The sequence below is a fragment of the Bos indicus genome, chromosome 21, assembly GCF_029378745.1.
Source record: "Bos indicus isolate NIAB-ARS_2022 breed Sahiwal x Tharparkar chromosome 21, NIAB-ARS_B.indTharparkar_mat_pri_1.0, whole genome shotgun sequence".
In the NCBI taxonomy this organism is placed as follows: domain Eukaryota; kingdom Metazoa; phylum Chordata; class Mammalia; order Artiodactyla; family Bovidae; genus Bos; species Bos indicus.
The window spans coordinates 50,113,464-50,185,552 of NC_091780.1; the positions used below are offsets into that span (position 1 = coordinate 50,113,464).

General features: G+C 37.1%; 1 long non-coding RNA gene and 1 pseudogene across 1 annotated transcript; one reads left to right on the plus strand and one right to left on the minus strand.

Annotated features, from left to right (window-relative positions):
- Nucleotides 1-16,289: 16,289 nt before the first annotated feature.
- Nucleotides 16,290-18,244, plus strand: LOC109575296 (elongation factor 1-alpha 1-like; annotated as a pseudogene).
- A 5,963-nt stretch (nucleotides 18,245-24,207) lies between these two features.
- LOC139178359 (uncharacterized) lies at nucleotides 24,208-56,949 on the minus strand. Its single transcript, XR_011562778.1, has 3 exons — nucleotides 56,888-56,949; nucleotides 50,224-50,328; nucleotides 24,208-24,486 (listed from the first exon to the last, which is right to left on the minus strand). It is a non-coding gene; the product is annotated as an uncharacterized lncRNA (long non-coding RNA).
- Nucleotides 56,950-72,089: the final 15,140 nt, after the last annotated feature.

Below are 72,089 nucleotides of genomic sequence, written 5' to 3' on the forward strand. Positions count from 1 at the left end.
AACTTTATAGAGTTGTGTAACCATTATTACATTCTAATTTTAGAACACTTCCATCATCCCCCAAATTCTCTGGCACCAGTCTGCAGTTAACTCTTATCTCCAGTTTCAGGTAAACATTAACCTGGCTTCTATCTCTAGATTTGCCTTTTCTAGACATTTCATAAAGATGGAAACGTAAAATATGTAATCATCTACATTTGAACTCTTTCATTAAGTATTGCAGTTTTGAGGTTCATCCATATGGTAGTGTAATTGAAAGTCTTTTCCTTTTAATTGCTCTAGGCTGCATTTTAATCAATGTTAAAGTTAATAGTTGCATTAGCAGGATATTGTTGTCAATTTATTTTCAAAACACTAATGTGTATTTGTTGTATTTTTGTGACCCCTTGGATTGCAGCACATCAGGCACCCCTGTTATTCTCTATCTCCCAAGGTTTGCTCAAATTCATATTGAGTCTATGAAATATTTTAGGAAATACCTTTAAAAATATTTAAGGGGATTTTGAATTACAAGAGTCATGCTTAATAATTAAAGGGAATTACAGGTAACAAATGCTCATATAATACCCTCTGCTTTAAACAATGGGATTATATAGATATTTAAAACATACCTATTTCCCTGAAGTTGACTCTATAGAAAAACTCATGTTCTTTCTCATGCCATTAAAAATTTCATTTTATTTCTTGCTGTGTAATAAAACACTTTATAGTAATAAATTAAAGCAGGGTTCACAAATTATAGACTATGGCCTAAATCTAGTGCACAACCTGTTTTTGTATGACCTGTGAACTAAGAACCATCTTTATACTTAAATAATTGCTTATTTTAAAAAAACTATATTACTTCTATATAAAAAGCTATATTACTTTTCATAGTTCAGAGAGGTGATTCTTGCTTTGAGTCTTTCATGTGGTAACTCTCAGCTCTTGACTCAGGCTACATGCTCGACCTTCATTCAAATGACACTTGCTGTCTTGTACTTCATATTCTCATAACATAGTATCTGGATTCTTAAATAAAGCATCCCTTGCTAAACAGTCTAAGAGATCTACGCAGAAACTGCAAAGTTTTTTTGGAAGTCATGGAGTGTAATTTCTGCTGCCCTCTATTGAATATATAACAACAGTTAAAATCCAGTGTAGGAGGAATATATGACTTTGGGCAGGGGATGAACTGGAAAGTATGGTTTACTGGGGGACCACTTCCTCGAAGACGAACTTTCACAGTACCTCCCTCTGAATCCCAATGATTCTTTTCCTTCTGAAGTGCAAAATACACTCAGTCCTTCCCAAGACTCTCAAAGTTTTATGTTATTAGATGATCAGGACCAGATTTAAGGTCCAGAATCTAAATCAGGTCCTAGTATGAATGAGACTGATCAAGAAAGATGCTTCTTAATCTGAAGGTCTGTAAATCAAAGAGAAATTATATGCTTCCCACATAACCAACACAGAATAAGGGGACATGATTAATGCGATAGGCATATCTGACTAAAACAGGAAATAGAAGGCACATAGAAGTTATTGTTCTACAGCAATTCTGAAATCCAGCTGGGCTCAGGTGATAATTCACCTTGCTTTGACTGTAGGAAACATATGGTGATTAAGGCCCAGTTTTGCACCCAGGGGTTTCTCTACTTCTGGTTTTGGCTTTATGCTCTGGGCTCTTGGCTTCAGCTGATCATTCTTTCCTTTTCATAAGATGTGCCGCAGTCTCTCAGCTGAGAGTTCACAGAAATTTGAAGGGCCTGAGACATCTTTTCATTTTGACTGTCTGTCCCTTTCAGTAAAAACTGATACAAATATTTTAATAGTTTGGATTTTAAGTATCATTGAATTATGTACGCTTTTAAGTTGGCTTCATTAGATAGACTCACATCTATATTTCTTGTGAAGATAGTTTCTTCTATATTCTGGACTGCCCTTGTGATTTTTAAGAGTCCTTTTCTACTAAAGAGGGTATAAAAGGCAAGTCTCTCAAATTCATAGCCAATCTTTTTTCCCAGGCAAGAAGAATCTAAGAAGCATACCTTAAGATCTTTAGAAAACGTTTTAGCTAGCCGAGAGGGTCTAGAAGGCATGCCCTTATTATTCTTAGTAATCCTATTTTTTTTTCTAGTTGTGAAGGTCTACAAGAACTGCCTTAAATCTTTCTGAAGTTTCAGCAAAGAGTCTTACAGATGCTCTCTTAGTTTCAAATTCATCTCGAGGCCACATTTTACAAAAAGAACTCTGAATTTGATCTTTGCCCAAATGCCATTTCTTACTTTGAGAAACTTCTGCTGTCTAGAAAGACTAGGTTTGAGAAACAGTTTTGTATTTTAAGCAAGCAATACCTGCTATAAATTCTGATAAAAAATTAAAAAGTGCCTTCTGAAGTTCCATTTTCTCTATTTTTTCACATTGTAGGAGAGCAAAATTTGCCATCGCAAAACATGTCTCTGTGGTGTATGGATTATTTTAAGCTGAAAACAATCAAAGCCCAAAAGACTCAGGAAGAATCTTTGACTTTCCCCCAACCGTCTAAACAAATTTAGATAGAAGACCTATTCCAGGAAGGGAGCTATCACCATAGATAAGTATTAATAAAATATGAACGAGGTGTGACAGACAGGAAGGAGTCCAGAAAAATCTGCTTAATATTTCTTTCTGTGTTTCACTGTCTCTGTATGGCCTAGCAAACATTTCTTTACCAAACATTTGTATGTCCATTTTTGTTAATTACTTTACCCCTCTCTGAAGTCCCAAATCACTACCTTCAACATCCTCTTTTGTTTTTAGCTCAAGATGATATTTAAGGTGAGGGCTTCGGTAATTTTGGTGAGTTACTCAGTTTTCTTAAGTCTCTCTCATGTACAGCTGACCCTTGAACAACACAGATTTGAATTGTGCAGGTCCACTTACATACAAATTCTTTTCAGTAGAGAATACTACAGTGGATGTTTGAATCCATGGATGTAGGACCACGGATATGAAGGAATTGCATATAAAGGAACTGTACACAGAGGGCCAACTATTAATTTTATGTGCATTTTCGATTTTGTGGAAGTTTGGCATTCCTAACCCCTGCATTGTTCAAGGGTCAATTGTATACATGTTATTAAACTTTTGTTTGATTTTCTCCTGTTATTCTCTCTCTCTCTCATGTCAATTTAATTTTAGATCAGTCAGAAGAACTTAAAAGGGTAGAGGAAAATTTATTCCTCCCCAACTATTGTATTAAAATAAACAAGTTGGCACTGTGATATTATGCCAGAAAAAAAAAAAAAAAAACCTCCTGAGCTATATCAAATATCTCATTAGGTAAATTTTTGATACTCAAAACAGTAATGTTGTTCAGTTGCCAAGTCATGTCCGACCCTTTGTGACCCCATGGACTGCAGCATGCCAGACCTCCCTGTCCTTTATGATCTCTCGGAGTTTGCCCAATTTCATGTCCATTTAATTGGTGATGCTATCCAACCATCTCATCCTCTGTCACCTTATTCTCTTTCTGCCTTCAGTCTTTCCCAGTGGTAGGGTCTTTTCCAATGAGTAGGCTGTTTGCATCAGGTGGTCAAAGTATTGGAGCTTCAGCATCAGTCCTTCCAAAGAGTATTCAGAGTTGACTTCCTTTAGCATTGACTGGTTTGATCTCCTTGCTGTCTAAGAGACTCTTAGGAGTCTTCTCCAGCACCACAGTCTGAAAGCATCAATTCCTCAGCACTCTGCCTTCTTTATTGTCCAGCTCTCACATCCGTACATGACTACTGGAAAGACCATAACCTTGAATATATGGACCTTTATTGGCAAAGTGATATCTTTGCTTTTTAATACACTGCCTAGGTTTGTCACAGCTTTCCTGCCAAGAAGCAGTCACTTAATTTCACGGCTGCAGTCAACATCTGCAGTGACTTTAGAGCCCAAGAGAAAATCTGTCACTGCTTCCACCTTTCCTTCTTCTATTTGTCATGAAGTGATGGGACTGGCTGCCATTATCTTAGTTTTTTTTAATATTGAGTTGTAAGCCAGCTTTTTCACTCTCCTCTTTCACCCTCATCAAGAGACTCTTTAGTTCCTCTTTTCTTTCTGCCATTAGAGTGGTATTATCTGCAGAAATAGAACAGTCTACCCAGAGTGTAGGTAATGAAGGAGTACACTGTCTGTAGAGAACTTAAAAATGATACTGAAACTAACTAAAAGTTATTCTTTATTTAATCACCACTGAGCAGCAATTATAAACAATGTCACTGAGGAAGTGCTCCTCTGATAAGACTTTCTACTCTGGTACTCTAATGAGTATATTATATGGCAAAAGGGAGTTATAGATATAATAGGTTGAATTATTCAAAGAAGTAATATCCTTTGTGGGGCTGACCTAATCAGATGAGCTCCTAAAAGAGGAAAAGTGTATCTGTAAATTGGACAGAAGTCAGAAAGATGCAATTCTGCTCACCTTGAAAAAACACACTTCTGCTGTGAACTTCCTATGAGGGCTATATGATTTAAGCTTGGTCATTCTCTGAACAGAGAGCCTGACATACAGATATTGTGAAACAACAAGTTTTGAACTGTGGTGTTGGAGAAGACTCTTGTGAGTCCCTTGGACTGCAAGGAGATCCAGCCAGTCCATCCTAAAGGAGATCAGTCCTGGGTGTTCATTGGAAGGACTGATGCTGAAGCTGAAACTCCAATACTTTGGCCACCTCATGCGAAGAGTTGACTCATTGGAAAAGACCTTTATGCTGGCAGGGATTGGGGGCAGGAGGAAAAGGGGACGACAGAGGATGAGATGGCTTGATGGCATTACCAACTCAATGGACATGAGTTTGAGTAAACTCTGAGAGTTGGTGATGGACAGGGATGCCTGGTGTGCTGCGATTCATGGGGTCACAAAGAGTCGGACATGATTGAGTGCCTGAACTGAACTGAACAGCTAACATTATTGTCAGTGCTGGAAAACTGAAAGCATTCTCCCTAAGATCAGGAACAAGACAAGGGTGTTCACTTTCGCCACTATTACTCAACATAGTTCTGGAAGTTCTAGCTACAGCAATCAGAAGAAAAAGAAATAAAAGGAATCCAGATCAGAAAAGAAGAAGTAAAGCTCTCACTGTTTGCAGATGACATGATACTGTACATAGAAAACCCTAAAGATAGTATAAGAACATTACTAGAGTTAATCATTAAATTTAGTAAAGTTGCAGTATACAAAATCAATACACAGAAATCACTTGGATTTCTATATACTTACAATGAAATATCAGAAGAGAAATTAAGGAATCAATTCCATTCACCATTGCAACAAAAAGAATTAACTATCTAGGAATAAACTTATCTAAGGAGACAAAAGAACTGTACACAGAAAATTATAAGACACTAATGAAATAAATAAAAAATGACATATTCAGATGGAGAGATATTCCATGTTCCTGGGTAGGAAGAATCAATATTGTGAAAATGACTATACTACCAAATGCAATCTACAAATTCAGTGCAACCCCTATCAAATCACCAATGGCGTTTTTCACAAAACTAGAACAAAAAATTTCATAATTCATATGGAAATACAAAAGACCCTGAATAGCCAAAGCAGTCCTGAGAAAGAAGAATGGAGCTGGAGGAATCAACTTTCCTGACTTCAGATTATACTACAAAGCTACGGTCATCAAGACAGTATGGTACTGGCACAAAAACAGAAATAAACCAATCAACAAGATAGAAAGTTCAGAAAGAAATCCATGCACCTATGGGTACCTTGTTTTTGACAAAGGAAGCAAGAACATACAATGGGGCAAAGACAGCCTCTTCAATAAATGGCATTGGGAAAACTGGACAGCTAGAAGAAAGTGAAAGAATGAAATTAGAACACTTCTGAACACCATACACAAAGATAAAGTGAAAATGGATTAAAGACCTAAATGTAAGACCAGAAACTATAAACCTCTTAGAGGAAAACATAGGCAGAACACTCGATGACATAAATCAAAGCAAGATCCTCTATGACCTACCTCCTAGAGTAATGGAAATAAAAACAAAAGTAATCAAGTGGGACCTGATTAAACTTAAAAGCTTTTGCACAGCAAAGGAAACTATAAGCAAGGTGAAAAGACAACCCTCAAAATGGGAGAAAGAAATAGCAAATGAAACAACTGACAAAGGATTAATTTACAAAATATACAAGCAGCTCATACAACTCAGTGCCAGAAAAACAAACAACCCAATCAAAAAATGGGGGAAAGACCTAAACAGACATTTCCCCAAAGGAGACATACAGATGGCTAACAAACACATGAAAAGATGCTCAATTTCGCTCATTATTAGAGAAATGCAAGTCAAAACTACAGTGAGATATCACCTTAACACCAGTCAGAATGGCCATCATCAAAAAGTCTACAAACAAATGCTGGAGAGGGTGTGGAGAAAATGGAACACTCTTGCACTGTTAGTGTGAATGTAAATTGATACAGTCACTATGGAAGATGGTATGGAGATTCTTTAAAAAAAAAAAAACAAAACTATGAATAAAACCACCATATGACCCAGCAATCCCGCTCCTAGGCACATACCCCGAGGAAACCAAAATTGAAAAAGACATGTGTATCCCATTGTTCACAGCAGCACTACTTATAATAGCTAGAACATGGAAGCAATCTAGATGTCCATCAACAGACGAATGGATAAAGAAGTTGTGGTACATACATATACAATGGAATATTCAGTTCAGTTCAGTTCACTCAGTCGTGTCCGACTCTCTGCGACACCATGAATCGCAGCACGCCAGGCCTGCCTGTCCATCACCAACTCTCGGAGTTCACCCAGACTCACGTTCATCGAGTCAGTGATGCCATCCAGCCATCTCATCCTCTGTCGTCCCCTTCTCCTCCTGCCCCCAATCCCTCCCAGCATCAGAGTCTTTTCCAATAGTCAACTCTTCGCATGAGGTGGCCAAAGTACTGGAGTTTCAGCTGTAGCATCATTCCTTCCAAAGAAATCCCAGGGCTGATCTCCTTCAGAATGGACTGGTTGGATCTCCTTACAGTCCAAGGGGCTCTCAAGAGTCTTCTCCAATACCACAGTTCAAAAGCATCAATTCTACGGCACTCAGCCTTCTTCATAGTCCAACTCTCATATCCATATATGACCACAGGAAAAACCATAGCCTTGACTAGATGAAACTTTGTTGGCAAAGTAATACTCAGACATAAAAGGAATGCATTTGAGTTAGTTCTGATGAGGTGGATGAACCTAGAACCTATTATACAGAGTGAAGTGAGTCAGAAAGAGAAAGGGAAATATTGTATTCTAATGCATATATACATAATCTAGAAAAATAGTACTGAAGAATTCATTTTCAGGGCAGCCATGGAGAAACAGACATAGAGAATAGACTTATGGACATGGGGAGAGGGGAGGAGAGAGTGAGATGCATGGAAAGAGGAGCATGGAAACTTACATTACCAAATGTAAAATAGCCAATAGGAATTGCTGTATGTCTCAGGAAACACAATAAGGGGCTCTGTATCAACCTAGAGGGGTGGGATGGGGTGGCATATGGGAGGGAGGTTCAAAAGGGAGGGGATATATGTATACCTATGGCTGATTCATGTTGAGGTTTGACAGAAAACAACAAAATTCTGTAAAATAATTATCCTTCAATAAAAAAATAAAAAGAAAAGCGAGCAGAGAATCTGAGTAAACATTTTCCCACAGAAGGTATACAGGTAGCCAACAAGATCAATAATCATCAAAGAAATGCAAATCAAAACCACAGTGAGGTACCACCTCAGATCTGTCATGATGGCTATTAAAAAAAGACAAGGAATAAGTGTTAGCAAGAATGTAGAGAAAAGGGAATCCTTGTACACTTTTGGGGGATTCCCCAAAATCAGTGCAGCCATGTGGAAAAAAATATGGAAGCTCTTCGAAAAATTAAAACTAGAGCTATTGGATGATCCAGAAATTCCACTTGTGGACATTTATTTAAAGAAAATGAAAACACTAATTCAAAAATATATATGTGCCCACATATCCATTGCAACATTATTTACAATTGCCAAGATATGGAAACAATGTGAGTGTCCGTCAATGGAAAAATGACTACATAAGATGTGCTGTATATATATACCATGGAATATTGATCAGCCATAAAAAGAATGAAAACTTACTACCTGAGGCAGCATGGATGGACCTTGAAGGTATTCATTAAATGAAATAAGGCAGAGAAAGACAAATCTTGTATAACTTCACTTATATGTGGAATCTAAAAGCAAACAAAACAACAACAAGAAAACTAAGCCCATAGATACAGAGAACAGACTGGTGGTTGCCAGAGGTGAGGGCTGTAGTGTGGGCCAAACAGGTACAGGAAGTCAAATGGCACAAACTCCTAGTTATAAATAAGTCATGGAGATATAAAGCACAGCATGGTGACTATGGTTAATACCGTATTGTATATTTTAAAGTTGTTAAGAGAGTAGATCTTAAAATTTTTTACTGCAAAAAAATAAAATAATTTATTTTCTCAGAATTTCTTTATTCATTGTACCTGACTCCTGCCTCAAGTCACTGCAATCTAGCTTCCTGCCCATTTGCAGCCCTGGTATGGTATGTAGCTCAGTCAGTAAAGAATCTACCTGCAATGCAGGAGACCCAAGTTTGATTCCTGGGTTGGGCCGATCCCCTGGAGAAGAAAATGGCCACCCACTCCAGTATTCTTGCCTGGAGAATTCCATGGACAGAGGAGGCTGGTAGGCTACAGTCCATGGGGTTGCAAGAGTTGGACAGGACTGAGCGAGTAAACCACCAGACAGTACTCAGTAAGTTCCCCAAAGCCCTCCCTGCTGCCTATCCTGATGGTTCTTTACAGTGATGTCTCATTTAATATTTCAGAATCATGTGAAACTAAAGACTACCTTTCTCCTCCTTGAAAACTACTTTTCTCAAGCTTCCATGTTAAAACACTTTCTTTCCTGTTTTTTCTTCTGAATCCATATCCATTCCTTCTCGTTCTTGTCTGCATGTTTCTTATTTTATCATTCTTCACTCACTGTTCTCACTTTGTTTTGATCCATTTCCAATGCTCTGATTACCCCCTATATGGAGATGAAGACTAGACTCATCTTTTTCCACCCTTCCTATTGTTAACTGAAGATTGTCACCATCCTGTCACAAAAGCACAGGAACAAGACTGACAACCTTTTCTTTTCCCTTCATTATCATTATTTAGTGTCTTAAAAAACCTTGCCAAAATTCCCTCTTAAATATTGCTTGTCCCTTTATTCTCCATCTCCACTATAATCACTGCCACCCTCAAGATACGAAGATCTATTGACTGGATGATACTAGTGTCTTGACTGTCTTTCTGTATTTTTTCAGTCCATCTTTAATTAGTTCTTTAAATTGCAAGTGTTAATTTGATCATGTTGCTATGTCTCCCATCCTTAAAATCCTTTGGTAATGTCTCATTGTCTTTGGTTAAAGACAGTTCATTTGATGTGAACTGTAAAGACCCTACATGGTCTGTAAACAGCTAAGGAACTCTTGGTTTCTTTGCTTCCATCACACTGCACCCTTCAATCCTTTGTATTCAATATATTTTCTTCAAATACTCTTTATTTAACTCTTTAATTTCAAATTACAATTCAACCATGTAATTAATTTCAAATTACAATTCAAAGCAAATTAAAATTCAACTTGCTTTCTGAAGGCAGTCTTTTCTATCTCCGTGCAAGAATCAGTCATCCCATGATCCAGTTCAGTTCAGTCACTCAGTCGTGTCCAACTCTTGCAACCCCATGAACCAGAGCATTCCAGGCCTCCCTGTCCATCACCAACTCCTGGAGTCCACCCAAACCCATGTCCATTGAGTCAGAGATGCCATCCAACCATCTCATCCTCTGTCATCCCCTTCTCCTCCTGCCATCAATCTTTTGCAGCATCAGGGTCTTTTCCAATGAGTCAGCTCTTTGCATCTGGTGGCCAGAGTATTGGAGTTTCAGCTTTAGCATCAGTCCTTCCAATGAACACCCAGGACTGATCTCCTCTGGGATAGACTGGTTGGATCTCCTTGCAGTCCAAAGGACTCTCAAGAGTCTTCTCCAACACCATAGTTCAAAAGCATCAATTCTTCGGCGATCAGCTTTCTTTATAGTTCAACTCTCACATCCATACATGACTACGGGAAAAACCATAGCTTTGACTAGATGGACTCTTGTTGACAAAGTAATGTCTCTGCTTTTTAACATGCTGTCTAGGTTGGTCATAACTTCTCTTCCAAGGAGCAAATGTCTTTTAGTTTCATGGCTGCAGTCACAATCTACAGTGATTTTGGAGCCCCCCACCCAATAAAAGTCTTGTCATTGTTTCCATTGTTTCCCCATCTATTTGCCATGAAGTGATGGGACCGGATGCCATGATCTTAGTTTTCTGAATGTTGAGCTTTAAGCCAAATTTTTCACTCTCTGCTTTCACTTTCATCAAGAGGCTCTTTAGCTCTTCTTCACTGTTGCCATAAGAGTGGTGTCATCTGCATATCTGAGGTTATTGATATTTCTCCTGGCAATCTTAATTCCAGTTTGTGCTTCATCAAGTCCAGCATTTCTCATGATGTACTGTGCATATAAGTTAAATAAGCAGGGTGACAATATGCAGCCTTGAGGTACTCCTTTTCCTACTTGGAACCAGTCTGTTGTTCCATGTGCAGTTCTAACTGTTGCTTCCTGACCTGCATACAGATTTCTCAGGAGCCAGGTCAGGTGGTCTGGTATTCCCTTCTCTTTAAGAATTTCCCACAGTTTGTTGTGACCCACACGTCAAAGACTTTGGCATAGATAATAAAACAGAAGTAGGTGTTTTTCTGGAACTCTCTTGCTTTTATGATGATCCAGTGAATGTTGGCAATTTGATCTCTGGTTCCTCTGCCTTCTAAATCCAGCTTGAACATCTGGAGTTCACAGTTCATGTAGTGTTGAAGCCTGACTTTGAGAATTTGGAGCATTACTTTGCTAGTGTGTGAGATGAATGCAATTAATTGTGTGGTAGTTTGACATTCTTTGGCATTGCCTTTCTTTGTGATTGGAATGAGAACTGAATTTTTCCAGTCCTGAGGCCACTGCTGAGTTTTCCAAATTTGCTGACATATTGAGTGCAGCACTTTCATACCATCATCTTTTAGAATTTGAAATAGTTCAACTGGAATTTCATCACCTCCACTAGCTTTGTTTGTAGTGATGCTTCCTAAGGTCCACTTGACTTCACATTCCAGGATGTCTGGCTCTAGGTGAGTGATCACACCATCGTGATTATCTGTGTCATGAAGATCTTTTTTGTATAATTCTTCTGTATATTCTTGCCATCTCTTCTTAATATCTTCTGTTTCTGTTAGGTCCATACCATTTCCGTCCTTTATTGTGCCCATCTTTGCGTGAAATTTTCCCTTGGTATCTCTAATTTTCTTGAAAAGATCTCTAGTTTTTCCCATTCGATTGTTTTCTTCTATTTCTTTGCATTGGTCACTGAGGAAGGCTTTCTTATGTCTCCTAGCTAGTCTTTGGAACTCTACATTCAAATGGGTATATCTTTCCTTTTTTCCTTTGCCTTTTGCTTCTCTCTTCTTTTCACAGCTATTTGTAAGGTCTCCTCAGACAACCATTTTGCCTTTTTTGCATTTCTTTTTCTTGGGGACAGTCTTGGTCCCTCCCTCCTGTACAGTGTCACGAACCTCTGTTCATAGTTCTTCAGGCACTGTGTCTATCAGATCTAATCCCTTGAATCTATTTGTAACTTCCACTGTATAATCATAATGGATTTACTTACTGTACTTCCCATTTATTTATTCATACCTTATCTGTCTGAAACTTTTAGCTTCTGAAACTGTATGTGTTCTTATGGGCACTATAAATTATCTCAATGATGTTTTAGCTTTTCAAATCTAGGGCATTTGCTCAATGAGATTTTGAATATTTTGGTTGCCATCTTATTTATCACTTACTATTTAATTATAACTGTTCCTTAAAAGTCAGTCTCTTTGGTCCTTTGAATTTTTTTTTTTTATTTCGTATGTCTCTGATAACTCATCTATAGTTATGGTTTTGTATTTAGAAGCTTTGTTAAGATATAATTCACATGACATACAATTCCTTCATTTAAAGTGTACAATTCGATGGCTCTTAGTATAGTCACAGGGTATATATATCTATTACAATAGTTATTAATACGATTTTCATTCCCCCATAGCCCTTAGCCATCACCTTTCAATCTCCCTACCTCTTTCCAGCCTGTCCTAGGTAACCCCTAATCTACTTTGTTTCTTTATTTGCCTATTCTGGTATTTCCTTTAATTAATCACACAACATGTCCCTTGTGATTAGCTTTATAGTTATGATTTTAAACTATATTACCATGCCAATTTCTCAATTATTTAATACTAGACATAACTCCTCTTCTCAATTCCAATGTTGAGTTAACAAATGCAAATTCTATATAAATCATTCTTAGTGCAAACTAAACTAAAAACCATAACTAAAAAACTGTTGACTTTAGTTTTCAACTATCCTGCTTATCTTTACGTCTGTCAATGTATGTGCTATCACTTCCCTGGTGTTTCAGAGGGTAAAGAATCTGCCTGCAATGCAAGAGACCTAGATTTGATTCTGGGGTTGGGAAGATCCCCTGGAGAAGGAAATGGCAACCACTCCAATATTCCTGCCTGGAGAATTCCATGGATAGAGGGCTACAGTCATGGGATCACAGAGTTGGACATGACTGAGCAAGTACCACACACGTACATGTGACATGACAGACACTATTATTCTTCTCCAAACCTCATACTTTCTGTAACCCTGTCTATTCAGTGACTAGCATGTAGGTGTTAGATTTTTTTTTTTTTTTTGAAAGAATGAATGATTCAGTGACCTGATGTATGAGTTTACCTTCTCTCTACTCTCATATCAATTAAATGCCCAAACATTCAATTCCTTAGGTTTGCTGCCCAGTGTCTTTCCACCCCAAAGCTATGAAGCTTCTAATTTCATATTCTTAAAATACCATTTTCCTATTTAGCATATTGTTATTGAACTTTTGCTGGGAAAACAGTCTTGTGCAATTCAAACAACAAAAGATTTAAGGTCATAAGATCTGGGCCCAAGTCCTAATCACATTACTTCCCTGTTGTGAGATTATGGATTGGTTATTTCAGCTTTTAAAATTCTTTTGACTCATCAAATTTTTTTGACTCAGTTTTTTTGACTTCTATAAACTGAAAGAGATGGCATTAGTCATGCTTATTTCATGAAAACCTGAAAAATCTGCAGTACCTAAAATAGTACCTAGTATACCACAATTACTCAAAAAAATTGGTGGAAAAATATTTTCAAATGTGATCATATATTTTAAAATACTCTTTTTTTTTTTTTTTTTAAACAAGGGTGGTGGTTGTTGTTTAGTCACTCAGTCATATCCGACTCTTTGTGACCCCATGAACTGCAGCCTGCCAGGTTTCCCTGTCCTTCACTATCTCCTGGAGTTTGCTCAAACTCAAGTCCATTGAATCAGTTACGCCATCCAGCCTCTGCCATCTCCTTCTCCTCCTGCCTTCAGTCTTTCTCAGCATCAGGATATCAGGTGGCCAAAGTATTAGAGCTCAGCTCCAGCATCAGTCCTTACAATGAACAGTCAGGGTTGATTTCCTTTATGTTGATTGGCTTGATCTCCTTGCTGTCCAAAGGTCTCTCAAGAGTCTTATCCAGCACCACAGTTTGAAAAAATCAAGTCTTTGGTGCTCAGTCGACTTTATGGTCCAACTCTCACATCCATACATGACTACTGGAAAAACCATAGCTTTGACTATATGGACCTTTGCCAGCAAAAGTGATGTCTCTGTTTTTTAATACACCCTCTAGGTTTGTCATAGCTTTTCTTCCAAGGAGCAAGCATCTTTTAATTTCATGGCTGCAGTCACAATCCAGAGTGATTTTGGAGCCCAAGAAAATAGTCTGTCAATGTTTCTGTTTCCATTTATCCCCAGCTATTAGCCATGAAGTGACGGGACCAGTTGCCACTGTCTTTGTTTTTTGAATGTTGAGTTTATAGCCAGCTTTTTTATTCTCCTCTTTCACCTTCATCAAGAGGCTCTTTAGTTCTTCTTTGTTTTCTACCATTAGGGTGGTGTTCTCTGCATATCTGAGGTTATTGATATTTCTCCTGGCAATCTTGATTACAGCTTGAGCTTCAGGCTTTCCAGCATTTCACATGATGTACTCTACATAGAAGTTAAATAAGCTGGGTGACAATATACAGCCTTGATGTACTCCTTTCCCAATTTTCAAACAGTTCTGTTGTTCCATGTCCGGTTCTGTCGCATCTTGACCTGCATACAGGTTTCTCAGAAGGCATGTAAGTTGGTCTGGTATTTCCATCTCCTGCAGAATTTTCCACAGTTTGTTGTGATCAACACAGTCAAAGGCTTTTTTGTAGTCAATGAAGGAGAAGCAGATTTTTTTCTGGAATGCCCTTGCTTTTTCTGTGATCCAACAGATGCAGGCAATTTGATCTCTGGTTCCTTTGCCTTTTCTAAATCCATCTTGTACATCTGGAAGTTCTCGGTTCGTGGACTACTGAAGCATAGCTTGAAGAATTTTCAGCATTACCTTGCTAGCATGTGAAGTGAGTACAACTATGCAATAGTTTGAACATTCTTTGGCATTGCCCTTCTTTGGGATTGGAATGAAAACTGACCTTTTCCAGTTCTGTGGCCAGTGCTGAGTTTTCCAAATTTGCGGGCATATTGAGTGCAGCGGTTTAGGATTTGAAACAGCTCATCTGCAATTCTATCACTTCCAATGCTTCCTAAGGTGACTTGACTTCATACTCCAGAATGTCTTGCTCTAGGTGAGTGATCACACCATTGTGGTTATCTCAGTCATGAAGACATTTTTGTATAGTTCCTCTGTGTATTTTTGCCACCTTCTCTTAATATCTTCTGCTTCTGTTAGGTCCATACCATTTCTGTCCTTTATTATGCCCATCTTTGCATGAAATTTTCCCTTGGTATCTCTAATTTTCTTTAAGAGATCTCCAGTCTCTCCCATTCTGTTATTTTCCTCTTATTTCTTTGCATTGTTCACTTAAGAAGGCTTTCTTATCTCTTCTTGCTATTCTTTGGAATTCTGCATTCAGATGGGTATCTTGCCTTTTCTCATTTTTCTTTCGGTTTTCTTCTTTTCTCAGCTATTTGTAAGGCCTCCTCAGACAACCATTTGCCTCGCATTTCTTTTCCTTGGGGATGGTTTTGATCACCACCTCATGTACGCTGCTATGAACCTCCATGTATACTTCTTCAGGCACTCTATCTGATCTCATCCCTTGAATCTGTCACTTCCACTGTATTATCATGAAAATAGTGGTTTCCCCTACTTTATTCAACTTACATCTGAATTTTGCAATAAGGAGTTCATGATCTGAGCCACAGTCAGCTCCTGGTCTTATTTTTGCTAACTGTAGAGAGCTTTTCCACCTTTGGCTGCAAATACTATGATCAGTCTGATTTTGGAATTGACCATCTGTTGATGTCCATGTGTAGAGTCATCTCTTGTGTTCTTGGAAGAGGGTGTTTGCTCTGACCAGTGCATTCTCTTGGCAAAACCTTGCTAGCCTTTGCCCTGATTCATTTTGTACTCCAGGGTCAAAGTTGCCTGTTACTCCAGGTATCTCTTGACTTCCTACTTTGGGATTTCAGTCCCCTATGATGAAAAGGACATCTTTTTTTTGGTGTTACATCTAGCAGGTCCAGTAGGTCTTCGTAGATATGTTCAGCTTCATCTTCTTTGGCATTAGTGGTTTGTGCATAGTTTGAATTCCTATGATACTGAATGGTTGTCTTGGAAATGAACAGAGATCATTCTGTCATTTTTGAGATTGCACCCAAGTACTGCATTCTGGACTCTTTTGTTGACTATGAGGGCTGCTCCATTTCTTCTAAGGGATTCTTGCCCACAGTATTAGATATAATGGTCACTGGAATTAAATTACTCATTCCCATCCATTTTTGTTCACTGATTCCTAAAATATCGATGTTCACTGTTGGCATCTCCTGTTTGAAAATTTCCAATTTACCTTGATTCATGGAGCTAACATTCCAGGTTCCTACGCAATATTGTTCTTAATAGCCTCGGACTTTACTTTCACTACCGGACACATCCACACCTGGGCATTATTTCCGCTTTGGTTCAGCCTCTTCATTCCTTCTGGTTTAAAAAGGGTAATTTATTGCTTTTTCACAACGGGTTTGCCGCCAGGACACAGGTGTGAAAACCACCATTAAACCTAAGCAAAAATGGGAAAGGAAAAGACCCACATCAACATCGTTGTCATCGGGCACGTAGATTCAGGGAAGTCTACCACAACTGGCCATCTGATCTACAAATGTGGTGGGATCGACAACAGAACAATTCAAAAGTCCAAGAAGGAGGCTGCTGAGATGGGAAAGGGCTCCTTCAAATATGCCTGAGTCTTGGACAAACTGAAGCTGAACATGAGCATGATGTCACCACTGATATCTCCCTGTGGAAATCTGAGACCAGCATGTATAATGTTCCCATCATTGATGCCTCAGGACATAGAGACTTCATCAAAAACATGATTATAGGCACATCCCAGGCTGACTGTGCTGTCCTGATTGTTGCTGCTGGTGTTGGTGAGTTTGAAGCCTGTATCTCCAAGAATGGGCAGACCCATGAACATGCCCTTCTGGCTTACACTCTGGGTGTGAAACAATTAATTGTTGGAGTTAACAAGATGTATACCTGTGGCGGATTCATGTTGATATATGGCAAAACCAATACAATACTGTAAAGTTTAAAAAAAAAAAAAAATGGATTCCACTGAGCCATCCTACAGCCAGAAGACATATGAGGGAATTGTTAAGGAAGTCAGCATCTACGTTAAGAAAATTGGCTACAACCCTGACACAGTAGCATTTGTGTCAATTTCTGGCTGGAATGGCGACAGCATGCTGGAGCCAAGTGCTAACATGCCATGATTCAAGGGATGGATATTCACCCATAAGGACGGCGATGCCAGTGGAATCACCCTGCTTGAAGCTCTGGATTGCATTCTGCCACCAACACGTTCAACTGACAGATCTTGCGTTTGCCCCTCCAGGATGTCTATAAAATTGGTGATATTGGTACTGTCCCTGTGGGTTGTGTGGAGACTGGTGTTCTCAAACCTGGCATGGTGGTCACCTTTGCTCCTGTCAATGTAACAGCTGAAGTCTGTAGAAATGCACCTTGAAGCACTGAGTGAAGCCCTTTCTGGGGACAATGTGGGCTTCAATGTCAAGAACGTGTCTGTCAAAGACATTCATCATGGCAATGTGGCTGGTGACAGCAAAAATGACCCACCAATGGAAGCAGCTGGCTTCATAGCTCAGGTGATTATTTTGGACTATCCAGGCCAAATCCATGTTGGATATGCACCTGTGTTGGACTGTCACACTGCTCACATTGCTTGCAAGTTTGCTGAGCTGAAGAAGAAAATTGATCATCGTTATGGCAAAAAGCTGGAAGATGGCCCTAAACTCTTGAAATCTGGTGATGCTGCTATCGTTGATATGGTTCCTGGCAAGCCCAGATGTGTCAAGAGCTTCTCTGACTCTCCTCCCCTGGGCCGTTTTGCTGTGTGTGACATGAGACAGTCGCTGTGGCTGTCACCAAAGCAGTGGGCAAGAAGGCAGCTGGAGCTGGCAAGGTCACCACATCTGCCCTGAAAGCTCAGAAGGCTGAATGAATAATATCCCCAATACCTGGCACCCCAGTCTTAAGCAGTGGTGGAAGAACGGTCTCAGAAATGTTTGTCTCATTTGGCCATTGAAGTTTAATAGTAAAAGACTGGTTAATGATAACAATGCATCATAAAACCGTCAGAAGGAAAGGAGAATATTTTTGTGGACCATATGTTTTGTGTGTGGCAGTTTAAGTTATCGGTTTTTAAAATCAGTACTTTTTAATGAAAACAACTTGACCAAAAAATCTGTCACAGAATTTGAGACCCATTAAAAAAAGTTTAATGAGAAACCTGTGTCTTCTTTGAGTCAACACTGTAACTCCCTATGGTACTACTTTGGTAAGGGTTGCTCATAATCTATTTCTGGTAAAACAGTTTTCAATTTATGGGTTTGTATTTCTAGAGTGGAGCTTCAAGTTTGTTAACCTTGTGTTGAGAACTCATCTGTTTCAATAACATCTTAAGCATTGGTGCAACACTTTCTAAGTTATGACAGATGAGCAAAGAGTAACTATGTTTTATACGTAAGCTAGTTCATAAGGTCAGATTCTATAGTATAAAAGTGCCTGTTGCATATAAAATTTTGTATGGTTACATAAATAATGAGTAAATCTATGTCATTTAGTTTCCCAGTTATGAGGATGTGCATTCACATTTATAATATTAAGTAGTTAATCCAAAATGTGAGGCTTGAACAGTATTGAGTACTGCCTTGCTAGAATTAATTGTACATAGGTTCTAGGAAAAATAAAACATGCTGGAGGCTAAAAAAAAGGAGGGGGGGTAATTTATTAATTAACCCTGCTTCAAGCAGTTAGAGAGAAACAAACAAAAGTTTTAAACCGTGTTTTAGGAAGATGAAGTTCCGTAACCTATAGGCATAATACAAAGCTGCGTGGTAAACTTTCATTACAATGCATTGTAATGTAACGTTTCCTCAATTGAGGAAACAATTCCATGTTTCCAATGTTAGAGTATATTTTTCAGTGTGTTTTGAAAAGACTGGGACTTTACTCATGTTTGTACATCTGGCCTCAGAAGTTAGACTCCTTTTAATATGAGTGGTACTGTGAATTAAGAGTGAGTTCTGTCAGGGCCATGTGAGACAACAGGTCCTGCCTTGGTCTGTACTGATGTCCAGCAGCTTTCAAATATGCAGTCTAGTATTATTAAATAGAATAACCGTGTTGTACATTACATCCACATGATTATTTATAACTAGAAATTTGTACCTTTTCAAAGGTTCAAATTTGTACCCCCTCCCTCCATTTCACCTCCCTCATTCTACCCTCACTTGTGGCAATTACTATGCTTTTTTAATCCCTTTCTACATGCTCAGAATATTTTCCTGGATTGCTATAAACACTTCCAGGACCCTGGAGGTCCACAACTGTCTCTCTTTTTCTGAAACTCTATATAATTTGTATTCAAAATCACACCCTTTTGGCACTGACTTGCTTTCCTAATGAAATTATAAAATTCTCTATAGTTTTTCTCCTTTTTTATTCCCACCAGTGGCTAGCATGTTATAAACACAAAATACAGTCAATATTTATATATTGAATGGATAGAAAGAAATTTTCTGTAAGCTAAGAAAAACAGATACCATTAGGGAACATTTTCTTAGAAGTTTGATTTGAGCAATTTTAGTAAAAATTATTTTTAAAAAGGACTTAACTTTAAACCCAGAGACAGAAAATACCTAAAAGAACAATGGAACAGTTTATCAGTTAATTGAATTCAGAAATTAGTCATTTTTATATGCATGCAGTGTTCGGGTTCCTACTCTAAGTTCAGGTATGAATGCCAACACTGAATTCAAATAGAGCTTTGGTGAATGAGCAACTAGCTCAAGGTCAGCAAGAGACTAAACATGCTGCTTGTCTGTTTTCTAGTCCGTATTATGGAAGTTACAGGTGTAGCTAAAAGGTCATTGTAGCACCCCCACAATTTGCATTTTCAAGGCTTCTGGGAATATCATTCTACATCGTGATGTCATCTCCTGGGCTGCTTAAGTTTTTAAAGCAGTGAGATTTTATGACCTTGGGAAATGATAGCTCCGTTGCAACCACCTCCTGAAACTTAGAGGAATGTCATAATAATGCCAATGACATTGTGCATCATTATGTAATACTGATTGTTTGCAAACTCTATCCAGGTGAGAGAAACCTACGGATAGATCGATAAGCCTTTCATTAACTGGGCACTTTAAGTCATTAAATTAATATTTATTAATTGATCTTACATTTAATTAAGTGGTTTTTTTCTCCACCAAGGTAAAACATTGAACTACTGCATCTCTGTGTATATGTGTAATGGTGGTAATAATGTTGAAACCTGTGTTCTCTGCTCACCACCTGCCCAAAGTTGTAGATATTTTAGAAATGGAAATACAGTTCATTCCCTCTAGGGACACCCAGCTGCAAACCTCGCTTGAGACCTTCTCCAAACCTGGTGATTGAATCCAGTCATTTAAAGTAGAATGTTTTGAAATCCTAATGTAAACACTATAGAATTTTTAAACTCATTTTTATTCATTTTATATTGAATACACACAAGGCATTCAGAACCAGTCACATGATTGTGTATTTAAAAAGCAAATAATTATGATGTTGTTTTCTATAGTCTCATACTTTTGCCAGGGGCAACTCCGTGTAGACAGGTCTAATGTCTATGTATACAAACTTCAAAATCTATCACAGAGATTGGGTGAACAGATAACATTGGGTTTTCTCCATTTATGTATGGGAAAGAAACACTGATCCTTTCTTTATCTTGCGATGGAATGGAAAGAATCTTGTTTCCGCTCTAACCTTTGAAGCGTAAATGAATCTTTCCAAGAGTCATGTAAACCATTGGTCTCCTACTTTTAAAACCTGAAGATATTACCAAGTTGTAGCTTTCATACCTCTTGAAATGTAACTACCTAGAGAAATAGAGCTCCTGTCTCTGGTACCTTGGGGCTTAACCTAAGGACCTCATCTAGAGCATCTGGCACTTTTGGATAAGAGCAATTAACCAGACTCATGGCTGCAGAACCAACTCTCAGGATGTGTGAAGAATAAAATGTTTCTATGGAACCTGAAAGCAAACATTCCCAATTGTATGTACATTTCCATGTCTTAGAAGGTCAAGGCTTGTTATAAGAGCACTGAGAAATCTAAGGGCATTTTATCTCCCCACAGACTAGATTCAGAGACAGGTGTTTTCAAATATATTACTTGATTGTCATAAGAAGTCTGTACAATAGCTATCTGGTAGTTTTTAAAGTTCAGAAGAATAAGATTCAGCAAACAGAAGCATATTGCAATAAGCCAGGTGAAAATGATGTTGACTATGATCAGGACTGAAACAGTGGAGATAGTAAAAAGGATCTGGATTCTAGATGTATCATTTTTTCCTTAACTTTATTGAAATGTAATCTACATATGATGAAGCATACTTATTAAGAAAAAAAAAAAGAATGAGGTGCTACAGATTTAAACAACTGGCCTAAGAACAACTGGCCTAAGATTATGTAGCTAGAGTACTTATTGGTTTAGTAAAAATAAAATTCTGCCTGGTTCCAAGCCTATACTCTTTCTACTATGGCAAACTAAACTGAAGAAGAGCAATTTTAAGGTATCTCTTGTCACAAGATTTCTTTGACAAATCAAACAGATTTCATTTTATTTATTATGGCCATATCATAGAAAGTTAAAAACTAAAGAAATAGGAATCTGCTCTGGCAGCTGGTGTCTGGGTCAAACCTAAGAGGAAAAAACAAACAAAAAAAAACCCCACAAAACTTTAATTGTAATTTTCAAAGGAAAATTTTGTAAGTGTCTGATAGACGGGACCTTTCTAAAAAGGAAAGTGACTTCAAAATGTGTTATTTGCTGGCTCTAGTTACTTCCTCAGATAGACACATCTTCTCTGTCTTTTCAATGACTTCCTATTCTTCCAAGTTAACATGAAGAGACCCATTCTGAAAGCCAAGATAAGTACTGCTAAGAAATTGTACAATAGCACATCATACATCTAAGAAAAGTTTCTCACATATCTGAAGCCTAAAGATAGAATTTAAATAAAGGAAACATGCTAACACAGGAAAGCTGGGTGTTATTACTATGTGAAGGGCATGTTTCATCCTGAAGTTGAATGCAAGGCAAGAAAAAATTCTTTCTTTTCTTGAAATAATTCCTATAACCTAAGCAGAGCAGACCAACCAGCAAACTCTTAAATTCCTTAGTACACATCCCTCATTCTGCAGCAAAACAAGTCAATCAAATCAAAACCAAACCAAAGTTGTGCCTTTAAAGATATTAAGATCTCCTTTGCCTTTTTGAAAAGTGAAAAAAGAAATCAAATTCATAAACTAAAACCTCTTCCAAATCAATTTAGAAAGTTCCAGGAATATTTTAAAACAAATAACACATAATAGTTTACAGTCTGTCCTCAAAATATACAGTTTTAAATTTTGGTAATTGAGAATAATAGGCAAACATTATCTTTTGTGGAAAGTCAAATGACTGACAGCTGATTCAAGGATTCATTTGAAGAGGAAACAATAATATGAATGATCATTCAAACTGGAATTGAGATCTTGTACTTTTTTAACACACGATTTTTTGAAGGAAGGAGAAGTGATAATGTAGAGATCTGTGTATAACTGATATCCTCCTAATAAATTACATACGGTAAAAAATTAAAAACATTTGAAGTTCTAAAATATTTGTAAAGCACTTGCCAAGATTATTTCATTTTTAGGAAAGGCTACAAATTATAAGTTGGGACTGAGACAATTTTGTCAACTTGGACATTGGGAATATATGTATTTATTCTCCAAATATACTAATATTGAACCTAGTCACTTTCCAGATCCACTTTACTGTAAAGCTTTCCACCACACAAAGCATTTTCAGCCTAACCTTCTATGCCTCCCAACCTTTCAGTACCTCAAGAATCTGCCTGATTTTTATTCCCCAGGCTCAGATTCTTAAATACACACCTGACTTTATCAAAGAGTATATTTCATTCATTCATAATTTTCTAGTTTGGTCTTTTCTTTTAGGTTAACAGTCCCTTGACATCATGTGCGTTCTCTTACACGCTATGTAGTGCTAGAGAAAACCCAGTGGAACGAAGATGTTACTTGCATAAAGAACTGTTAAAAGAAGTTTTTGGAACTACAAGATTTAAGTCATCAGCCCCAAATGAAACGTGATTAAACAATTCACATAAATAGAGATTGGTCCCAAAGACAGACTCTAAAGAACTGAACACTAAATGGGAGGGTGTCATTTGTTAAATGTGAGACATATGATTGCCCGTTTGTCTCTGACCTTGGGAAAATCAATTAGTTACACTGACAGTCCTTTGAGTAGCTAGGCTTAACACTAGGAGATTTAAAAATAGCCTTAGCATGCATCAATGAATATCAGTAGAGTCATATTTAAAATAACATATATAATGGAGATCAGCTAATGCAGAAGATAGAAAATGCTAAAAATCCTATACTAACAGAACCTCCAAATGATTTATTCACTAGTTCTACTAAATAATGAAGTTGAAAGTGGTTTTGACTTTTCCCAAGTGAACATGTTACTGTAAGGTACTAAATTACCCAAATTATGACTTAATTTGATATTTAGAGGCAAATGGAATGAGGGGATAAGAGAAAAGAGTCCCCAAAGTATGACTTAAAACAGGTACAGTAGACGTCAGGGAACCTCATGTGGGTGCTTTTATAGTAGGTATATAAATTGCTTCTTTTGTACATCACAAGATGTAATTCCCTTCTTCCAAAGAGCTAAAACCAATTTACTTCCTCTTTTGAAATGTGTGATAAAATATAAAACCTCTTTAAGACTCAATAAGGTTAAAAACAGATCAGTATTAAATAGGGTACCAGGATTTCTACTACCCACATAAAGTGTAATTCATTATATTGTAGTTGATAGGAAAGAGGTTTTATGGATAGATTTTTCTTTCCTAATCTGCACAAGTCACTTAAATTAAGTGAAGACTTTGTATGACATATAAGCAGCTGAATTGATCTCTTCACATTCTAAGGTTCTCACCCCATGGATAATGATTATCTTATACGCTACCACCCATTTTAAGAAACAGGTCTTGTAGCCTTTGAAGCTCATATTCTTTCTCTGATGTGTAATGTTCTTTGGTTTATTTTCATCTTTTCTTCCTCTCAAAAGGCTAGTAATTTTTTAAAGCTAGCTCAAGCTAATTCTTACCTTTGTGGATTATGTCATTTGACATATGTCATTGACAATTTTGTCAATTCCAACATATAGTGCCCCATCTATTTGGTAAGAAAGTTATTTTGAGAGAGAGATGAGTAGGGTGGCAACAAAGTCAGCTGTAGGTAATCTCCAGTTTGTGGCATATTTGCTGGCAATGAAAATCACTCTGGAATTCAGTCATTACTGCACTGTGTGCTTCCTCTCACATTGACAGAGTGGAATGTAAAGCTGAGCTAGGTCAGACACAAAGGACTGGTCTGACTGTGAAGTTTTACAAGAAAGATGATTTGCTTCCTACGGTTTATTTTCCCTTGGATTATAATAGGAAACAAATGCTCAGAATAAAAGATACATATGGCATAACAATAAATGTGCAGACACAAAACGAATGATTGACCTCCCCTCCATCCTTCGGTTCCTCTTTATCTTCCTTAGTTCTTCTTGCTGCTGTTCTTAATCAGAAAACTACTATAGCCTGTTTCTAGAAAGGAAAAAAAGCAGATTTAAATTGAAGATAGAAAGAAACCAGAAACTCCCTGCCCTTTATATGGATTGTAAGGGCACCTGCCAATTACTCTAGGTTCCATCCAGCACCAAATAAGGCAATTTGTTGCTGAGCCACACTTATGTAACTGGTACTCGAATATTTCTGATAACACCTTGATCCTACAGGTGCTCCGGCCACAGCCTTCTCCAAAAACATTTTAGCAACAGTGATATTTTGGCATCAGCCAAGAGTGGATTCCTGAAGGAAATGTCTAAGAATGAATTCATTTACAAATAACTCATATACCTGGAACGGAACAACAGATACCAATGCCCAGAGATATAAGCATGTTTACACTTCAGTGCAGTTCAGTCGCTCAGCCATTTCCAACTGTTTGTGACCCCATGGACTGCAGCACACTAGGCTTCCCTGGCCATCACCAACTCTTAGAGCTTGCTCAAATTCACATCCATCAAGTCAGTGATGCCATCCAACCATCTCATCCTCTATCATTCTCTTCTCCTCCTGACTTCAATTTTCCCAGCATCAGGGTCTTTTCCAATGAGTCAGTTCTTTGCATCAGGTGGCCAAAGTTTGGAGATTCAGCTTCAGCATCAGTCCTTTCAATGAATATTCAGGACTGATTTCCTTTAGGATGGACTGGTTGGATCTCTTTGCAGTCCAAGGGACTCTCAAGAGTCTTCTCTACCACCACAGTTCAAAACCAGTAATTCTTCAGCACTCAGCTTTCTTTATGGCCCAACTCTCACATCCATACATGACTACTGGAAAAACCATAGCCTTGACGAGACAGACCTGTGTTAAGTGTTTACACTTACTGAAAAAAAAAGTGGGGGGGGGCGCTGCATTTTGTTTAATTGTTAAACACAGTTCTCTCCTTTAGTGCCTTATGCTGTGAATTAGATTTTTTTTTTTTTTTTTTGCATTTTGTGCCCTTCCAGAGCATTTTTTGCTCCTTTTGGTTCTTGTCAATTGACCAAATTCCCATCTATTGTTCTGTTCTTTTTTATTTCTTGCTCTCCTTTTATTCCTTCAGGATTTTCTACTTTTAGATGGTTATGGAAAGTGGCATAGTAAATTGAATTAATTATGCCTTTTTTTCTTGGTTAAGTTGTACATGGCTCACTGCCCTTGTTGTTGAAAATATCTTACCATCTGGGGAATCCTCATTCTGTTCTAAGGTAATGGACAAAAGTAGATATAACAGGGATATTAGTCCCTCTTTATATGACTTGTAAACTTTTTCCAAAATTGTGTCTTTTAAACTGCTCCTTTTCAAATATAATCCTCTGATCAAGAACCTTGAATGATTTTTTTAAAATTATGCATTAGATATAATCCATACATCTTCATTGTTCATTCATAATCCCTTACAACTGTGTCCTAATTTGAAATTAACTTCTCCTATAAGCAATTAATCTTATATATCCATTATTTATGACTTGATTTATATTCTGTTACTTGGAAAAATATTTATTCCTTTTCCTCTCATCTGATATAAACCATAAGCATTTTTTAATCCAACTGAAATATCACCTTTTGATATTGTATTTTAATTCTGTCCCTCTTCTGAAATCATATATGATTTATATTCTCTGCGGTTCATTTTCTGCTTTTCATAAAGTCTTACTTATAAACTATCTCCACACATCAAATACTTTTTCAACTACATTGAAAATTCATAATAAAGTGGTCGTTTTGTTTTGTTTTGTTTTTATTACTGTTCTAGTAAGACTTTATGATAGGAAATATTCATTGTATTTTTGCTAGACTACCACAGCAGATTATACCATATTGGGTGTAACAGTCTAGTGCAGAAGTTTCCTAGTGATTCCTAACAGAAGAACAGCTCAGGTAAATGTGTTAATGCTGGTGCTATCTATCAGGTTGCAGATGCACAGGATATATTTGTGTGAGGAGACTATGACTTATAGTTCAGATTTTTATATCCAATGAGACACCCATTTGTCTTGGATCTTTTTTTTTCAGTAGATGCATTGATTGGGATTATGAAGTTACCTTAAAAAATACAAATATAAGTTTGGCAGATAGTTATTGTGAGTTTTTATTAGCTAATAATCTGAATTTCAATTCTTTACAAAACATTTCTATTTTTGACCAGGACTTATATAATTTGTGATAGTATTTCTCTCCTAATACCATATTGTACAATGTTCCCTCCCCAATGTAGCATTGTACAACATATATTGAGTCTACCAGTACTGTGTGACAACAGATGTAGGGGGATGATTAACTGGAGAGAAAGGATAACTGTTTGGCATTTATCCTTGGATTTCATTCCTATTTTCTTTTGGCAAGTCTTGTCATCTTATGACCTTAAGCATCCATCATTAAACTCTAAAAAGTGAAAAAAAAACTTTGCTAGATCTGTTGGTGTTAGAGTCTTTCTAACACATCTAACAATATTAGATGAGCAGGTTACATGATGGCTGGAGAGAGATGTAAGTCATTCAGAGACATTGGAGAGTATAATTTTCACTGACTTGTTGGCAGTAGATAAGGAAAACAAGATTACTGAGGAAATATAAATTTGCTATACCTTGCTATAGGTATAGGCAGAGAACACTGAGAATGTTGAAAGAGGCCAGTGTAACACCCAGTTCTGCCTAATGCCATTCTAAAATGAATAGTTTGAGTTTCAGGTGTTACAGAATATCTAAGTAGGGATAAACTTTAGATGAGACTTTCCTGATGGCTCAGAGGGTAAAGCATCTGTCTGCAATGCAGGAGACCTGGGTTCGATCCCTGGGTGGGGAAGATCCCCTAGAGAAAGAAATAGCAACCCGCTCCAATACTATTGCCTGGAAAATCCCATGGACGGAGGAGCCTGGTAGGCTACAGTCCTTGGGGTCGCAAAGAGTCAGACATGACTGAGCGACTTCACTCACTTAAACTTTAGATAATTGAAAGTATATGTGTTTCAGTTCTCCCATGGGTGGAGGAACCTGGTAGGTTGCAGTCCATGGGGTCACCAAGAGTTGGACATGACTGAGCGACTTCACTTTCACTTTTCACTTTCATGCACTGGAGAAGGAAATGGCACCCCACTCCAGTGTTCTTGCCTGGAGAATCCCAGGGACGGGGGAGCCTGGTGGACTGCTGTCTATGGGGTCGCACAGAGTCAGACACGGCTGAAGTGACTTAGCAGCAGCAGTGTTTCAGTTCAGTTCAAGTCAGTTACTCAGTTGTGTCTGACTCTTTGAGACCTCATGGATGGCAGCATGCCAGGCTTCCCTGTCCATCAACTCCTGGAGCTTGCTCAAACTCATGTCCATTGAGTTGGTGATGTTATCAAACCATCTCATCCTGTCATCCCTTTCCTCCCTGTCTTCAGTCTTTCCCAGTATCAGGGTCTTTTCCAATGAGTCAGTTGTTCACATCAGGTAGCCAAAGTACTGGAGCTTCATCATCAGTCCTTCCAAAGAATACTCAGGACTGATTTCCTTTAGGATTGACTGGTTTTATCTCCTTGTTGTCCAATGGACTGTCAAGAATCTTCTCCAGCACCATTTCAAAAGCATCAATCCTTTGGCGTTCAGCTTTCTTTATGGTCTAACTCTCACATCCATACATGACTATTGAAAAAAACCATAGCTTTGACTAGACGGATCTTTGTTGGTAAAGTAATGTCTCTGCTTTTTAATATGCTGTCTATGTATATGTGTTTGGATCTTGATAAAAGTGTTACAAATAACTATACCTACAATCAGAGAAGGCAATGGCACCCCACTCCAGTACTTTTGCCTAGAAAATCCCATGGACGGAGGAGCCTGGTAGGCTGCAGTTCATGGGGTCGCTAGAGTCGGACACGACTGAGTGACTTCACTTTCAGTTTTCACTTTCATGCATTGGAGAAGGAAATGGCAACCCACTCCAGTGTTCTTGCCTGGAGAATCCCAGGGAAGGGAAGCCTGGTGGGCTGCCGTTTATGGGGTCGCACAGAGTCGGACACGACTGAAGCAATGCAGCAGCAGCAGCAGCAGCATACCTACAATATTTTATTAATGGATTCACAGTGTAAAAATATATAAATTGTGACATTAGCAACATAAAATATATGTGTGGGGGGGTAAGTTAAAAGTTGCACAGAAATGTTCTATGCAACTATAGTTGTCAATAGCTTAAAATAGACTGTTATAAGACATGTTATGAAAGTCTCATTGTAATCACAGTACAAACTCCTAAAATAGATACAGATGATAAAGAGAAAAAAGCAAAGCATACTACTACAAAAATCATGAGTTTAGAAATAAAGATTGCAAGAGAGGAAGAAAGCAACAAAGGAACTAGAAAACCATCAGAAAACAATTATTAAAATAATGACAGTAAGCTTTTACACATTTATAAATACTCTAAATGTAAACTGAAATTATCCAATTAAAAGGCATATAGTGTAAATGGATTAAAAAAAAAAGACTCAACTACATGCTACATACAAGAGACTCACTTAAGATTTAAAGATACTCATAGGCTGAAATTGAAGGGATGGGAAAAGATATTCCATGCAAATGGAAGCCAGTAAAGGCAGGGCTAGTTATACTTAGACGAAATAGACTTTAAGTCAAAAGAAGGGTAATAAAAAAGATCATTATATAATGATAAAGAGTCAATTCATCAAGAAGATATAAAGTTATAAATATATATCCAAACTATACTAATAATAAACAATTATTAAAAGATATGAAGGTAGAAATAACAATGCAAAACAGTAGGGGACTTTCAATATTCCACATTAACAATGGAAAGATAATTCAGATAGAATCAATCAGCAAATAATGGAATTAAGCTATACCAGAACATTCCATCCAACCAGCTGCAACAGAACACACATTTTTCTCAAGTGCACAAAAATGTTTCCCAGGGTAAATCATGTGTTAGTTCACAAAATAAATTTTAACAAATTTAAAATGATTAAAATTTTATTAAGTATCTTTTTCAAATACATGGTATGAAACTAGAAATCAAAACAGGAGGAAAGCTGGAAAATTGACAACTATGTACAAATTAAACAGTATACTTATGAACAAACAGAGTTGAACTAAAAAGTATTTTTAGACAAACAGAAATTGAAACAAAAATTTATGACATGGAACACAAACAGGTCTAAGGGCTTGATGATTACAAAAAAGAAAGAACTCAAACAATCTAACATTATACCTCAAGGAAAAAAAAAAAGAACAGAGGCTAGAATGACAATATATAGAAATAATCAGTGAAATTAGGAGTTGTATTTTAAAGATAAAGTAGACAAAACCCCTTGACACTGATCTTAACAATAGAAAAACTAATCCTTTATTTCCATTACTAATCAATAGGGAAAAAAAATTCAGTTAAAAATGGGCAAAGGACTTGAATAGACATTTTCCCATTTTTCTATGTGGTGATGAATACGTTAATTATCTTGATCTTGGCAATCATTCCACGATGTATATTATAACATATCATCATGTTGTATACTCTAAATAAATAGAGTTGCTATTTGTCTATTATTTCCCAATAAAACTGAAGGAAAAGTTTATTTCTTTTTTTTTTTTTTTTTTAAAGTTTATTTCTAATTTGTGGAAAGTCCATGCAGTAATTTAAGGATCCAGGGTCTGCCCTCCTATGGATCTGTTAATCAACATGTAGCTTCTGAAATTACTCTGTTCATCTTCATCAAGCTAGCCAGGAGGTCAAGGTCATACAGCATAGATGAAGGAGATTTTAATGGATTTTATTTTAGGCAGTAATATACATTATTTGTTCTCACATTTTGTTAGCTATTGCTTTGTTGTATAGTTGGCCTGAACGCAGCTGACTATAAAGGAGTTTGAGAAATTTAGTCTAGATGTGGGCCTGGAAATAAGAGGTTAGACAGACAATTTTCAGGGTTCTGCCACATTCACTAAAGTCAAGTCTTATTTTATGGGTTTTGCTGCTGCTGCTAAGTCACTTCAGTCGTGTCCGACTCTGTGTGACCCCATAGATGGCAGCCCACCAGGTTCCCCCGTCCCTGGGATTCTCCAGGCAAGAACACTGGAGTGGGTTGCCATTTTCTTCTCCAATGCGTGAAAGTGAAAAGTGAAAGTGAAGTCACTCAGTCGTGTCCGACTCTAGCGACCCCATGGACTGCAGCCTTCCAGGCTCCTCCGTCCATGGGATTTTCCAGGCAAGAGTACTGGAGTGGGGTGCCATTGCCTTCTCCTTTATGGGCTTTAAAAGTACTTAATTCTAATTCACATTGGGACTAAATACAGTATGAAAATAATTTTTTCTACATAGGAGTACAGTGAAGTAAACTTTGTGGAAGCACTTTAATCCTAGTCCTTAATTTTTTTTGGTTTTGAAAGGTTGAGAAATTAGCATTTACTAAGTGCCAAAGTTCTGCAAATGATGAAACCAGACTGATTCAAAAAAGATTTCTAGATTCCTCTGAACCCATTTTAAAAGAAGAGAATTTTGTCTATGGCAGAATTGAGGGAAAACATGCCTTGCATAAAGACAAATATGAATAACAAATTTACATTGATATTTAATATTCCTGATACAGAGAAAATTTTAATTTAATAGAGGTCTGCCTTCAAAAATAACTTCTAAGATACTAATTAGCAAATAAAGGGACAGGAGTCTATGTAACTAATCAAAAACTTGCATTTTCTTCATTCATTAAAGTAAGATAAAAAGATCAAAACATTTTTCCTGTTTTATCTCTGACTCTGCTCTCTTGTCTTGCTCCCTATTCTCCCATCCCTCCTACACAAACATGTAAGACAAGTTGATAACCTGAGCAGAAGATGAAAATCATACACATAAACAATTTTTTTGTTTCCATTTACATGGAAACAAAATAAAATTTTCACCTTAAACAAAACAGCGAAAGAACCATAAGTGTCCCCTCATTCTGTGATACAATTACTTTCTCTTGAACATCTGTTTGAATTCTTTTAGTGACAACAGGTATACAAAATTACTAGTCGTTATAGTTGTGACTCACCTTGAACTCCTAAAATTGCAAAAAACAAGATGTGGTCTTTTTCCTTTACTAAGTTAACATCTAAAAAGGGTGGGTTTTAGTTAGAAACTGGAGCATTGTGCTTGAACTGTGAACATTCTAACTTCATAGACATTATACAAATGAAAAGCTACAGGGACTAAAGTATAGTAGATGGAGGAAAATGACTGAAAAAAATTCAGGTTTGTGTATATTACTGTGAAGATTTTAGCAATAATAACTATTAACTATTTATCATTAGTAACTATTTCTTTAAAGGAAGATTTAAATGTTGTTTAGATATTTAAAAATTTACCTATATTTAGGTATCCCTAAGAACTCTCTCTCTCTCTCTCTCTCTATATATATATATATATAACTAATATATATATATGAGGCTTCCTAGGTGGCTCAGTGGTAAAGAATCTGCCTGCTAATGCAAAAGACACTGGATATGCAGGTTCGATCCCTGGGTTGGGAAGATCCCCTAGAAAAGAAAATGGCAAACCACTCCAGTATTTTTTGCCTGAACAATCCCATGAACAGAGAAGCCATAGGTTGCAGTCAGACACCACTGATCATGCGCTCAAAAACTATAAGCAGAGTGTCCAACAAGTTCTAATTACTGAATACTTTCCTATATTTCATCATTTCTATAGTTTCCATTCCAAATTTTTCTTGGAACACTTGTCTTTTGCATTCGTCACTCTGAGTAACCACAATGGAAGGTGTGAATTATATCATGCATGTATTTATGTTTTTTGAATTTCAGGATGAATAGTATGTTCTTGGAGGGGAAGAGTTTGTGGAGAAAAATAATGAAAGCCTTCAATTAAAATAAATAAATTTAAATTTAAAAAAAACTAAAAAAAAAAATTGAATCTGCTTTTTACTTATGGCCCGAGGTGAATCTAAAAAAGAAAGTGGTATTTCTGTTGTTGGGGATGAGGGCTGGGATGCTGCTGCTGCTGCTGCTGCTGCTGCTGCTGCTAAGTCACTTCCATCGTGTCCGACTCTTTGCTACCCCATAGACGGCAGCCCACCAGGCTCCCCCGTCCCTGGGATTCTCCAGGCAAGAACACTGGAGTGGGTTGCCATTTCCGAGTGATTGCTTAATATCAGTTTCAGACTGTCTCTCATTGTTTAAGTATCTTGTAGCCTGAATGTACTTTTAGTATCTGAGGACTCATAATCGAGACACTAATGACTCTAAGTGCCAGTCAAAACTTCCATCTGTTGCCAGCTGACAAAACATCTGTCTGATCCATTGTTGGAGGAAAAGCTACCTTTGGTAGATTATTGAGTTATATCTACAAAACTTTTATGGAATGGTCAAAGGAATTAGTCTCTTTGTATATAATTTAATCACATGCAATTCCTTTTTTTTTGGAATTAAGAACTGATTTTAGAACATTTACCCTGTGTAAGATGGGATTCTACTGGGTGGGATATATATAATGCTGTATCATTTTTCCTTGTTCCATTTGTATGTTTATATTCGTCCCCATATTAAGTAGGTTTATTTGCATTCTTCTCTTTATTTTTCCAAAGGAAGAGTATTGCCATTCTTTCAGCATCATTTATATGTCCTATTTTTCATGTCTTTGCTTGATTCAATGATAGTTTCCAGAACTCAATCTTTAAAAATATTCTCAAAGTAATGAGGTGTAAGATTTATAATTAAAAAAAAAAACAGCACTTAAATCAGAGAATCATATGCCCTAAATATTACTGGAGAAGGATCCATAAATGCATGTTAAAATGTATGAAATATTTTATATTTCCAAATATGTAGAGATTATCATGAACCATCTAGTGTAGAAAATGTTAAAGTATGGGAATAATTTGTAAAGGTTTGAGCTTCAAGAAGATATCTCTTATAGTTAGATTAGGACACGATATCAAGAAAGAAAAACATGGGAAGTTCAGTAGGAAGTTTATAGTACAGACAACAGTGGTCATCACAGTTGTATGGCTCTCGTCTGTGCTGATAGATATTGTGCTGGAGGGGTATTGGAACTGTCAGTATTTGTAATATATCATTCAGATATCTTTGAGTGTTTTAAAATAAACTGGATATATTAATACAGAAGTGAGGTGCTTCCCTGGAGGTTCAGACAGTAAAGAATCTGCCTGCAGTACAGGGGACCTGGGTTTGATCCCTGGGTTGGGAAGATCCCCTAGAGGAGGGCAAGGCAACCCACTCCAGTATGCTTCCTGGGAGAATCCTCATGGACAAAGAAGCCTGGCAGGCTACAGTCCATGGGGTCGCAAAGCGTTGGACATGAGTGAGTGACTAAGCAGAGCACATGAAAATGATTTATAAATTGACACACACATCTTGGTTTATTCTTGGTATTTTCATTTTGGAGTCTGCCAAGTCAGAAATCAATAAGAATAAAAGGGGCATCTAAAAGACGCTTTATGGAAATCAAACCTTTATTTTCTTACAAGCATTTCTTACTGCTTTTAATATGACTACATTTTTCTCCTGTAGACTAAAACTATAGTACAATTTCAAAATTGATTTTGTAGCTACTTACTATAATGTTAACAGCTTTATCTCAGTGGATTTGTTATATAAAGACTTGCAGAGGCTTAGAGGCTGCAAATAATGTATGTCTGACAAATAATGTATGTCTTGTATCTATAGCTATTTATGTATGTGGTTGAGTAGGAAAACCTCACTTCTCCTGTGTCTCTTCTTTATTCTCTTACTGGTGCCACCCTCATAACACTTCTGACACCAAATGCCTAGGTTTATTTTTCCCACATAAACAGTTCTTTCTGACACCAGCTGAGTGTCCCACCATTTAACTAAATTCTGTCTACCTGGAGATAGCATTAGAACCCACATGATAAGGGCTCAGGCTCCCAAGACTGCTCCCCCATTACATATGCCAATTACAAGTAGTGGATCTTCAGGTTACCCACAACTTTTGTTGAACTTGGCAACAAATCAGAAGTTTCTATCAATTCCTCACCCTTCAGTTCAGTCACTCAGTCATGTCCAACTCCCTGCGACCCCATGGACCGCAGCATGCCAGGCCTCCCTGTCCATCACCAACTCCCGGAGTTTACCCAAACCCATGTCCATTGAGTCGATGATGCCATCCAAACATCTCACCCTCTGTTGTCCCCTTCCCCTCCTGCCTTCAATTATTCCTAACATCAGGGTCTTTTCACATGAGTCAGCTCTTCGTATCAGGTGGCCAAAGTATTGGAGTTTCAGCTTTAGATTTGATTATTTGCTTCAATGGCTCATGGACTCACAGAAACACTTGTGCTTATCAATTTATTATAGAATAAAGGAGATAATACAGAAGGACAGTCAGATGAATAGATACATAGGGTAGGGTCTAGGAGGGTCCCAAGCGCAGGACCTTCTGTTGCCATGGAGTGGAGGTGTGCATGGAAGTGGGAAAACCACCCTTCTAAAGAGTAAAAAGTTTTCTGGAAAATGTGATGTGAAAAAAAAAAATCTACGTGTTACTTCCATTCATATTTTTTCTGAAAAGCATAACATGAAAAAGTATATATTTATGTCTGAGATATTCTATCATTTACTTCAGAATATTAAAGATATTGTTTTGTTTTAATATATTATTCCTCAAAGCTGTAAACTATGCTAGGGATATTTACTGAATACATCATTAGCCACCAAACAGTAATATATAAAAAATTTTAAGGAAAAATCTTCTCAGGAATAGAGCATGGATATATATGTGTTAAGTTAGTAAGAAAGGCATTAGTTGACAATAACTACCAGTAATATATATCATACTTTATACCCATTAAGTGTGCTTGGTAATAATTTTTTTCAGTTGTAGTGTAACCTATGAAACTGTGATATAACCTTATAGTGTTATAACAGCATTTTATCACACCACTGAGACATATTATTGTGGAATCAAAGTTTCTGTACAAGTGAAGGACTTGTAATGAAAACCAACTAAACTAGGCATGCAGAACATGGATGTTTCCTTTGTATCAGATAAATGTGTGTCTAAAATATAGAAGGGGTGAACAGACCATTATTAACATTGCATGAATTTTGTTCTTGGCACTTTAATGATCTTCAAGTGTAGGAAAATGTTTCTTTCTTTATTTCTCTGTCTGTAAATCCAATTATTTGACATTCATCTGAAGGCATTATTATTTCTATCAAGAATATGCTTGTTTTTTCCAGTCGTTTTTAATAACACATTTTAAAATGTATCCCTTTGATAGTCAATGTTGCCCTTTAATATTATAATTAGGCATGCCAAAATCTGACTGCTTCTTAGGGAATGAAGCAATTTTCTCTAGTAAAAGAAGGAAATAACATAAAGAACACATTTTCAAAAGATAAATACTTCTTAAATTTTTTAAAATTCTGTAATGTCTGGATGAATATATCCACAAAGTTTTTGATCTTTTAAAACATTTTGTGTTTCATAATTTTTAATTATAACATATAGAGTATATACAATTCCATAACTTATCACCACATGGCACACTTGTAATTTTTACTCTGGTCAAAAAAAAAAAACACAATATTCCTATCACTCATATACTTCCCATGTATCTCTTCCCAATTATAAATTCTTATCTTCTTCCTGGAAGAAACCTGTTCTGAGCTGTGCCTCTGATTTGACTGTTGCTTTATGTCAGTAAATAATTCAAACACATATACACACACACACACACACACATATATATATATACACACACACACACACACATGTATATACACACACATACATATATGTGATTATTTACACACGATTTGTATACAAGAAAAAAACAATTATGAACTGGTTTCTCCTAATAAATGCAAAAACAAAGTATATATAAGAAAGAAGAGAAAGGAAGAAGGAAAAACTACAATTAAAACAGCGTACTTTATTTTCCTCTCTTTCAGTAAGATGCTGAAGATCTGGCAGTAGGTAAAGAGATTAGTTATGGTTTTCTGTCTTTAGACACTGAAATGATAACCAAAGAAACAAATTTCAGTTGTTTAAGGATTCTCCAGAATATCTTTGTTATTTAACCATGGTTCAGTTCAGTCACTCAGTCGTGTGTGTGACCCCATGAACCGCAGCATGCCAGGCCTCCCTGTCCATCACCAACTCCTGGAGTCTACCCAAACCCATGTCCATTGATGGTGATGCCATCCAAACATCTCATCCTCTGTCGTCCCCTTCTCCTCCTGCCCTCAATCTTTCCCAGCCTCAGAGTCTTTTCCAATGAGTCAGCTCTTCGCATCAGGTGGCCAAAGTATTGGAGTTTCAGCTTCAGCATCAGTCCTACCAATGAACACCCAGGACTGATCTCCTTTAGGATGGACTGGTTGGATCTCCTTGCAGTCCAAGGGACTCTCAAGAGTCTTCTCCAACACCACAGTTCAAAAGCTTCAATTCTTTAGCGCTCAGCTTTCTTCACAGTCCAACTCTCACATCCATACATGACCACTGGAAAAACCATAGCCTTGACTAGACGGGCCTTTGTTGGCAAAGTAATGTCTGCTTTTCAATATGCTGTCTAGGTTGGTCATAACTTTCCTTCCAAGGAGAAAGCATCTTTTATTTTATTTTTAAATTTTACATAATTGTATTAGTTTTGAATTTCATGGCTGCAATCACCATGGATATGTAAGTAAAAGGATGCCTCTGTAGTCTGACTGCCAGTATCTGTTTTTAGCCCCTCTGTCCCAGTTATGCCAGACCTGTACCATTTCTCATACATAATCATCCACTAAGATATATGTTTTGTTTGGATAAAATATTTCAGAAGTGGAAAAAAGTTCTCATAGTGTGTGTGCTGAACTTCAGTGAACACTGTCAAATAGTATGCCAAAATGCTTGTACAAATTGAAAATCCCACTGGTTGTTTATGAGTGCTCCAGTTGTTCCATATCTTCTCCAATAGGTCTTAAAAGTTTTATTGAAGTATAGGTGATTTATCATGTTTTTTAATTTCTGCTCTACAGAAAAGTGATTCATACACATATATATTTTTTCAATTATAGGTTATCACAGGATAGTGAATATAGTTCCCTGTGCTGTACAGTGGGGATGTTTCCTTATAGCTCAGACAGTAAAGAGTCTGCCTGCAATGCAGGAGACATGGGTTAGATCCCTGGGTTGGGAAGATACCCTGGAGAAGGAAATGGCAACTGATTCCAGTATTCTTGTCTGGAGAATCCCATGGACAGAGGAGCCTGGTGGGCTACAGTTCCTGAGGTCAATACAGTACGACCCTGTTATTTATCCTCCAACATTTTGTAACTACCTCTTCTGTAGGGTATCTAACAGTATCCCATTGTAAGTTAAATTGCATTTTTTGATGGCTTATAGAACATGATGTTAACAGCCTTTCCTCTCATTTCAAGGATAACCTGAGATTCTGCCTATTCATTGAATCCTCCCTGAAACATGAACTCAGTGAGTTCACAGGAGTGTATAGTATACAAATGTTATATACCCACCCAATCACCTGTAGCTCAGTGTTGTGACTGCTCACTGAACAATAGATTACTGATGAGTGACATGTAATTGACGAGATACAGACAAACAGGAAAATGGTGGCTAGTCATATACTCCTAAAGGAGCTAAAGGGAATGTCAATGTGTCTAGACATGTTAACCTTACAGGTGTTCCAGGCCCAGTTGTTTTTCCCACTGACTCCATATACCCCAAGTGGGGAGCTGGACCTTAAAAATCATACCTGGGAGTTATAAGACTCCTGTATGTTTTTACTGCACATGTTGTCCTGTATTCTTTTTTTGAGGTTTGGGTTCTGAGTAAAACCTACTGTATCTCACAAATTTGTCCATTCATAACTGTATCACTACTGTTTACCCGAGTGGACTATGTTAACTATGTAACTTAGTTTGTGGTTTCATGAGCCATAGTTCCATGAACAATTTGAAAGCTTCTTTTCACTTTTTTGGTCCATTTTTTTCTATTGGGTTGTCACCTTTTTCATACTGATTTGAAAAGTTTGCTGTACACTTCTGGTAAGTCCTTTGGCAGTTATATTTATTCTAAAAAACTTCTCCTTGACTTTTCATTCTCTTCATAAAGACTTTAATCACAAGCAGTTCATAATTTTAATATAGCTTATTAATATTTTTTCATTTTCTTTAGTGCTTCTTGTGTTCTGTTTAAGAAATTTTATTACTACTCTCAGGTTATGGAGATATTCTCTAGTGTTAACTTCTAAAGCCTATACATTTTGCCGTTTACATTTGGATTTGCAATCCACCTGGCATTTATTTTGGTGTGAAATGAAGTAGCGGTAAGGTTTCATTTTTCCTGTGTGGAACTCAAATTGATCCATTGCCACTTAGTGAAAAAGCTGCACTTTCCCCACTGTCTCTATACTGCTCCTTTGATCACAGTTAAAGAGAACGTATGGATTTGGGTCTGTTTCTAAATGCTCTTTTCTGTTCTGGTTCATTCATTTCTATCCGTGGCTTTACTGCAGTCTGAATCATTGTTCTTTTGTAGTAAATTTTTATGTGTGAGATTGCAAATCTCTTAACCTTGTTTAGAATCAGATTATCCGTTTCTATACACATATATACATACAAATATGCCTATGAATACTGTTAGCATTTGGCAGGAGGTAGCACTGAATTTATAAAGTATCTTGGGTAGAATTGACATCTTTACAGTAATAAGACTTCCAATCCATAAAAAGTTTGCCCGTTCATTTCTTTAGGTCTTTTATACTTTTTCCTCACTTAATAATTTTCTGTATAGAAGTCTTACATATTTTTCATTAGGTATATTCCTATATATATGGTATTTATTGATACTCTTTTTTGATGGTATATTTTATGATTTTATCTTCTTCTAAGGCTAGTATATAGAACTTCATTTCTTTTTTATATGTTGAACTTTGATTCAACAATCTTCCAAAATCCCTTCTAATATGTATCTCTAGATTCTTTTGAACTTTCCATATGAAAAAATCATATGACCTACTTAGAATAATATTTTTATTACTTATATGTTTGGCTTTAATCTGTTTTTCTTGTCTATTTGCATTGGCAAAGACTTGTAATACCTGAATAGAAATAGCAAAGATGGATTATGATATTTTGGGTACTTTTTTAAATTGTATGAAATATACATAATATAAAATTTACCATATTAGGAATTTTTAAGTGTACAGTCATTAGTGCTAAGGACATTCAAGTTGTTGTGCAGTCATTACCACCAATCGTCAGAACTATTTTCCTCTTGCAAAACTGAAACTCCATGCCCTTTAGACAATAACTCACCATTGTTTCCTCCCTTCAGCCCTCAGCAATCACTATCCTACTTTCTGTCTCTGAATTTGACCTACTTATAGAACAGAAGAAACTCTAGGTTCCTCATAAGCGCTTAGCTGCTCAGTTATGTCGAACTCTTTGCAACTCCATGGATTATATCCTGCTAGTCTCCTCTGGCCATCGGGATTTTCCAGGCAAGAATGCTGGAGTGGGTTGCTACATCCTCCTCCCAACCCAGGGATCGAACCCAGGTCTCCCGCATTGCAGGTGGATTCTTTACCATCTGAGCCACCAGGGAAGCCCTCCTTATATAAGTAGAATCATATAATATTTGATATTTTGTGATTTATTTCACTTAGCTTATGTTTCAGTGTTCATGCATGTTTTAGTATGTGTCAGAATTTGCTTCTTTTTAAAGGTGGAAAGATATTCCATTATATTTATATATTAATACCACATTTGTTTATCTGGTGGCTCAGACAGTAAAGAATCTGCCTACAATGCAGGAGACCCAGATTCAATCCCTGGGTTGGGAAGACCCTGGAGAAGGAAATGGCACCCCACTCCAGTATTCTTGCCTGGAAAATCCCATGTACAGAGGAGCCTGGCAGGCTACAGTCCACGGGGTGGCAAGGGTCGGACACGACTGTGAGATCACCACTTCACTTCACCTGTTTATCCACTTACCTGTTTTTGGATCCTTGGGTTGTTTCCACCTTTTGGCTACTGTGAATAATACTGCTATGAACATGAGTGTAAGCTTGGGTTTTTAAAAGTAAATACTTGCTCTCTTCCCACTGTGGATTGATTATACTTTCCTGCTCTGTTAATGCTGGGGTTGGTACTATGAACTGTTTTCACAAATGCAACGCTAGTAGATGTGACACAAGCAAACTTTAAAACACTTTCTCAGGGAACTTGTATACTTGTACTTCTACCATCATCATGAGAAAAACATGACTGAGGCAGCTTTCTGGGCCTTGAAGGATATAAGTCATGTTGAATAGACCTAAACACTGCTCCAGATTGAAGCCACGCTCATTTGGTGATGATCCACAGTTGTTCAAATACAAATGAATAATTGTTATTTTAAGCCACTATGCTGAGGAGAGGAGTATTATGAATCATTATTATGGCAATATCAACTCTTGATATTTTATCATTAAATATGATTGTTGTAAGTTTTTAAAAGGCCATTTACCATATTAGAAAATCTCTATTTCTACGTTTATATTTTTTACTTTTAAATATGTAATCTTATTGAAATATTTTACATATCATAAAATTTCCAATTTCAAATATCATAATTCAACTTTTTTTTTCTGCTTTTTATTTTTTTTAATTTTATTTTATTTTTAAACTTTACAATATTGTGTTAGTTTTGCCAAATACCAAAATGAATCCGCCACAGGTATACATGTGTTCCCCATCCTGAACCCTCCTCCCTCCTCCCTCCCCATACCATCCCTCTGGGTCGTTCCAGTGCACTAGCCCCAAGCATCCAGTATCGTGCATCGAACCTGGACTGGCAACTCGTTTCATATATGATATTATACATGTTTCAATGCCATTCTCCCAAATCTTCCCACCCTCTCCCTCTGCAACAGAGTCCATAAGACTGTTCTATACATCAGTGTCTCTTTTGCTGTCTCGTACACAGGGTTTTTAACTTTTCCCTTTCTAGTCTTCTAGCTAGCTTGTTTATGAATGGACATGGAGATATCAAATTCTATCACATGTCTTTTCTATGTCTGTTGAGAAGCTTGAATTTTCTAAATTCGTTTATTTTTTTAATGTGAATTCTATAATTTGAATTTCACATGAAAATAATTATAACTGTAAAGATAAGATAGTAGGGCTAAGTTGTCCTCCTCTATCTCTTGCTTTAGTGTTTATGAGATATGTTGTATTCTTATTTTTTCCTTTTTGTAATGTCCTTATCTTGCTTAGGTATGCTTAGCTATCTAGGCTATTTTGGCCTTATAAACATGGGTTGCAAAGCCACCTTTCTCATGTTCTCAAAACTTGATTAAAATTGGTACTAATTCTCTCTTACATGTGTGATACAATTCACTGGTGACACAAATATATTTTTCTTCTTTCAAAGAAAATTATGTTTGTGCTAGAAACTCGTAAGAGATTTACGAAAAACAAACAGATTAACCCTCTGTGTGGCTAATTTACAATGCGAATTGAATCCCCAAACTTACCAGGTCCCTTTGATACTGTTAGGCATTGATCAGAAAAAATGGAATCTTAAGTTCTGGATGGGGTCTGTGTTAGAGTACCCAAGACCACCCTCAGGCTTGATAGTTCACTAGAAGGACTCACAGGATTCAGAAAAGCTGTTATACTCAGTCATGGTTTACTGCAGTGAAAGGATATAGATTAAAATCTGCAATGGGAAAGGATACATGGGGCAAAGTCCAAGAGAAACCAGACAAAAGCTTCCAAGTGTTTTTCATTTCCCAATGGAGTTGCAAAGGGACAGGATTAATTACATCAGTCATGCGTGATAGGAAGTGCAACGTATTGCCAACCAGCGAAGCTGTCCCCTGAGCTCTGGTGTCCAGGTTTTTTATTAGGGGGTCAATCATGTAGGTATGGAGCACCCAGTCCCCAGGAGCAAAAACAGGTTTTCACCATAAATCACTTTGTTAGAATAAACTTATCTGGTTATCTTAGTCTTGGCATGGCCCAAGGCCTCAGGCACACACACACACATTATCAGGTAGAATATTCTAACAGCTCAGAGGATCTCTCTCCAGGGCTGTCCAAGGGCCAGTCCTAGAGGCTAACTTTTATTTAGAAACATGTTTCCAAAAGAAATTTCTTTGAGATGTGCTGGGTTGGAGTAACCTAGTCCTGCTGAGTTAACTGTTTCATGTACACCTTCTTTATCTCATGTTAGGATGCTTGTCTTAAAGTCTATTTTATTTAGCTACATCAAGTTTTAGAAATTATGCTTATTGTGCATTTTTTTGTATTTTTGACCTTACTATGTCCTTGTATTGAAGATTTGCCTCATAAGTAGCATACGGTATGTCTCTTTTTTTTTTTGACTGTTAGTTTTTATTCTTCAATTTGAAATTTTAGTCCACTTATATATATATATTTTTTTTAATTTTATTTTATTTTTAAACTTTACATAATTGTATTAGTTTTGCCAAATATCAAAATGAATCCATCACAGGTATAAATTACTGAAATATATAGGTTAAATTGAACATAATCATATTTTATTTTCCCTTATCTTTTTAATATTATGTGCTCTGTGTTAAGGGCTATTCTATTTCCACCCTATATTGTTAGATATATCATATTTTACTATTTTATTTCTGATCTTAGAAGTTAAAATATGAATTCTTGGCATTTTAAGTTTGAAATGTTATAGCTTGTTAAAATATAAGGATTCTCAACATCTTAATTTCCTCTTTTGAGTTATGTCCTATTTTTCCTATTTAAATATGTATTCATTTTAAACACCACAGGCTTAGCATGGTAATTTTATACAATAGTAAGATTGTATTTGCAAATTTCTTGAGAAAGTTGCCTGATCATGCTATAGAAATATTTGATTTTATTACTTTTACAGAAGAAATGTAATCAGTTTTCCTCTATAATCAGTTTTGTTCTGCATTTCTTTACTTCATAGATTTACCCACACTTCTACCCATTTATTGGCCTTTATTCCTTTTTGCCTCTCTTAGCTTCCATCTGGGTCATTTTTCTTGTGCCTGGAAGCACTTATTAGCATTTTCTTCTGTTCAGATCTGCTGGTAATGAACTCTCTCACTTTTTGTTTGTCTGAATATTCATTTAGGTTGTCTTCATTTTTAAGGAATATTTTGTTAATAGATAATTTTGTTGAGTTTTTTCCCTCTCATTCATTTAGAGTTTTTACTACAATTTATTTTGACATTTCATGTTTCTTTTGAGAAGTCAGTTGTTGGTTTTTCTATTACTCCTTTTGATGTAATGACTTTTTTCCTTGCAATTTTCTAAGAGTTCTTCTCTTTCATAGTTTTTTCCCATCAGCATTTATTCTTAAATGTGTACATGTGTTATTTCTATTTATCCAAAGGGATAGGCTATCCACTCCAGTATTCTTGTGCTTCCCTTGTGGCTCAGCTGATAAAGAATCCACCTGTAATCCAGGAGACCTGGGTTCAATCCCTGGATTGGGGAAATACCCCGAAGAAGGGAACGGCTACCCACTCCAGTATTCTGGCCTGGAAAATTCCATGGACTGTATAATCCATGGGGTTGCAAAGAGTCAGACACGACTGAGCGACTTTCACTCACTTCTTGACATGGTATTTATAAAATTTACTTAATATAGGGCTTGATATATTTACTCAGTTTGGAAAAATTCTCAGTGTTTACTCTGTTTTATCTTCTAGTCCTTCTATTTCACTCTTTTCTGAATAGTCCATCTTTTTTGTGTGTGTTCTTATGATTTAGCCTATACATTTCATTCTAAAAATCTTTCAGCTCATTATTCTCTCTTCAACTGTGTATACCAGTTCATTGAGTGTCTTATCTCAATTATTGTGTTTTCAGCTCAAAAATTCTTCCATTTTATTCCTCTTATGGGATAAAATTTTATCTCATGGTATTTAATTCCCTGACATGTAGACATATTCCTTGACATATAGATTAAAAAGTCCATGTATGACAACTCTATTCTCCTCTGGGGGTATTTTTACTATCTGAGGGTATTGTCTGTTTGCTTTGCTTTTTAGTCCAGTCTTTACCTTCTGTGTGCTACTCCTTAATTTCAAGAGTTATTTTAAAGCTAAAGTAATCAAGAGAGTATAATACTGGTATAAAAATAGAGTAACTGATAAATGGAACAGAATAGAGTCCAGATATAAACTCGCAGTTATATAGTAAATCTGTTTCCAATAAACATGTTATAGAGGTTTCCTAAGCTGTTGTAACAAATTATCACAACCTTTGTGGCTTAAAAAAAAAAAAGTACAATATATTCTGTTAACATTTCTCAGGGCCAGAAGTCCAAAGTCCAAATTGAGTTTCACTAGGCCAAAATCGGGCTGTTTACAGGGCTGCGCTCCCTCCAGGGCTCTAGAGGACAATCAGTTTTCTTATCCTGTTTTCAGTGGCTGTCTGTATTGCTTGGTTTGTGGTCCCTACCTTCAAAGCCAGTGGCATAGCATTATCTCTCTCTGACTCCATTTTGTTCCCCTATTACATGGCCACTTTTTTCTTTCTGTAGTAAAATCTCATATTCCCTTCCTGTAAGAACTTTTCTGATGACACTTAGAATCCATCTGGATAATCTGATATAATCTCCCCATCTCAAAATTCTTTAATCTACAAAGTATACTTGCCATATAAAGTAACATTCATACGTTTCAGGGATTAGGATCTGGATAGGCAGCCTACCTAGATGCTAAGGCAATTTGATGGGTTAGCAATATCAATATTTTCAACATACAGTCTTGAAACTATTGCAGAGCCATAAACTAGTAAGCTCGCTGGCTAGCCAGCCAGCAACTCACAGTAAGGATGGAAGGTGAGAAGAGGGGAAGAAAGGAACATCTCTTTCCCTGATATTATATTACATTTTTAACTTAACATGGATCATTGACTTAAATATGAAAACTGAAACTATGAAGCTTTATAGATCTTTTTAATCTTGGATTTTTAAAAATTTCCTAAATATGACAAAAACCTTTGAGGTATAAAAGAAAAATCATTAAATTGGACTTCATCAAATTAAAAATTTCTGCTCTCAAAAGACAACATTTTTAAAAAGGGAATCCACAGACTGTGCATGCTGCTGCTGCTAAGTCACTTCAGTTGTGTCCGACTCTGTGTGACCCCATAGACGGCAGCCCACAAGGCTCCCCCTTCCCTGGGATTCTCCAGGCAAGAACACTGGAGTGGGTTGCCATTTCCTTCTCCAATGCAGGAAAGTGAAAAGTGAAAGTGAAGTTGTTCAGTCGTGTCCGACCCTTAGTGACCCCATGGATTGGAGCCTACCAGGCTCCTCCATCCATGGGATTTTCCAGGCAGGAGTACTGGAGTGGGGTGCCATTGCCTTCTCTGACAGACTGTGCATAAATATTTGTAAAACATATCTGAGAAAGGACTTGTGTCTAGAATATATAAAGAATTCTTACTACCCATTAAGACAAATAACCCAATAAAAATGGGCAACTCTCTGCTTTCTTGGGGCTTCCCTGGTGGGTCATATGGTGAGAATCTGCCTGCAATGTGGGAGGCCTGGGTTTGATCCCTGGGTTGGGAAGATCCCATAGCAGAGGGCATGACTATCCACTCCATTATCCTTTCCTGGAGAATTAAATGGACAGAGGAGCCTGGTAGGCTATAGTCCATGGGGTCACAAAGAGTCGGACATGACTGAGTGATAAGCACAGCTGCTTTCTTTATTTTCTCCCAAATCACTCAACTAAACTCAAACCCTACAATAAGTAGTTTCTAACACTTTCCTACTAAGATTCCACATATTCCCCATGGTGTACATTATTCTTCATAGCAATGAGGAGTAAACCCAATTTATTAGCTAGATTAGCTAGAAGGAAGGCATTGAAAGTCAGTTAAAGTTTCAAGATTGTGTTTCAAAGAAAGAGAGAACCTCCAAAACTCCCACCATCACATCATACATCACCCTGTTCTAACATTGACACTAACACCCTCCAGCGTATTATCTATGTTTCAGTTTAACACTAATATCCCTTTTTGTGCACTAGAACACCTTCTCTCTAGCCCATTCAAAGTCATTATTCCAGCAAGTCTCCCCTCAAGGAATAGAAATGAGCAGCGGTATTACCATGGATCCTATAGCTAGATTTCATGGACTGAAACTCCAGCTCTTCAACTATTTGTATGACCTGGAGTAACTTAGTTACCTTTTTTGTGTCTTATCCCAATTTTCACATCTTTTAAGTATACGGATATTAATAACACTTACATCATAGTACTGTGCAGAATAAATAAGTTATTTTAATAAGTGATTTATAAGAGGGCTTTGCTGATTGTTAGCATGATAATGACTTTAATTAATATATCTCTTCTGCCTCATCAAATTTCATTCTCTATTAGATTTTTTCCACTAATGCACAAATATGATTATTTTCTCAGTCACTTAAAAAGTAAACTTCTTAACTCTGCTCTCTCCTCTAAACTCGGCTTTCTCCTCTAGCAACTGCCCTGTTTTAAGTCTCCTTTCTGGTCACATTCCTGAAGGGTGAGCTCTACTTCTTATCTCTCAAATCTTTTTTTCCCAGTCTCAGGTTTTTTGCCTCACCACTCCTCTGAACTTGCTCTTCTCAAAGTTACAAATCACCACCCCCCACCCATGCTTCTAAATACAATTATTAATTCTCAACTTTTATATTACTTGAACAATTAGTATTTTGTATCCTTCTACAGTTAATTTCTCCCTCTTAGATATTCTTTCTTTACTTGGCTTCAAGTACTCCTCACACATCTGCCATCTCTTTGGTCCCATTTTATAGTTATCTTGTTTCTCCCTGGCTTGTAAATACTGGTAAGTGCCAGGGTTTTATCACTGGTCCTTTTCTCTTGGTGTCTTCACTTTCTTGATGAGCTCATTTCTTTCAATGACTTCCATCATAGGCCAGCGACTCTTAAATATGCATTCTTGCACAAAGGTATTCCTGAAGTCTAGAATAACAATATACCAATACCCTCCTGACATTGCCAAATCACAATGCTTATACATCAATATCTGGATCTTCCCTCTACTGATATGCTCAGCCAATAGCCTCCCCCTCAATTTTAGTTGGTCTCTATCCCTCTAATTGCTCAGGGTAACTTGGTATTATCCTTGATTCCTCTCTCATGTGTGTGCATGCTAAGTTGCTTCATTTGTGTCCAACTCTGCAATTCTATGGACTGTAGCCAGACTTCTGTCCATGGGATTCTCCAGGCAAGAATACTGGGGTGGATTGCCATGCCCTCCTCCAGGGGATCTTTCCAACCTAGGGATTGAACCTGTGTCTCTTAAGTCTCCTACACTGGCAGGCAGGTTCTTTACCACTAGCATCACCTGGGAAGCCCTACCCTATATCAAAGCTTATTGCTCCTGCCTTTAAAACATATCTAGATCTTGACTGCTTCTCATCCCAACCCCTTGGTGCAATCTCTCATCATCTCTTGCCAGAATTTCTACAATAGCCTCCAAACAGGTAGTCCTGTCTCTGCCCTTGGTCACTGAAAAATGTAAGTCAGATCATTTTCTCTCTCTCCACACATCATTATCATTTTATTCAACATCCTTAAAATTATCTATGACTCCTTAATTCTTCTCTCTGCTTCCCCTATCAAGCCAAGACTTGTTTCAATCCCCTCCCCTATTGGTTTCCTTCTCTTTTTTCATTTGTTTACACTTTAGTCACATTGGTCTCCTTGCCTTATTGTATGGCTTTTGTACTGCAGTCTGTCTTCTCCACATAGCCACATGGCTCAGTCCCTGACAGGTTTCAAGTGCCTGCTCTGATTTCAGCTCCACAATGAGGCCAAGTTCTCTCTTACCCTATTTAATCCTGCAGGTGTGCTTTTTATGTGGGCATAATTCTTAATTCTCTTTGCTATTCTTTGATATTATTCATAGTATCTAAACACTGTAATATACTAGAGAGTTGACTTATTCATTATTTTAATTATTTTATTTTCAGTCTCCCTGCTGGAATGTATCTGCCATAAGGGGACAGATATTTACATATTTTTACTAATATATTTCAAGAACCTGATTAAGTATGAATAATATGTATGTGTTAAATGAATGAAGAAATAAAAATAAAGGGTTGAAAAGGAGTCTCTCTTCTCCTTCCCTTCAACCATAGTACTCTCCTATCTTTGTCTAGGAAGTCCAGTGAAATAAGAAAAGCTTATAAACTTTGGATGAGTAAGAACAAGGGATACATCAACCACCTCATCATTCACTGACAAATGCAGACTACTTGTGATTTTATATATATATATGATTTAGATTATTTCTTACAAGTTAGTATTCTAAAGAACTTGTATTTCTAAACCTCTTTATTGCTTAGAAGAATTTACTACATTTCCAAACATTTGTAATGCTGAATTTTACTTTATATGTTTCTCAAAAGTATTTACTTCATAGTCTAAGTGTGGAGTATCAAGAAGTCAGTGTGTTGTATAAGCATCTACTTTGAGTTTGTGTAAGATCGAGTTCTCTTTCAGCTCAGCTAAGGCAGGTGGCTCTGTGCCTATCTCCAGGAAAGGCTGACTAATACTTGTCTAAGACAAGGATGAGGCAGGTAGCTAGGGATTTATATGATGATATTTGAATTTCGGAATGCTATTGGAGATATCCAGGGCTAGTCTGTTTACATATTCTTAGGGATATACCAAGGAATGACATACAACCAGGTTTAATAGGTCATATGCTCTGGCTTTGCTAGAAGATTCTTCCGTAAATATGCCCAAGCTCTCCTGAAAACAAGAGTCCTCACACATATCTTGGTGACTCACAATCATAGCATAACATAACAGCACATCCTGAGCTAATAAGGAACGACCCTAGGGATCATTTTTTAATTTCGTGTGCACCCAATCTTATCTGTGTTTTCTTTCTGTTAATGAGCTAGATCTTTTACCTTTATTAAGGGCATAATGTATGCATGTAATATATATTGATGTTCAGTCACTAAGTCATGTCCGACTCTTTATGACCCCATGGACTGCAGCACACTAGGCTCCCCTCCTCTATTATTTCCCAGAGTTTGCTCAAATTCATGTCCCTTGACTCAGTGATGCTATGCAACTGTCTCATCCTCTGCTGCCCTCTTCTTTTGCCTTCAATCTTTCCCAACATCAGGGTCTTTTCTGATGAGTCAGCTTTTTCTATCAGGCCAAAGTATTGGAACTTTAGCTTCAGTCCTTCCAATGAATATTCAGGGTTGATTTCCTTTAGGATTGACTAGTTTGATCACCTTGCAGTCCAAGGAACTCTCAGAGAGTCTTGTGAATTCTTCCATGATACTTGTGTAATTGATACAGCAATTTTTCTTTCAAAGAATACATTATCTATTTTCAGTTTTAACTTATAATTTTATACCATAAATTGTATAATGCTTATTCAGAACAGATATATTATTTTCATAGATTATCTGTTGTAAGAAACGTCAAACTTCTCATGTCATTTTTCCCCATTCTTTTGAAACATCAGTAAAATACTTTCAGAAGGACAGGCTTAAAATCAGATTTTCATTATTATGAAATGACTTGGCAATAGTTCAATCACATTAACTTTTGTATGTCATATAAACTTTTAAGGCTGTGCTGTATTTTTTGATGTTTCTCTTTTCTCCTTAAAATAATAACATGGAATTATATTTTGCCATAACTTCTATAACTCTAGTTGCCAAATTGATTTTTAAAATTTGCTTCTGTTAAATAATTGAAAATGAATTACTTTTTCCATTTACCCACAAAGTCTAGAAGAAATACTTCCTTGGAACATTCTCTCTTTGTTAACATGCTGCATTTAGTGGATGATTTTCACACAGCAAGAGAATTCCTAAGATGAAATTTAAGGCAAAGTCATGTCATCATTGATCTCTTGCTCAACAATCCTTGAAGCACTAATAATTCAAAATGGTTACATTATTTCATTACCATGGAAATTGGAAGTGATGGCTGTGACCTTGGTGTATGGGTTGGTGACACAAAACATGTAATGGATTCAGTGTCTCAGGGTGCTTGGCAAATATATTTATATAACCTTTGGGGATCAAAGTATTTTGATCCTAAAATGAATCCACTTAAATTTGTTGGTAACCTGCATATTTAGAAAATAACATTGTTACTCTGCTGCTTTTTTCCAGTTGAATACAGATTTAAATTATCTAATAAGAGGCTATTACTTGTTGAATCTAAAACTATAAAAGCATCTGGAAATAATGCTATGCTTTAAAGAAATGTTTGGATAGAAAACTTCAAAGTAGAAATACTGAGTTAGCTCACAGCTATGCTTAGTTTATCTGTGCCCTTTATAAACCATGCATTCTTTCCCATAACACTTTTTTAAGTTTTTTTTGAAATAATCCTTTGTCTAATCCAAAATTTACAATCTCTTTGTGACAAACATTAGTCATGTGGTCATCATAGCCATTTCCTCCTCCCAGCCTTCCTTGCAGTTGCAGGGGAGACTAGGACTCACTAAAGCCAATAGAATATTAGCAGAGTTGATGAACACCATCTGCAGTCCTAGATCTCTCAGGAGAGTTTCAACACTCTTTTCCCTCTTTTCTCCCATGTAGAAGATTCAGCATAGGACTCTATATCCCTTGGGTATTATAGCAACATAAACTGTAAGGACCCTTGATTGGTGAATTACTGCTAGTATGAAATGTAGTTAGAACTCAAATCCATTCTATAGTTTGCCTCATTCATGCTTATACTTTAGTTGTCTCAAAAAAATTTAGTTGTCTCTAAAATCTAAAACCTTTAGATTTTAGGTTAGTTTTAAAAAAAGAAGTTAGCATATCCTAACTAATGTGGCACCATACTTTCTGTTATGAAAAATGTTTACCATCCCTAAATTGTCATGATTATGGTAAAAATTTTGGCATGTCTTTACTGATTAAAATTGTCTAAATTATATCTTATCTTAAAACACAGGTATACTGATAGGAGATGTAAAAAATAAGATACATTCTAATTGTATTGCTTTATTTTGGGGAGGGGAGAAATGTAGAGATTATGTGTAATTCCTCTTACTTCTAGGTTTATGACTATAAGTTTAATACAAAATGTTACCTGATTGTCAAACAAATGAAATTTTTAAAAATGATGATCCTAAGCTTTCATATTATCCTTGCATGCATGCTAAGTTGCTTCAATCATGTCTGACTCTTCGTGACCCTATGGACTGTAGCCTTCCAGGCTCCTCTGTCCATGGGATTCTAAGACAAAAATACTGGAGTGGGTTGCCATGCCCTGCTCCAGGGGATCTTCCTGACCCAGCGATTGGACTCATGTCTCTTTTGTCTCCTGCATTGGCAGGCAGGTTCTTTGCCACTAACTCCAGCTGGGAAGCCCCTTATTATTATCCTTAAACACTTTGAAAATCCAGCCAATCCAATCCATCTATAGCTTCAATACATTTTTCCTAGGCTACTGTGCTTTTTTCTTTTGCATCATATTAATGATGTACTTTGCTTTGATAAAACACTGTAAAGAGAGGCACAATTTCATTCAATATTTACTCAATACAAATTTACCAAAGATCTAATATGTGCCAGATAACATGTTAAGTGCTGAATTATATAGCAGTGAGCAAACCATACTTGAATCTTGCCCTAATAAACTTGAGATTAGTATGGAAACATTCCCAATAGTTAATTATATAAATAACCTATGGCCACCTCATGTGAAGAGTTGACTCATTGGAAAAGACTGATGCTGGGAGGGATTGGGGGCAGGAGGAGAAGGGGACGACAGAGGATGAGATGGCTGGATGGCATCACCAACTCGATGCACATGAGTTTGGGTGAACTCTGGGAGTTGGTGATGGACAGGGAGGCCTGGCATGCTGCAATTCATGGGGTCGCAAACAGTTGGACATGACTGAGCAACTGAACTGAACCTATGATCATAATTATCATAAGTTAGTGAACATGTGGAAGAAACTATGAGAGTGTGTTACAAAGGACATAATTTAATATAGAGAAATGGAGAGTACTTACTGAGAAAGGGACATTTATGTTGAGACATTATGAAAGAAAAAAAAGAATGAAAGGGAGGAGATGAAGGAAGAAAAGAAAGGGAAAATAAGACACCCCAGACCCGGTTAAGTTTGTAAGGAGATATACCTGTCAGTTTAGCAAGTTTGAAAGTGAAAGTGTTAGTCACTCAGTCATGTCCAGCTCTTTGCAACACCATGGACTATAGCCACCAGGCTCCTCTGTCCATGGAATTCTTCAGGCAAGAATACTGGACTGGGTCACCATTTCCTTCTCCAGGGGATCTTCCCAACACAGGGATCGAACCCAGGTGTCCTGCATTGCAGGTAGATTCTTTACTGTCTGAGCCACTAGGGAAGCCCTTAGCAAGTTTCAGTTCAGTTCAGTTCAGCTCAGTCCAGTCGTGTCTGACTGTTTGGGACCCCATGAATCTCAGGATGCCTGGCCTCCCTGTCCATCACCAACTCTCAGAGTTCACACAAACTCATGTGCATCGAGTCAGTGATGCCATCCAGCCATCTCATCCTCTGTCGTCCCCTTCTCCTCCTGCCCCCAATCCCTCCCAGCATCAGGGACTTTTCCAATGAATCAACTCTTCGCATGAGGTGGCCAAGGTATTTAGCCACAAGGAGTTTCAGCCTCAGCATCAGTCCTTCCAATGAGCACCCAGGACTGATCTCCTTCAGAATGGACTGGTTGGATCTCCTTGCAGTCCAAGGGACTCTCAAGAGTCTTCTCCAGCACCACAGTTCAACAGCATCAATTCTTCGGCATTCAGCTTTCTTCACAGTCCAACTCTCACATCCATACATGAGCACTGGAAAAACCATAGCCTTGACTAGATGGACCTTTGTTGGCAAAGTAATGTCTCTGCTTTTGAATATGCTGTCTAGGTTGGTCATAATTTTCCTTCCAAGGAGTAAGCATATTTTTTTTTAATATATATTTTTTAAATTTTATTTAACTTTACAATATTGTATTGGTTTTGCCATATATCAAAATGAATCTGCCACAGGTATACATGTGTTCCCCATCCTGAACCCTCCTCCCTCCTCCCTCCCCATACCATCCCTCTGGGTCGTCCCAGTGCACCAGCCCCAAGCATCCAGTATCGTGCATTGAACCTGGACTGGCGACTCATTTCATATATGATATTATACATATTTCAATGCCATTCTCCCAAATCATCCCACCCTCTCCCTCTCCCACAGAGTCCAAAAGACTGTTCTGTACATCAGTGTCTCTTTTGCTATCTTGTATACAGGGTTATTGTTACCATCTTTCTAAATTCCATATATATGTGTTAGTATACTGTATTGGTGTTTTTCTTTCTGGCTTACTTCACTCTGTATAATAGGCTCCAGTTTCATCCACCTCATTAGAACTGATTCAAATGTATTCTTTTTAATGGCTAATACTCCATTGTGTATATGTACCACAGCTTTCTTATCTATTCATCTGCTGTATTTTAATTTCATGGCTGCAATCACCATCTGAAGTGATTTTTGGAGCCCCCCAAAATAAAGTTTGACACTGTTTCCACTGTTTCCACTGTTCCCCCATCTATTTCCCATGAAGTGATTTAGCAAGTTTAGGTTTCCATAATACTGATCACAAAGCATAAATCTATATTATCCAAAAGGGGATTTTAACTCACAATTTTTATGATGATGAATAAAGTTCTTTGAAGAACCATATTTACTTGAGGAATTATTTTCTGAATTCTTCTACAGTTGGTTAAGATGGGTTCTCCAAATTTCACTGCCCAACATAAAAGCTAATAGCAATTGAGAACACTTTAACTGTTAGAGAAATAAGGCTTTCCTTTATCAGTGGGTGAACTGAAGTGATTTACATTGTAATTTAAAGTTTGAGACTCAGAGACAAGAACATATTTTCCACATTCAACTGGACTTACACTCAAACTGATACTCAAATCTTCCATTAGATTACAATAGCAGACTGAAGGATCAGGAAATAAGCAGGTCATTTCATACTGGGAGGCCTGAGCATGCTCATTTTTACAGTTTATCCTGTATTGGGTACCTCTTGTGCACCACGTCTCATACTCTCAGCTTATCTTTAACTTCAGCCATTGCTGGAGTAACAAGCCTGGCACTCTGTACTTCCAGCATCCTGCTGCAGATTCCTCTGAAGCCCCTATGGGAAGATGCCTGAAGAAATCCATTGCGCCTTGACACTGAATGAAAAAGGTTATGCCCGATGGGGCATCCCTTCACTAATGGTACATGGGAGCTGGCAGATAAAATTTCATCCCTTGAGAAAACCATTCTAAATCATTATTAGAAGATCTTGGCCATATTGAACTATACTTTTCCACAATGGTAATCAACTTGACAACACATATTGGAATTGGATTTTTCTCTTTTCTTGTTTTACTTTTTTCAATCTGATTCATTAGAATCACATCCAAAAATAAACTATTTTCTTGCAATCCATGTTCTCAGGTTCTGATTTTCAGCAAGGGAGTCTAGACTAAGAGGGAGCCTGACTGATACCAACAAGATACCTTCATAGTTTCATCTCCCAAAGTCAGCTTAATCTGTTAGTGCTCAACAGGAATAAACTATAGCTGTACTTACAGGTGCACATACAGCTGGCCCTGAAAGACAAGGACAAAAGGAAATTCTCCCTGCAGGCATGCATATCTGTGAGTAAAACATTTATTCATTTACTTTTTATGGAGGGATAAATAGCATGGGTATACATAGGCTACTGGGCAGAGATGAACAGCTTAGCTTATTGATAAGGAGCCTGAAAGGAGAAAAATTAGAAAACTGGAGTGAGAATGTTAGGAGAAGAGGCAATCCATCCTTGAAGGATTATTGGAAAGGTTTCTCATTAATGCTTCCTAGAGTACGTCTATGGCAGAGGAAAATGTCAGTAACAAAGTAAATAGTATGACTTGTTCTGTAGATGTCACCATACCTTAAGTTGACCACTCAATTGCAAATGACACCTTTTACCAGTCGGTACTGTGGATACTGATTTGCTTTCCCTGCCTCTCTGCCTGCGCTGCCTGTACCAGCCCCATAGAATGCCTGATTCATTAACTGTATTCAGTCAGTTCAGTTCAGTTGCTCAGTCGTGTCCAACTCTTTGCGACCCCATGAATCGCAGCACACCAGGCCTCCCTGTCCATCACCATCTCCCAGAGTTCACTCAAACTCATGTCCATTCAGTGAGTGATGCCATCCAGCCATCTCATCCTCTGTCGTCCCCTTCTCCTCTTGTCCCCAATCCCTCCCAGCATCAGAGTCTTTTCCAATGAGTCAACTCTTCGCAGGAGGTGGCCAAAGTATTGGAGTTTCAGCTTTAGCATCATTCCTTCCAAAGAACACCCGGGGCTGATCTCCTATTACCTGTATATGTATAAGTTAAAATACAGCTAATCTTCAACTCAACAATCTCATTAATAGAAATTCCACAACAACAAAGATAGTACTTTATATGTGTAAAACTAGTCATGATGGTTTTTAGAAGTAGGAAAATATGACTTTATAAATGAAATTTTGAATGGTTGATAAAATAATCATGCAGATATAAATGGAATAATATGGAGTTATTAATGTAATTATATATATCAAAGATATTGTATTAAATGGAAAAGTTGCAGGGTATTATTATGGTAGTATTGATATCTTTGGTAAATATGGTTACATTAATTTTATTACATAAAAATAAATGCATTTTACCCTTGAACAACATACAGGGATACCAACTGTCTGTGAAGTAAAAAATCTGCCTATAAGTTGCATTTGGCCCTCTATATAAGTCATTCTGTATTCATGGATTCAATTAACTGAGGATCATATAGTATGTATTTTATGAAATATGTATTTGATATGTATTTTATCTTCCCAGCCCAGGGATCAAACCCAGGTCTCTTGAGTTGCAGGCAGATTCTTAACTGTCTGAGCCACCAGGGAAGCCATGTAATCTGTAGTCTATATTCAATGAAAATTCATATATAAGTGGACCTGTGTAGTTGCAACCCATGTTGTTTGGGGGGGGTCAACAAAATGGGTTGTATTTAGTGTTTCCATCAAGTTCAAATCTTGGTTAAAGTGAATTTGGTGGTGGTTTGAGAGAGAAATATGAGAATACAGGTAGACCTATTAAATTAATAGTCTCTTGACTGGCTTCTAGGCAGAAGTAGTTGACCCCTGGTGCATGACCCTAGCTATATAGAGGACTGAGAAAAAGGATTTGGAAATTAGAGCTTCTTTTTTTGCAGAAAGGGAATTATGAGACAGTGAGTCAATTCAATATAAATGTATTAAATCTCTCCCGTGTGCTTAGTACTATGTCAGACACTGGAGAAAGAACACTGGACACAGTCCTGGGCCTGCCCCACACAGGTCCACTTACCTTTCTCAGTCAGATCCCAACAATGTTTCTTCCATTACAATTAAACTGGAGGTTCAGGCTGCCCAGAAAAAAGAAAAGTCATAATCTCTTCAAGTCCCCTTTTGAATACAGTGCTAAGCAGAGTTCAAATATAATCAACACATGGTATCCACTGTTGAAGGTAAAATTCTTCCAAGATGGTTTATCCTAAACCCCAACATGTGTGGCTCATTGGCTAGAATGAGGCTGCCCACATTCTACAGCCAGATTATCAAGGAAACAAGCAAGTGTTCTTTTTTTTTCATTAGTGATGCTGAGAAACATGCAACTCTTTTTAACATGAAATCACACCTCAATTTTTTCATTTAAGGAATGTTGAATGCTGACATTTAGTTCTTCACTTTAAAAAATATATTTTTTAAATTGAAGTATAGTTGACTTACTATGTTGTTAAATTTCTGGTGTACAGCAAGAGTTATAGTTATATACACAGTTATATATATAATATGTATATATACATTATATATACACATATATATTATTATTCATATTCTTTTCTACTATAATTTACTACAGGATATTGAACATAGTTCCCTGCCCCAATTGCCAAATTTTTGTTTAATTTGTAAATGAAGAACAGAAAGAAAAGATATGATCTCCAAGAAAAGGTTTAAGTAAGACATTTGGTAAGTAAGTTTTCCCTTTTTTGGAGTTAATTTTCCAAGAAATGTGTATACAGTTCTTGGTGTATCTAAAGAAAATTGTCACTAACCACCTACGGATAGATATTCATTTCCATTAGTCTGATGCATGGTTATCAAACATTTTGTTCTGTTTTTGTTTATGTGCGTTAAATAAGTCAACATTTACCATATTTATAAATTAAAATGTGAAATTTAAAAATTATTTTAAATTAATTTACTTAAAAGTAATATGTACACCATGTTAACACAAATAACATTTTAAGAAAAAATCAAAATTTCTGAGAAGACTGATATTTTTTATACTTTTGTAAATATCTTTAATAGAGATTCTCATAACTACTTCTGTACTCAGTCTGTTGTATGTTGTTTTAATTTATGTATGTGAAGAAAATCCTGCCTCATATAAATGTATAGTTGAAAGTACAAGTATTTTAATAATCTGTATAGAAATTGTGGCAGTTTGTCAATATATCACTATTCATCAAGTGGTATTTTCTTAAAGATTAGTTGGAATGTGGACTCTGAATCCTTATCAATGAATATTTCATATTCTAGTGCATGAAATCCATTAGTCGTCTTCTTTAAATAACTTTAAATAACTACATAACATCAATTATATAATATTATTCATTGGAAAAATACTGATTCACCGAGTTCACATAAGTTGAAAAATATTAGCTTACTTCATTATATATTTTAAAATATTATACATATTAATATAATTTATAAATATCACCATCAATATCATCAGGAGAATATTTAAGTATGGGAAGTTGTCAAGTTCATTCAAACAGACACAAATTTTCCAAAATTCTAATTCTCCCTTAAAAGTTCAAATTTTATCTTTAGCAACAAATACTGTAAGTTTTCTTTGAAGTGACAGGCTAAGTTTGTTTGTTTTTTAAAAAATATCCACCAAATATCCAAATATGAATCCTTATGTCCTTTCTGCAATTCTTTCAGTAAAAATGGAGTTCCACGGAAAATGTACTAGTTAAGCTAATGATGGAATCAACAAGCCTTTTCCTTGAGACAATCACTGTACTTTTATGTGCCTGCTTCACGCTTACACAGAATGTTAAAAATTATATACTAAGCAGTGAAACTCTAATAAAAGTTTTTTTTCTATTTCAACAAGAACAATCAAGTGAAACTTTTTTTTTTTTTTTTTAATCAATAAGGCTATGGTACTGAAGAACATGATAACCACTAGTATAGTTTGCAGCACTGCCTTGATTTGTGCTAAGGTGCTAGCAGTTTTAACATACCATTACTTGCTCCCTCATTTAATATAGTGAAAAGGCTATAATGTCTTACTATCCTAATTCCAAAAGGCAGTACTTGGATGCATCTCAAAAACGACAGAATGATCTGTTTGTTTCCAAGGCAAACCATTCAATATCACAGTAATCCAAGTCTATGCTCCAACCAGTAACGCTGAGCTGAACAGTTCTGTGAAGACCTACAAGACCTTTTAGAACTAACACCCAAAAAAGATGTCCTTTTCATTATAGGGGAATGGAATGCAAAAGTAGGAACTCAAGAAACACTTGGAGTAACAGAAAAATTTGGCCTATGGAATGAAGCAGGGCAAAGGCTAATGGAGTTTTGCCAAGAGAACGCACTGGTCAAAGCAAACACCCTCTTCCAACAACACAAGAGAAGACTCTACACATGGACATCACCAGATAGTCAATACCGAGATCAGATTGACTATATTTTTTGCAGCCAAAGGTGGAGAAGCTCTATACATTCAGCAAAAACAAGACTGGAAGCTGATTGTGGCTCAGATCATGAACTCCTTATTGCCAAATTCAACTTAAATTGAATAAAGTAGAAAAAAACCACTAGACCATTCAGGTATGACCTAAATCAAATCCCTTATGATTATACAGTGGAAGTGAGAAATAGATTTAAGGAATTAGATCTGATAGATAGAGTGCCTGATGAACTATGGACGGAGGTTCGTGACATTGTACAGAGACAGGGATCAAGACCATCCCCATGGAAAAGAAATGCAAAAAAGCTGTCTGAGGAGGCCTTACAAATAGCTGTAAAAAGAAGAGAAGCAAAAAGCAAAGGGAAAAAGTAAAGATCTTCCCATTTGACTGCAGAGTTCCAAAGAATAGCAAGGACAGATAAGAAAGCCTTCCTCGGCAATCAATGCAAAGAAATAGAGGAAAACAACAGATATGGGAAAGACTAGAGATCTCTTAAAAAAAAAATTAGAGATATCAAGGGAACATTTCATGCAAAGATGGGCTCGATAAAAGACAGAAATGGTATGGACCTAACAGAAGCAGAAGATATTAAGAAGAGGTGGCAAGAATACACAGAAGAACTGTACAAAAGATATCTTCATGACCCAGGTAATCACAATGGTGTGATCACTGACCTAGAGCCAGACATCCTGGAATGTGAAGTCAAGTGGGCCTTAGAAAGCATCATTATGAACAAAGCTAGTGGAGGTGATGGAATTCCAGTTGTGCTATTTCAAATCCTGAATGATGATGCTGTGAAAGTGCCGCACTCAATATGCCAGCAAATCTGGAAAACTCAGCAGTGGCCACAGGACTGGAAAAGGTCAGTTTTCATTCCAATCCCAAAGAAAGGCAATGCCAAAGAATGCTCAAACTACTGCACAATTGCACTCATCTCACATGCTAGTAAATTAATGCTTGAAATTCTCCAAGCCAGGCTTCACAATACGTGAACTGTGAACTTCCAGATGTTCAAGCTGGTTTTAGAAAAGGCAGAGAAACCAGAGATCAAATTGCCAACATCCGCTGCATCATCGAAAAAGGAAGAAAGTTCCAGAAAAACATCTATTTCTTCTTTATTGACTATGTCAAAGCCTTTAACTGTGTGGATCACAATAAACTGTGGAAAATTCTGAAATAGATGGGAATACCAGACCACCTGACTTGCCTCTTGAGAAACCTATATGCAGGTAAGGAAGCAACAGTTAGAACTGGACACGGAACAATAGACTGGTTCCAAATAGGAAAAGGAGTATGTCAAGGCTGTTTATTTTCACCTTGCTTATTTAACTTATATGCAGAGTACATCATGAGAAACGCTAGGCTGGAAGAAGCACAAGCTGGAATCAAGATTGCCGGGAGAAATTTCAATAACCTCAGATATGCAGATGACACCACCCTTATGGCAGAAAGTGAAGAGGAACTAAAAAGCCTCTTGACGAAAGTGAAAGAAGAGAGTGAAAAAGTTGGCTTAAAGCTCAACATTCAGAAAACAAATATGGCATCTGGTCCCATCACTTCATGGGAAATAGATGGGGAAAGAGTGGAAACAGTGTCAGACTTTATTTTTGGGGGCTCCAAAATCACTGCAGATGGTGACTGCAGCCATGAAATTAAAAGACACTTACTCCTTGGAAGGAAAGTTATGACCAACCTAGATAGCATATTGAAAAGCAGAGACATTACTTTGCCAACAAAGGTCCGTCTTGTCAAGGCTGTGGTTTTTCCAGTGGTCATGTATGGATGTCAAAGTTGGACTGTGAAGAAAGATGAGCGCTGACGAATTGATGCTTTTGAACCGTGGTATTGGAGAAGACTCTTGAGAGCCCCTTGGACTGCAAGGAGATCCAACCAGTCCGTCCTAAAGGAGATCAGTCCTACGTGTTCACTGGAAGGAGTGATGTTGAAGCTGAAACTCCAATACTTTGGCCACCTCATGCGAAGAGTTGACTCATTGGAAAAGACCCTGATGCTGGGAGGGATTGGGGGCAGGAGGAGAAGGGGACGACAAAGGATGAGATGGCTGGATGGCATCACCGACTTGATGCACATGAGTTTGGGTGAACTCCGGGAGTTGGTGATGGACAGAGAGGCCCGGCGTGCTGCGATTCATGGGGTCACAAACAGTCAGACACGACTGAGGGAGTGAACTGAACTTATCCTAATAAAAAGAGGTTTGACCTATCCCCCATGACAGATTCTCAGGTGCTACACTGATCTATTGCTTGGTTGATTTTGTAGAAGTAGCATGTTACCAGTTATAATCAGTAAGATATGATAGCAACTATGTTAAAGGGTCTTTGGACTAGTTTCCTACTTTTTAAGTAGAATAAAAAAAACCAGCACTTTTCATCCACAAGGTATTTTCTTTTCTGAATACTAATATGTATAAATTTGAGTCTCAGAGTTGCTTAAACCAACCTTAAAGCACAACGGTTATTAAAGGAAAAGCTGACACTGAAAAAAATGACAAAATAATAAGGAAAGAAGCTGGATCCCTGATAATGCCATTGGGCTACCATGAATTAACCAATCATGTAGCTGGCTATCCACCATCTGTGGTTATGTGAGATGATACATAGCCTTACTATTGGGATACTTCAGAGTTGAGATTTTCTGTTACTTTTTAAGAGACATCCTGATGATAAATGCCACTGTTCTTTTACCTTAGAAATGTAGAAACAGTCACTACATGGTTATAAGAGAAATTCTCCCTGCTTCACTTATTATACAAGGAGTAAACCTAATCTTACAGGGAAATCTCCATGATTAAAAGTGGGAAATTATATCCGATTGCTACAAAAGCAAGTGTATTGAAACTGAGATACGGCTCAAATTCCTTTGATTACCTATGACTAAAGTTCAAGTTTATTTCTAAGTTGTGGGATTCTCTAGGAACAAGCTAAGAGTTTTCAATCTGTAAAATTATTAGCTATAAAGGTAAAGTCCACAGAGAGGCACTAGGATAATTAATGTTACCCACACATTTTGATGTTTAGTAACTTGAAGTGTTCATTTACCAGTTTCTGCCTGTATCACAAGAGACTGAGATTACCATAGAACATGCAGGATAGAAAAATAAAATGTCCTGTAAACAAATTAGACAACATTTGTTATAAAGTTTCTCTGTGGAATGACATTGATTTCAGTTCAAGTATCTCATTGAAATCACTCTTGCCTGGAGGTAAGTACCTTAATGAAAACTGTCAAGTGAATTAATGACCAGAATAAGACAAAGAAAAATACCTCTACTGTGACAGTCCTTTGTTTGCACGGGGAAAGTTACCCAAATGCTACCATTTCTACTTAGTGTTGAAAAAGTTTTAAATAAGCACGTTAAGCATGACTTAAAATAGAAGGGAAAAAATGCATGCTTTTTCTTTAAGCCGTGTATAAAAATAACATGTTTAAGATAAAGATGGAAAATGTTCATTCATAATCAAACTACTCAATCACAGATAGCTTTTTTATATTCTCAGTTTAGTCTCCTTTAATAATCTCTTTTTACATAGTTATATGCATACAGTGATGTGATTTTAATTTATATTTTATTCTTTCTATATTATAGCATTATTCAAATCAATAAAATGATTGCATAATGAAACACTGAATAATTTGCATAGGTAACATAGCAACTTACTTCTTGTTGAGTATTCAAATTGTTTCTCAGTATTAACTATCCCTGGTGGCTCAGCCAGTAAAGAATGTGCCAGCAATTTAGGAGACCCAGGTTTGATACCTGGATGGGGAAGATCCCCTGAAGAAGGAAATGGTTACCCAACCCAGTATTCTTGCCTGAAAAATTCCATGGACAGAGGAGCCTGGCGGGTTACAGTCCACGAGGTTGCAAAGAGTCGGACATGACTGAGCAACTAAGACTTTCACTTTCTTTCATTAACTATGATATATAATACCAGAAGAAATTCTTTGGGATAGTTTTTGTATCTAATTAACGGAGGACTACCTACCACTTTATTGTGGTTTTCCAAAGCATAGTTAACAGATCAAATAATATGGAAGATAATACACTATTATTCATGTATAATCTAAATGTTTTCAATACACTGTACCTATTTACATTTAAATTTACAGTGTATGTGAGAATGACTATTAATTTTTTTTCATGATTTAAATACTTGATAAGTTGAAGACTTAATAGTGTGATACTGATTGCGTGTGTGTGTGTGTGTGTGTGTGTGTGTGTGTGTACTCAATTGTGTCTGACTCTTTGAGACCCCATGGACTGTAACCCACCAGGCTCCTCCTCTGTTCATGGAACTTTCCAGGCAAGTGGGTTGCCATTTCTTACTCCAGGGATTGAACCCATGTCTCTTGCATTGGCGGGCATTTTTTTTTTTTTTTTAACCACTGAGTCACCTAGAAAACCCTAGTGTGATATTACCAGCTTCTTTAATTTTTATAACCATCTGGACATGTGTGTCTAGTATAGAAAATTCCTTGAGCTGTTTATTAATCTAACAGACTTCAAGATGTATTTTGTCTCTAATTTCATTTTTGTCCAATATTTAAAATTTTGACAAATATGAAAGTTGAAATGTTTAAATGATAGGGTCTCAAGTGATTTGAATCACACAAATATAGTGAATACCTGAAATATGAAATACATAAGAAGAAATCAGCAATTGATTAGATGATACAGAGCAAAGAATCAGTGAACTGAAATAGGAGAAATCACTCATGCTGAACAGAGAAAGGAAAAAAGAATTTAAAAAATGAGGATAGTTTATGAGGTATCAGACAATATCAAGCATAATTATATTCACATTATACGCATACCAGAAGAAGACAAGAGATTGAAAAGAGGCACAGAATGTATTCATATACAAAGTAAGAGAAAACTTCCCTAAACTGGGAAAGGAAGCAAGCATACAGATCCATGAAGCACAGAGATTCCCAAACAAGATCATCCTAAACATGACCACATCAAGACATATTGTATATAAAATGGCAAAAATCAGACAATATGAAAAGCATCAAGGGAAAAGGAACAAGTAATATACAAGGAAATGCCCATGAGACCATCACTGACTTTTCAGCTAAAACTCTGCTTGCTAGAAGAGACACACTATATTTAAAGTGACGAAAGGGGAAAATATCAAATGAACAATACTCTAACTGGCAAAGCTTTCATTCTGATTTGAAGGAGAGATCAAAATCTTACAGACAAGCAAAAGCTAAAAGAGTTCAGCACCACCAAACCAATTTTATAGAAAATGTCAAAGGGACTTCTCTAAGTGGAAAGCAAAAGATCACAATAAGAAATATACATAGAGAATAGACTCATGGACATGGGGAGAGGGGAGGAGAGGGTGAGATATATGGAAAGAGTAACATGGAAACTTACATTACCATATGTGAATAAGATAACCAACAGGAATTTGCTATATGGCTCAAGAAACTCAAACAGGGGCTTTGTATCAATCTAGAGGGGTGAGATGTGGAGGGAGGTTCAAAAGGGAGGGGATATATGTATACCTATGGTTGATTCCTGTTGAGGTTTGACAGAAAACAGCAAAATTCTGTAAAGAAATTATCCTTCAATAAAAAATAATTAAGAAATAGGAAAAATTATGAAATTAAAAACCTCATTGGTAAATACAAAAATCCAGTAAAAGTAGATCAGCCACTTCTTAAGCTAGTATGAAGGTTAAAAGACAAAAGCAGTAAGATCATCTTTATGCACAATAAGTAATTAATGGATGCACAAAAGGATGTAAAATATGATGTGAAAAACAGTAAACATGGGGAGACAGGAGTGAAAATGCATAGTTGTTAAAATGCTTTCAAATTTAAGAGATCAGCACCTTAAATAATCCTATATAGAGATCACAGAAAAAGCAAGGGAATTTCAGCAAAACATCTATTTCTGCTTCACTGAATATGCTAAAGACTTTGTGTGGATAACAACAAACTGTGAAAAATTCTTCAAGAAATGGGAATGGTAAGACCACCTTACTTGCCTCCTGTGAAACCTGTGTGCAGGTCAAGAAGCAACAATTAGAACCAGACATGGAACAACAGACTGGTTCCAAATTGGGAAAGGAGTATGTCAAGGCTGTATATTGTCACTCTGCTTATTTAACTTATACGAAGAGTACATCATGTGAAATGCTGGGGTGGATGACTGACAAGTTGGAATCAAGACTGCTGGGAGAAATATCAACAACTTCATATATGCAGTTGATGCCACTCTAATGGCAGAAAGTGAAGAGTAACTAAAGAGCCTCTTGATGAGAGTGAAAAAGGGGAGTGGAAAAGCTGGCTTAAAATTCAAAGTGAAAAAGCTAAGATCATGGCATCTGGTCCCATCACTTCATGGCAAATACATGGGGAAAAAGTCAAAGCAGATTTCATTTTCTTGGGCTCCAGAATCACTGCAGATGGTGACTGCTATGATGAAATTAAAAGATGCTTGCTCCTTGGAATAAAAGCTATAACAAACCTAGACAGTGCATTCAAAAGCAGAGATATCACTTTGCCAGAAAAGGTTCATAAAGTCAAACTATGGTCTTTCCAGTAGTCATGTCTGGATGTGAGAGTTGGACCATAAAGAAGGCTGAGCACTGAAGAATTGATACTTTCAAATTGTGGTGCTGGAGAAGATTGTTGAGAGTCCCTTGGACAGCAAGACCAAACCATTGGATCCCAAAGGAAACTGACCGTGAATATTCATCGGGAGGACTGATGCTGAAGCTGAGGCTCCAATACTTTGGCCACCTGATGTGAAGAGCTGATTCACTGGAAAATACCCTGAAGCTGGGAAAGATTGAGGGCAGGAGAAGGGGGTGACAGAAGATGAAATGTTTGGATGGCATCAGCTACTGAATGGACATGAGTTTGAGCAATCTTCCCGAGATGCTGAAGGACAGGGAAGCCTTGGGTGCTATGACTTCCCTGGTGGCTCAGGCGGTAAAGCGTCTGTCTATGATGCGGGAGACCCGGGTTTGATCCCTGGGTTGGGAAGATCCCTTGGAGAAGGAAATGGCAATCCACTCCAGTACTATTGCCTGGAAAATCCCATGGACAGAGGAGCCTGGTAGGCTACAGTCCATGGGGTTGCAAAGAGTCGGACACAACTGAGCGACTTCACGTTCACATTGGGTGCTATAGTCCATGGGGTCACAGAGACACTACTTAGTGACTGAACAACCATAAATATCATTATCTATACACACATGTATGTACACACACATACACTGAAATGTAGTTATCAAATCATAAAATGAATAGAAGAAGAAAAGGAATGTAAAAGAACTACAAAACAACCAGAAAACAAATAAAATGGCCCTAAGTATATATCTATAAATAATTACTTTAAATGTAAATGAGCTCAATGCTCCAATCAAAAGATAACGGTGTAGCTGAATAGAACAAAAACAGGCCCCATATACATATTGCATACAAAAGACTTACTTCAGATTTGGAGACACGCAGTCCGAAAGTGAGGTAGTGGAGAAAGGTACTTCACACAAGGGGAGATGAAAACAAAGCTGAGGAATCAAAACATATCAGACAGAATGGGCTTTAAAACAAACACTGTAACAAGAGACAAAGAAGGACATTACATAATGATCAAGGGATCAAACCAGGAAGGAATTATAGCAATTATAAATTTATATGCATCCAACATAGGAGCTTCTTGATATAGAAAGTAAATATTAACAGGAAGAAATTGATAGTAAGATAATAATAGTAGGGGACTTAAATACCCCACTTATATCAATGGATAGACCATCCAGATAGAAAATCAATAAGGAAATACTGGTCATCAGTGACACATTAGATTAAATGAAGTTAATAGATCTATATTGTATAGAAAGTGAAAGTGAATATGAAGTCGATCAGTCGTGTCCAACTCTTTGTGACCCCGAGGATTGCAGCCCACCAAGCTCCTCCATCCATGGGATTCTCCAGGCAAGAATACTGGAGTGGGTTGCTATTTCCTTCTCCAGGGAATCTTCCCGACCCAGGGATCGAATCCAGGTCTCCCGCATTGTGGGCAGACGCTTTAACCTCTGAGCCACCAGGATTTCATCAAAGAGAAAAAACAGAATACATTCTTTTCAAGTGCACATGGAACATTCTAAATGATAAATTATGCGCTAGACCACAAAAGAAGTCTCAGTAAATTTAAGACTAAAATCTTATCAAGCAATTTTTCTGAACATAATGCTATGAGCCTAGAAATCAACTATAAGAAAAGAAACTCTAAAACACAGAGGTGGAGGCTAAAAACTGTGCTATTTAGCAATCAATGAGTCACTGAAGAAATCAAAAAGGAAATCAAAATATACCTGGAGACTAATGAGAATGAAAATGCAGTATTCCAAAGTGTATGAGAAGCAGCAAAAGCAGTTCTAAGAGGAAAGTTTATGGCCGTAAAAGTCCACCTCAGGAAACAAGAACAATCCCAAATAAACAACCTAAGCTTTCACCTAAAGGAACTAGAAAAAGAATTAAAAAAAAAAAAAAAAAAAAAAAAACCCTCAAAGTTAGTAGAAGAAATCCTAAAGATCAGAGCAGAAATAAATTAAAGACAAAACAATAAAAAAGACCAATGAAGGTAAGAGTTGGTTCTTTGAAAAAGTAAATAAAATTGGTAAATGTTTAGCCACACTCATCATGAAAAAAAGAGGGCCCAATCAATAAAATCAGAAATGAAAAAGAAGAGTTCCACCCACACCACAGAAATACAAAGGTTCCTAAGAGATTACTGCTGCTGCTGCTGCTGCTGCTGCTGCTAAGTCGCTTCAGTCGTGTCCGACTCTGTGCGACCCCATAGATGGCAGCCCACCAGGCTCCCCTGTCCCTGGGATTCTCCAGGCAAGAACTCTGGAGTGGGTTGCCATTTCCTTCTCCAATGCAGGAAAGTGAAAAGTGAAAGTGAAGTTGCTCAGTCGTGTCCGACTCTTCTCGACCCCATAGACTGCAGCCTACCAGGCTCCTCCGTCCATGGGATTTTCCAGGCAAGGGTATTGGAGTGGGTTGCCAGTAGTAAGAGATTACTACAATCAACTAAAAATTAATAAAGTGGACAATGTAGAAGAAATGGACAAATTCACAGAAATGTGCTATCTCCCCAGGCTGAGCCAGGAATAAACGAAGTGTAAGCAGACAAATTACCAGTAATGAAATTGAATCAGTAATAAATTCCCCTAAAACAAAAATCCAGGACCAGATGGCATCACAGGTGAATTCTACCAAACATTTATAGAAGTTAACACCTGCCCTTCTTGGAAGGAATGCTTCTGAACTCATTCTACAAGGCCAGAATATCTCTGATACCAAAACCAGGGAAAGTTATCACAAAAGAAGAAAATTACAGGCCAATGTCACTGATGAATATAGATGCAAAAATCCCCAACAAAATATTAGCATAATGAATTCAACAATACACTAGAAGGATCATACACCAACAATTAAGTGGGGTTAATCCCAGGATACAAGGATGGTTCTATATTTGCAAATCATCAATATTATACACCACATTAGCAAACTGAAGAACAAAAATCATATGATCATATCAAAAAAAGCTTGGGATAAAATTCAAGATCCATTTATGATAAAAATCCTCTGCTGTGTGGTTATAGAGGGAATTCGTGAAAGTGAAAGTGTTAGTTGCTCAGTCTTGTTTGACTCTTTGTGACCCATTGACTAGCCCTCCAGGCTCCTCTGTCCACAGGATTCTCCAGGCAAGAATACTGGTGTGGGTTGCCATTTCTTTCTCCAAGGGATCTTCCTGACCCAGGAATCGAACCTGGGTCTCCTGCACTGCAGGCAGACTCTTTACCATCTGAGTAAAGAGTATATAAAGGGAATACACTTCAATATAATAAAGGTCATCTAGGACAAGCCCACCGGAGAAGGCAATGGCACCCCACTCCAGTACTCTTGCCTAGAAAATCCCATGGACGGAGGAGCCTGGTAGGCTGCAGTCCGTGGGGTCGCTAGGAGTTGGACACGACTGAGTGAATTCACTTTCACTTTCATGCATTGGAGAAGGAAATGGCAACCCACTCCAGTATTCTTGCCTGGAGAATCCCAGGGCCAGAGGAGCCTAGTGGGCTGCCGTCTATGGGGTCACACAGAGTCGGACACGACTGAAGCGACTTAGCAGCAGCAGCAGCAGCAGCGGCAGCAGGACAAGCCCATAGATGACTCATACTCAACAGTGAGAATCTGAAAGCACTTCCTCTAAGTTCAGGAACAAGACACGATTCCCATTCTCACCACTTTATTCAACACAGTATTGGAAGTCCTAACCACAGCAAACAGATAAGAAATAAAAATAATCCAAATTGGAAAGAAAGTAGTAAAACTGTCACTGTTTGCAGATGACATGATCCTATACATAGAAAATGCTAACTAAAGATATGACCAAAAAACTATTATAACTTATCAATGAATTCAGTAATATACTAGGATACAAAATTAATATGAATAACTTTATTTCATCTCTATATATTAACAACAAATTCTCAGGAAGAGAAATTTGAAAACTACAAATTAATTATAAAGTAAGCCAGTAGAAAAGCGAGCAAAACACAATAAGCAGTATATAAAAAATAAGAATGATAAGTAAACCTAAGAAATAAATTTTTTACTTCATTAGTATTGTATTATTTCATTAGTATTCATATTGCATTAGTATTTTATACTTCATTAGTATTACTTAATATTACTTCATTAGTATTAGGAATATGCTAAGCTCAACATTCAGAAAACGAAGATCATGGCATCTGATCCCATCACTTCATGGGAAATAGATGGGGAAACAGTGGAAACAGTGTCAGACTTTATTTTTTGGGGCTCCAAAATCACTGCAGATGGTGACTGCAGCCATGAAATTAAAAGACACTTACTCCTTAGAAGGAAAGTTATGACCAACCTAAAAGCAGAGACATTACTTTGCCAACAAAGGTCTGTCTAGTCAAGGCTACGGTTTTTCCTGTGGTCATGTATGGATGTGAAAGTTGGACTGTGAAGAAAGCTGAGCAGCAAAGAATTGATGCTTTTGAACTGTGGTGTTGGAGAAGACTCTTGAGAGTCCCTTGGACTGCAAGGAGATCCAACCAGTCCATTCTAAAGGAGATTAGCCCCGGGATTTCTTTGGAGGGAATGATGCTGAAGCTGAAACTCCAGTACTTTGGCCACCTCATGCGAAGAGCTGACTCACTGGAAAAGACTCTGATGCTGGAAGGGATTAGGGGCAGGAGGAGAAGGGGACAACAGAGGATGAGATGGCTGGATGGCATCACTGACTCAGTGGACGTGAGTCTGAGTGAACTCTGGGAGTTGGTGACAGACAGGGAGGCCTGGCGTGCTGCGATTCATGGAGTCGCAAAGAGTCAGACACAACTGAGCAACTGAACTGAATTGAATCATAGTCAAGAGTGACATAGTGTTTTTTAGAATCTATGATGACAAAAATTAACAAGAGCTTTTGAAGCATGTGAATGAAAGAAAACGAATGTAGTGATGTTTGAATATAATTGGTACAACTACACTGGAAATCTATTGGGAATTATCTTGTGAAGCTGAATATGGTCATCTGTTAGAGCAATTTCACTTCCAGAATCATTACACAAAGACATTCTTGCATAGGTGTTCCAGGGGATACAAGCAAAAATGTTCACAACTAATAATAACTTTGTTATAAAAGACTGGAAATGACTCACTATTTTGACAGTAGAATGCAAACAATGGGATATAGAGCAGATAAATGTGTCAAGGGAATTTTTTTCTGAAGGTATCATACAGCATTATTTTTTTATAAAGGTCATAAAACCCCCAGATTAAACAATGTTTTTAGTAATTAATATACACTCTTTAGAAATAATAACTACAAAAAAGATTTTCTAAAATCACAAAAATGGTGGCAATTGAGATATATGCAAAGGTACTGCGTAGAATCTTATTAGTAATCTTTAACTCTTTGGGATTTGATATAACATAATCAGTTATTAAATAGAACTATGTAAATTCAATTTATATGTTTTGCAAGTATTACATTTAAAATTAAGGTCAGTAAATCTAGGGTTTTTATTGTATTTTTTTAATTTAAATTTATTTATTTTAATTGGATGATCATTACAGTTTTTAAAAACATCCCAAATTCAGATCTAGGACTGATTTGTTTTACCAACAGACTTTTGAAGAGAGTTAAACATAGTAAAGAATTGCTTCTTTATAATAGGTCATAGTCTTCATTTTATCTGCATTATTTCTGTGAGAAACTATTTTATTCTTTAAGTACTTGTCAGGATATCTGAAGATTTAATATATACATGATATGAGAAATGCTGGGCTAGAGGAAGCACAAGTTGTAATCAAGATTTCTGGGAGAAATATCAATAACCTCAGATATGCAGATGACACCACCCTTATGGCACAAAGTGAAGAGGAACTAAAAAGCCTCTTGATGAAAGTGAAAGAGGAGAGGAGAGAAGTTGGCTTAAAGCTCAACAGTCAGAAAATGAAGATCATGGCATCCGGTCCCATGACTTCATGGGAAATAGATGGGGAAACAGTGGAAACAGTGTCAGACTTTATTTTTCTGGGCTCCAAAATCACTGCAGATGGTGAGTGCAGCCATGAAATTAAAAGACGCTTACTCCTTGGAAGGAAAGTTATGACCAACCTAGATAGCATATTGAAAAGCAGAGACATTACTTTGCCAACAAGGCTCTGTCTAGTCAAGGCTATGGTTTTTCCAGTAGTCATGTATGGATGTGAGAG